Source organism: Pleurodeles waltl, chromosome 3_1, assembly GCF_031143425.1.
Source record: "Pleurodeles waltl isolate 20211129_DDA chromosome 3_1, aPleWal1.hap1.20221129, whole genome shotgun sequence".
Classification (NCBI taxonomy): Eukaryota; Metazoa; Chordata; class Amphibia; order Caudata; family Salamandridae; genus Pleurodeles; species Pleurodeles waltl.
The window spans coordinates 1260827373-1260899461 of record NC_090440.1 but is presented as its reverse complement, the minus strand read 5'-3'; positions in this window follow the sequence as shown (position 1 = coordinate 1260899461).

Genomic DNA, 72089 nt, shown 5'->3' with positions numbered 1-72089 from the left:
AGGGGTCGAGCAGGTTGTTGTCTTCCAGGAAGGTGGTCAGCTGTTTGTTGACGGTCTTCTCTATTACTTTGGCTGGGAAAGGCAGAAGAGAGATGGGGCGGAAGTTTTTTAGGTCGCTCGGGTCAGCCGTAGGTTTCTTTAGTAGGGCGTTGACTTCGGCGTGTTTCCAGCATTCGGGGAAGGTAGCAGAAGAAAAAGAAGAGTTGATGACGGTCTGGAGGTGCGGGGCGATGATGTCGTTGGCTTTGTTAAAAATGAAGTGCGGGCAGGGGTCCGAAGGGGCGCCGGAGTGGATAGAGTTCATGATGGATTTGGTTTCTTCCGTGTTGATGTGGGACCAGTTGTTGAGGGTGATGGCCGTGGATGCCGGTTCGGTGGTGTATGGTTGGGTCTGGTGTCCGAAGCTGTCGTGGAGGTCGCTAATCTTGCGATGGAAGAAAGTGGCGAGGGATTCGCACAGATCCTGTGAGGGCGTAACGGCGTTGGCGTTGGCGCTGGTGTTGGAGAACTCCTTGACGATGCTGAAGAGTTCTCTGCTGTTGTGTCTGTTTTTGTCCAGTCTGTCGGTGAAAAAGTTCCTTTTGGCAGCGCGGATCAGGTGGTGGTGTTCGCGGGTAGCGTTCTTGAGGGCGGTCATGTTGTCAGCAGTGCGGTCCTTGCGCCAGGCTTTCTCAAGGGCGCGACAAGTTTTCTTTGATTCTTTGAGGGTGTCAGAGAACCAGAGAGGTTTTTTGGTGTTGGTCTGTCGATGCGTGCGTTTGAGGGGAGCAAGGATGTCTGCGCAGTTGGAGATCCAGTTTGTGAGGTTGAGGGCTGCGTCGTTGGGGTCGGTGGTGAGGGTGGGTTGGTTGGCGGCGAGTGTGGAGAAGAGTTGCTCTTCGGGGATCTTGTTCCACTGTCGACGAGGGATGGGTTGGGTGCGGAGGTGGCGGGTCTCGCGTCGGAATGTGAAGTGGACGCAGCTGTGGTCGGTCCAGTGTAGGGCGGAGGCGTGGCTGAAGAAGACGTGTTTGCTGGCGGAGAAGATGGGGTCAAGCGTGTGTCCGGCGATGTGGGTGGCGGTGTTCACCAGTTGTTTGAGGCCGAGGTTGGCGAGGTTGTCAAGCAGGGTGGTGGTGTTGGGGTCGTTGTTTTGTTCCAGATGGAAGTTGAGGTCACCTAGGAGGATGTAGTCCGGCGAGGCGAGGGCGTGCGGGGAGATGAAGTCGGCGATGGCGTCGCTGAAAGGGGCTCGTGGCCCGGGAGGACGGTAGACGAGGGATCCTCTGAGGGTGGTCCTCGGATCGGTGCGAATCTGAAAATGCAGGTGTTCAGCGGCGAGAGGGGTGTCTTCGGTGGAGGTGGTGACGCTGATGGAGTCTTTGAAGATGATGGCGATACCTCCTCCTACCTGGTTGGTGCGGTCTTTTCTGAAGATCTTGTAGCCTTCGGGGATGGCAGTGCCGATGTCAGGGGCCGAGGAGGCGTTCATCCAGGTCTCCGTGATGAAGGCGACGTCCGGTGCTATGGAGTCCAGGAGGTCCCAGAGTTCAATGGCGTGTTTGTGGACGGAGCGAGCGTTGACTAGGATGCACTTGAGGTGGTTGATGGCGCGTGGGCTTGTGGTCGTGGTTGTTGCGTGGTGGAAGGTGCGTTTGCAGGAGTTGCAGGCGAAGGGTCCATGGGTGCGTTTGGGGTGAGCTTGGAAGCAGGTGTTGGAGCGTCCTGGGTTGAGGGCGTGGAGGGTGGTGGGGTCGTAGCGGGTCAGCGGGGCTTGGGAGAGCTGGGGACCAGGGGTCGTGGCGCTGGGCGCGGGCCAGGCGCGGACGGGCGCAGACGAGCTTGCCTCTGGTCGCGCAGCGGCCGCCATATGAGGTAGGAGGGGGGGAAGGGGTCAGGTGGGGGCGAATGGGAGCTGGGGGGCGGGGGCTGCAGGAGGTCACGGCGGGAAAGCGCGAGGGAGGGGGGACAGGTAGAGTGAGAAGAGCTGGGGGAGGGGGGTTTAAGGGTGGAGGGGGGTGAGTGTTAGGAGGTTTAGGAGATAAGGGAGAAAGATAGGAGTAGGGTTGAGAAGATAGGGGAGGGGGGTTGTAGAGGTGGGTGAGGGTGAGAGGTAGAGTGAGAGGATAGAAAGATAGGTAATAGAGGGGGTGAGGGAGGGGGGGAGAGATAGAGAAATAGATAGAGAAAATAGATAGGGAAATCGATAGATAGGGAAATATATAGAGAGATAGGAAGATAGGAGGAGGTGGAGAGTGAGGGAGTTAGATAGTGGGATAGAGAGATAGAGAGATAGGTAGATAGGAGGAGTGAGGGAGGTAGATAGTGAACGGGTTAGATAGGAGAGATAGAGAGGGGGATGCGAGTGGGGGAGGGGGGTGAGGCAGGAGCAGGAGGGCAGGAGCGGGGAGAAGAGGACGGAGGAGGCAGAAGAGCCGAAGACAAGAAGAACAGAAGAACAGAAGACCGGAAGGAGAGAAGAAAGGAAGATCAGAAGACCGGAAGGAGAGAAGAAAGGAAGACCGGAAGAACACAGAAGAACACAGAAGAACACAGAAGAACACAGAAGAACACAGAAGAAGATACAGAAAAATGAAGAACAGAGGGCAGAAGACCACAGAAGAAGATGAGGAAGAAGAGAAGAAGAGTGAAGACGGGGGAAAGAAGAGTACAGAAGAAGATTACAGACGAGGAGTGAGGAGGAAGAACAGAAGAACAGAGAAGAAGAAAAGAAGCAGGAGCAGGAGAGAGGGTGAGTAGCGCGGGGCAGAGCGAGGGGCTGGGAGGGGGGGTACTTACTGTGAGGTGGGTCTCAGGAACTCAGGAACCTGGAGGAGCTGCAGCGGCAGGGGGAGCGACTTACCCTTGGGATTTTATGTGGGCCCAATATGGGTGCATTAATGCCAGTAAAGTCAAGGTCTTTTGCTAGATCACTAATGTAAGGTGTAAACAATGTTGGTGTCAACAAACACATCAGGCAGACACTAGTTTCTATCTTAAAGAGGTCTGTCAGCTCGCCTTTGTTTCCATATTTATTGTGGCCAGTGTTACAAGCATGCAAACTAATTAGGACCGACAAGAGGTTAGGATGGACAACCACTAAATGTAATTAGGTAACCCAGTGTTCTCCTATGTGAGACGTAGGCTGTAAAATAGTAGTGAAAAACAATTTGGGAGTTTTTCCATAATGTGTGTGTAAAATTTACAAACCCACACCTACCTTTCATATGTAATGCACCCTTCCATGGCTATTTTGAGCCCACCATAGAGAGGACTTATATGTATCAAATAAGACATTTTTAAAAGGCTGCTTAAGTGGGTGCCACAATAAGAGCTACAAGCCCACTAGTAGCATTTAATTACAGGGCCCAAGTACTGCTCTTACTAGGGACTTAAAATTACATTAAATGTGGCAATATAGTGTATGCCAATTCTACCCTTTTTCAAGGTGTGAGTGCAAGCACTTTAGCACTGGTTGGCAGTCAAAAAGTGCACAGAGTCCTAAAGAAACCAACACGATTTTTTGCAACCAGTAGGGAAGGAGGCAAAAAGTTTGGGAGAAGACCACACCAAAGGCTGTCAGGTATAAGAGCGAACATTCAGCCAAAACTCTAATGGCCCTAGGAGGAGGAGAAGGAGGAGTTTGACCATGGAGTTTGACCATGAAGTAGGCTCCACTGTCATGTAACTATGGTCCTCCCCAATTTAAATCAGTCTGGTAGACTATTATGTTGGCGGGAGGGAAATGGATCTTCATTGCGATGGAATTCCCTCTGTGCCAGCATATAAATCAGACCCTAAATCCACAAAAAATCACCATACAAGCAATTAATGTGATGGCACAAATAATATACCAAGGCCCAGATTTATGGTGGCCTAGCGCCATTCCAACACCACATTAGTGTAATCTTCTTATGCTAATGTGGCAGGTAAAAAACACTGTGCCATATTTACAGAGTGGCACAATGCTTGCATTGCACCACTTTGTAACCCCTTGAGCCTGCGCCAGGCATAATGTATGCAAGTGGGCATTCTGGCACTAGGAGCGCATAAAAATGGCGCGAAGGGATCAATAATAATCCTTTGCGCCATTTTCATCGGCATTTTTTAATTCTTGCTAAGTACAGGCATTAAAAAGAAGCTCCAGCTATGGGCCTCTGGGTGCTTTGCAGGATTAGCTTCAACAGTTTTGATGCTAGTCTTGCAAAGCACTGGCCTAGCGTAAAAACGTAAGATGCTAGCCCCCCTGACTACCGCCATGGTGTACTGTATTTTAAATACAAAGCACACATAGTGGCATTAGGGGGTACCTTTCTTTGTTCTTGTGTAATTCCGTTTAGTAATTTTAGAGAAATTAAAGAAAATTCAAAGTTGTGTATATAGGGACACAAAGGATTTGCGACCCCTCCTGATCACTTGCTGACATCTGGTTGGCTGACAACACTTCAACAATGAATCCGTTGAAGTGTTGTCAGCCATCTTGGGAATTGGCAAAAACAAATATAAAAAAATACAAAAAGAGCCAGGGTACGAACACACTGACCTTTTAGCTCGGGTCCTGGAGTCCCAAAGAGACCCACCAGGGGCTAAAAAGTATTTTAAAAAAATATATTACTGCCAATTTGCACGGGGTCAAGAATCCACAGCAAAAAAATGTTTTAATACCAAGCGCTTGCTCTTAACTAAGCACCTGGGTAGGCCAGGTCCTGGCTGCACTTATTTCATTTTAATAAGTGGCGCTTCCTGCCCCCCACAGTCCCGGGGACCACCATCTTCCTGGGGCGAATTGTAAAATATGAGCGGAGGGTTGTGCGGCCCTCCTGTACCCAAGGGACCACCACCCAATGGCCTGCCCCACTGCCCCAGTGACCACCACCTCCCCGGGGCTTTATAAATTATGGGCTGGGGGGTCACACTGCCCCCTGCACACCAGGGACTACCACCTCCCAGGGCAAAAATGTTTTTCATATGTGGAGGAGGCCTGATTGCCTCCCCAACAGCCAAAGGGGCCACCACCTCCCTGGGGCTACAATGAATTATGAGAGGGGGGCTGTATGGCCCAGCGCACCCCATGGTCCACCACCTCCCCAGGGCACATACTCAGTAATGTAAAGGGGGTCCATTTTGGACCTCCAATAGTCCTGGGGATCACCACCTCCCCTGGTTTATGCATACGTTGGAGGGGGCTCCGCAGACCTCTCATTGAGCCACTAATGGCACTGGGGCTCACCAACCCACATAGCTGTTTGCTGTGGCTTGGCTGCAAGTTTGCAGCTGCAGCCAAGCTACAGAAAACAGTCCAGTGTTTGACTGTGGAACCTGTGAAGCAGGTCCTGCTGCCAAAAAACAGATCTTCGGGGGCCAGAGATTAACGGCTTGCTTCACCAATCAGGTAGCTGCTCTTAAAGCTGCTCCATGCTTGGTGAAACAATGGGACCATAGGGGAGGTCTTGAGGCATCCCCTGCAATACCAGATAGCCTATGAAGGACTTTTTTTCAAATAAAAAATACACAAATATAAATAAATACATGCAGGGACCATGGGGGAGCACTTAAAGGCTTCCCCACGGTCCCAGATAGCCTGTAAAGGGCTAAAAAAGAAACCCAAACAAATATAAAAGCAGTACATGAGCGTGAAGTTCATGGGCCTTCACACTGAGCAATGAGGGTTTGAATCCAGCTGAGCCTGTTTCCTTTTTTTAACACTGCAAATTTTTAAATATAAAATAAAAGGTGATGTTATTTTTTTTAAATGAGAAATACATTTTCATTTTTTAATTAAGCAGAAATATGTCTTTCTTAGCATATCATACATCAATGCCTAAAAAAGTCTCTATCTCTCTCCCTCTCCCTCTCAATCTCTTTCTCTCTTTCAGTCTCTTTTTCTTGATCACGCATCCGCTGAAACACTTATGCACCCATTCACAGACCCACTGAGACCCTCATGTACCCACTCACAGCCCCAGTCAGACCATCACATACTCACTCACAGACCCACTCAGACATTTATGCACACACTCACAGACTCACTCAAACTCTCACTCTCCCATTCACAGACCTACTGACACCCTCATGCACCCACTCACAGACCCGATCACACACTGACACACCTACTAAAACACTGATGTGCGCACTCTCACACCCAGACAGACACTGTCACAGCCACTCTCATCCATAGCATGCACTTCTTGGGGTTGGGTGGCTGTGGGGCTTGCCGCAGAGACTGGCTGCAGGCCAGCCCTTGCGGGCATCCCTACTCCACACAAGCGAAAGCCGTGCACAGTGCAAGGTTGGGTGCTTATAGGCCCTGTGGCCAACTGCCACCACACACGGAAGACGGGCATGCTTTGCGGTGGTTGGATTAACGTATAGTAATGAGTATTACTATACGTTAAAAAAACACATAGATATTCGCTGAAAAAACAAAGGTTACAGGGACGTTATAGTTAGGAAATAGAACTTTTTAAAACAGAAATTCACTTTAAAAAAACAAAGGTTACAAGGATGTTATAATTAGGCTCACATTTCAAATGTACGAAACCATGGAAATTCACCAGTTATAGTCAGAGTTACCTCAAGTAACTATAACTCGCACTCTCGCCATGCACTACTAATTACCCCATGAATTACATTGACATTTTCAATAACATCATTGATAATATCAATGTAATATTTGCAGTAAACATTTTGACGAAAAAACTGTGCATGCTGGAGGCATGAGGTATAGTTACCTTAGGGCATGAATTATAGCCTGTCGGCACAATGTCAGCATGATGAACTTCTTGGAGTAGTCAGGGGCCCTAGGCACAGGTGCCATGCACATGGCTTTCTTTAGGGAATCAAAAGCTTTCTGACAAGCTTCTGTCCAAATCACCAACCTAGGTTGCTTTTCGGGAGTTAGTTCTGTTATGGGGGCCACCATGATGTCATAACCCTTAACAAACCTATGGTAGTACCAAGGAAGGCCTAGGAAGTCTCTAACCTCCCTTTGGGTTCTACATGGTTGCCAAGCCATGGCTGTCTCAATCTTGGCCTGGACGGGCTGAACCTTGCCACAACCCACTCGATGTCCCAAGTACCCCAAGGACCCCTGCCCAATCTGGCACTTACTGGCCTTGATGGTCAGACCTGCCTGTTGCAGAGCCCGAAGCACCTCCTTGAGGTGGAGCAGGTGTTCCTGCCAGCTGGAACTGTATACAGCAATGTCGTCTAGATAGGCGGTACAGAACGCATCCTTACCAGCCAGGACCCTGTTAACCAACCGCTGGAAGGTAGAGGGGGCATTTTTCAAAGCAAAGGGCATCACTCTGAACTGGTAATGTCCCTCAGGAGTGGAAAAAACAGATCTCTCTTTGGACCCCTCAGACAAGGCGATCTGCCAGTAGCCTGATGTGAAATCAAAAATACTGAGGAATTTGGGAACACCTAGCCTGTCCACAAGCTCATCAGCTCAGGGAATGGGGTGAGTGTCAGTTTTAGTGACTGAATTGAGACCCCCGTAATCCACGTAGAACCTAAATTCTGGCATGGCACCGGGTACGGCAGCATTTTGTACCAACACCACAGGGATGGACAAGGGACTACTAGATTTCTCAATTACCCCAAGAGCAAGTAGCTTGGCAACATTATCCTTGATGCAGGCCTCAACCCTGTCTGACAATTGGTAAATTGTATTCTTTACAGGGGGATTGCCTCCTGTGTCAATATCATTGGCCCCCATGTGTGTGAGTCCAGGGGGGAGGGAAAACAGGGAAGAGTACTGCTCCAGCACCTGGTAGCAGTCCCCTTGAACCCTCCAGGGTCAGGGAGTCAGAGAGTTTGACACCCTCCCCTGACCTATCACCTTCTAGGGTGGATAGGAGGTTGGGGAGAGGCTCAGTCTCCTCCTCCACACCCTCATCTGACACCAGAAGCATGTTGACTTCAGTCCTCTCAAAATGAGGCTTCAGTCTATTCACATGGAGAACCCTTATGGGATTCCTACCGGACTAGAGATCCACTAAGTAAGTGGCCTCCCCTTTGTGTTCCTTTATCTCATGTAGGCCAGTCCAGCGGTCCGGGAGAGCTCTTGGCTCTACTGGCTCCATCTCCCATACTTTGTCTCCAGGCTGAAACTCTACCAGGGAGGTCTTCTGGTCATACCAGTGTTTCATAATCTCTTGACTGGCCTGGAGGTGGCTCTTGGCCTTCTTCCACAAGTGGTTCATCTGGTTGTGGAGGGCCAACAAGCAGCTGACCACATCCTGAGGGGGGAGTTCTTGGGAGCTATCTCCCAAACCTCTTTGACAATGATTAGGGGTCCAATAAGAGGGTATCTGTAGAGATGCTCAAAGGGACTAAATCCTACCCCCTTCTAGGGTACCTCTTCATAAGCAAAGAGAAGGAATGGCAAGAGGACGTTCCACTTACACCTCACAGGCCTCAGGGAGGCCTGTGATCATGCCCTTCAAGGTCTTGTTGAATCTCTCCATAATACCATTGGATTGAGGATGATAGGGTGGGATAAACTTGTAGGTCAGCCCATACGCATCCCACATAGACTTCATGTATGCAGACATGAAGTTTGTGCCTTTGTCAGACACAATCTCCTTCAGGAATCCCACACGGGCAAAGATCACCATCAGAGTTCTAGTCACGATCGGCACAGTCACCATCTTCAGAGGGATTACCTCTGGGTAGCGGCTGGCATGGTCCACCAAAACCAGGATAAACCTGCTGCCTAGGGCAGTTTTGGGGTCCAATGGACCAATGACGTAGATGCCCACCCTTTCAAATTAGGTGCCAATGATGGGGAGTGGGATCAGGGGGGCCTTGAGCCTTTTCCCTGTCTTCCCACAGGCCTGGCAGGTGTGCCAGAACATACAGAATGCATCTGAGGCCATCCACATTTGGGGGCCAATAGAAGTGGGTGGCAAGCCTGGCAAAGGTCTTATCTTGCCCTAAATGTCCTGCCAGAGGAATGTAGTGAGCCAGGCCCAGTAGAAAGGCCTGGTAAGACTGGGGGACCACCAGCACACATGCTGCCCCAGCCTCCGGTACCTTAGGCTCACTGTAAAGGAGCTCATTCTCCCGATAGGTAAGGTGATCACTAGAGGCTTCACCTGCTGCTTGGGCTGAGGCCTGTTGCCGCAAGCCGACAAGACGGGGAAACTCTTTCTGTGCCTTACAGAGTCCTTCCCTTGTTGATCCACCCTCAGCTTGCCAGCCAGTAAGCTCAGGTAGGTCACTCAGGGCTGCCATGTCCTCTCTGGTTGGCTCAGGTGCCTCCTCCTCCTCAGGGACCCTGTCAACCACCGTGGAAAGTTCTGGGACTGGTGTCCTGTGCCACTTTCCCCTCTCCTTGGCAGCTGCCTGGGACATTCTTCCAGGCTCCAGACAAGCTTTACTCCAGTCCTGTGTTCATGCAGACACACTCAGGCAATCCCAACATCTCCAAGTGAGACCTTAGCTCTACCTCCCTTCAGGTAGTGTGCTCAAGGTCATTGCCTAACAGACAATCTGCAGGCATGGCATAACTCACAGCTACTTTTAGAGTACCTGAGACCCCCCCGTTACTCAAAGGGAATCAGAGCTACTGGTAGGTGCCTCTCATGATTGTCGGCAACTATGACTTGGTGGAATGTATTCCGTAGGACCTGCGCTGCTGACACCAGCTGACCCCTGACAGTAGTCATACTGGCTCCTATGTAATGCAGAGCCTCCACCCTGTTTTCTATTAATGGTGACCCACTGCCTATCCGTGGAAGTATTGGCAGGCATGTGGGATTTTAGCACCATTTTTGCATCCCCCAGGGACACTAGGGTTACCTCTGCCTGTTCCCCAAAACTAACTGGGACTACCTCCTCCCGAGCGCTACATTAGCCAACCCAGGTGTCTGTCCTCTAGTGGGGGACTGTGCCCTCTTTGGACATTTCGAGTCACACTTCGAATGACCGTACTTAGAACACTCCATTCATTGGGGTAAAAAACCTCCCTGTGTTATGGTCAAAGAACCCTTTCTTTTTAGACTCAGACTGGGACTGGTTACCACTGTTCCCTTGAGAATTATTTTGGGGGACTTTTGAGAACTCCTTATTTTCAAATTGTTCTCCCCCCCTCTTTCTTATGTTGAGGACCTGGACCACCTTTGTGGATACCCCCACAGATACCTTTTTGGACACTCTGGTGCTAGCCCAGAGGTCCCCTCCTCAGAAAGCTTCCTGGGATAAGTCAGCTTACTGTCAACTAGCTGCTGGCGCAACTCTTTAAAACAAATGCTGAGAATATGCTCCGTCAGGATCAGATTGTATAACCCATATAATAATTTACTTTACTGACCTGCACCCATCCATTCAATGCCTTACTAGAAGAATCAATAAGTCTACCCAGTTTTGGTTGGGGAGCTTGCTACTGTCCCTGAAGTTCTGGTGATAATTTTCAGGGGTCAGTCCAAATTTGGCAATCAAAATGGCTTTCATAGGGGCATACTTGGTCTAGTGCCCAGCCTATAATGTAAGAAGTGTGTCCCTACCAAGTATTGGCACGTGTTTACAAAAGCCCATCCACCACTGCTCTTCTGGAACCCCTTGAGCCCTTAGTGCAACTTCATATGGAGAAAACCACTTAACAATCTCATCTCCCACCACATAACTTTGCACAAAACCTTTGGGCATATAAACCTTTTTGTCTCCAGCAGGTCCTGTCTGTATGCTGCCACCATCACTGCTGGACTCAGACTGCCTAGATTTGAGCTCCAGCTCTTTTATACTTAGTTCATGAGCTAGCAATAGTTTTATCTCTGCGAAGGCCCTCTCAGGCTTCCTTTCCTCTGCCTCCATTTGCAACCTGGCCAACTGCAGCCTGAATTCTCTCTCCTCTCTCCTCTCTCCTTTCCTCTGCGTCAGGCAGTGATTTGAGACACTGCTCCCAGCTTTCTCAGGGGGGGTACAAATTTAAGGGTGTCACCCCCCACTACTGTTGGCAAATCCTAGGGAGAGCCATCCACTTGCTCTCCCAACTCAACATGCTCCTGTAAATGGGCTTCTGCCCAGACTCTCAGCTCCTTTTGGTACTCCTCTTTCCTGGAGGCTCCCCGGGTAGTTACTCCCATCCCGTTGCAGAACCCTTTCAGCTGACTGACAGTGTATGCCTCCAGCTTGGCTAGGTCAAACTCTCCAGCTCCACTTATGGACCCAGCCAGAAAGATGATGTAGAGGATTTAGATTAGAAAATGTACAGCAGGAAAAGTGTAGCAAAAAAGAGAACCCATAAAATTGACCTTTAACTGTGGGTAGGTAGTGTACACGTAGCTATTGTATCGTACTGCCCAAACACAAGTCCTATCCTCACCTCTGATCACCAATGTTATAGATGGGGTCTCTAGTTGACAGAGGTAAACACCCTAGTCCAAGTAGGGACCACAATCCTAGTCAGGGTAAGTCACAACACAATCTAAATTATCCTGTGCCCAACCTCCCATAGCTTGGCAATGAGCAGTCAAGCTTAACTTAGAAGGCAATGTGTAAAGTATTTGTGCAATAAATCATAGAGTAACACAGTTTAAACACCACAAAAATACACAACAGTTTAAGAAAAATAGATGGTATTTATCTGAATAAAATTAGGTAAAAATGACAAAGATCAAATACGCACATGTTGAAATATCACTTTTAAAAGGTTTAAAAGAGTCTTAGGGGGTCATAGGGAGTCTTAGGAGGACTTTCCCGCTGGGCAGGCGGGCGACCGCCAAAAGGCCGCCCGCCCGCCCAGCGGGAAAGCCCCAGCAACGATGAAGCCGGCTCCGAATGGAGCCGGCGGAGTTGCTGGTGTGCGACGGGTGCAGTGGCACCCGTCGCGATTTTCAGTGTCTGCTTTGCAGACACTGAAAATCTTAATGGGGCCCCCAGGGGCCCCACGACACCCGTTCCCGCCAGCCTCTTCCTGGCGGTGTAAACCGCCAGGAACAGGCTGGCGGGAAGGGGGTCGGAATCCCCATGGCGGTGTGGAGGATTCCCTGGGGCAGGGGAAACCCTTTTCTGACCGCGGCTTTACCGCCGCGGTCAGAATTGCCCCTGAAGCACCGCCAGCCTGTTGGCGGTGCTTCCTCCGGGGTTGGAATGACCCCCTTAGTCCTTTGTTATACACAGTACCTGGTATACATAAAAAATAACGATGCACGAAGAACGCAGAGGAGGAGATGCGTGGAAAAATAGGGTGTTGCATCAAATTTTCCAGCACAACACAAACAATGTGTTGTTTCTTTCAAGGCTGCAAGCGGTTTGCATAATTTTCTGGCATGCAATCTTGGTTCCTCACTGAGGTGCAGGGATATTTTGATGTCCAGGGATGCAGTGGGGAAATTCCTTGATGCGCTGTAAGGTGACACAGGCACTGCGTCAAACTAGTAGATGATGCACCAAATTTCCCATCGCAAGGCAGGCACTGCATCGAATTTCCAGTCAGGATGTCGGGCTGCATTGTTCTGGTCGGCTGTATGGTGATTTCTGAGTCTAGATGCTGGTTTCGCATTGATTTCACCAGGCGACGCACAAGAAGGTTCCTGAAGACATGAAATCTTTTTGGCCCTGAAACCTCAGAAAACGGGAGGCAAGCTCAGTCCAAACCCTTGGAGAGCACTTTTGAGGAAGGCAGATTACTTCTCAGCAGAATCAGAGGCCAGCATGGCAGCAGGGCAACAGCATGGCAGCAGCCCTTCTCAGCAAAGCAATCCAGATGAGTCCTTTGGGCAGCCAGGCAGCTCCTCTGACAGGGTGCAGATGTAGGTCCAGAAGTGTCTGAGCTGGTGGGGTCAGAGACCCAGTTTATATGCCCAAAAATGCCTTTGAAGTGCGAGACTTCAAAGAGTGGTTATGAAGTGCACACATTACCCTTTCAGTTCAGTCCTATCTGCCAGAGTCCCAGTAGAGGGTTTAGCAGTCCATTGTGTGAGGGCAGGCCACTGGCCTTTGAAATGTAAGTGTCAGGCACTCCACCCTTCCAGCCCAGGAAACCCATTCAGTATGCAGATGGGTACAGGTGTGACTGAGTGTCTTGTGTTTGTGGTTGTCTGGGTGAAATGCACAAGGGAGCTGTCAACCAGCACAGACCAGATGTTGTGTGGAGACAGGCTTTAAGGCACAGATAGATTTAAGTGCAGAGAAATGCTCACTTTCTAAAAGTGGCATTTGTAAATTAGTAATATAAAATCCAACCTCACCAATAAGCAGGATTTTTCATTACCATTCTGACCATACTAAATATGACCTGGTTACCCCTTTGAGACCAGACTCTCCCACTCAAAAAGTATATTAGGGCAGCCCTAATGCTAGTCCATGAAAGGAGCAGGCCTCATATTAGTGGGAAACAAATTTTAGAGTTTTCCTCTTCCAGGACATTAAAAAAACACATGTACATGGCCTGCCTTTTACCTACATTTCACCCTGCTCTATGGGTTACCTAGGGTCGGCCTGAGGGGTGACAAGGGGAGCTTAAGGCTTGGCAAGTACTTTTAAATGTCAAGTCAAAGTGGCAGTGAAACTGCACATACACAGGCCTTGAAATGGTAGGCTTGAGACATGATTAAGGGGCTACTTATGTGGGTAGCACAATCAATGCTGCAGGCCCACCAGTAGCATTTAATTTCCAGGCCCTGGGCACGTGTAGTGCACTGTACTAGGGACTTACAAGTAAATTAAATATGCCAATTGGGGATGAACCAATGTTACCATGTTTAAGAGAGCGAGCAAATGCACTTTAGCACCTGTTAGCAGTGGTAAAGTGTGCAGAGTCCTAAAAACCAGCAAAAATAGTTTCAGAAAAGTGGAGGGAGGCAGGCAAAAAGTTGGGGGATGACCACCCTAAGGCTCTCAGGTCTAACAAAATATATATAATTTAATACATCAGTTTCCTGGGCTGTTATTTTAATTCCCTGCTTGAATGCATTTATAAGAGAGTGTGTTGTAGTGTCATTGGTTAGCTATATGTGTTGCATGTCCCTGCCTGCATTTCTTTAAAGACATTCCTAAAATCCTCTCCCATTTAGTAGTAAGCACTCCTCACTTTATAGTCAATATCCCTTGCCTCATTAAAATTTACTACAAAAATATCTACCTATGTCTGCACACATTGTGGAGACCTCTGCACAGAAAGATAAGGGAAGCAGAGGGGAAGGTCTGCGGCCATAGTGTTTTTAATTGCATTTGGTAGTATGTGGAGCAGTACTACTGTAGTAGTGCTTTAGGCACTACAAAATTGTATTTGTGAATTGAGGCACTTATGTCTAAAATAATATGGGCCTCATTTACGAGGCCCTTGGCGCAGGGTGGTGCAGCAAGTGCCTTGCTGTGCTGACCTGCACTACCAGGAATAGGCAGTAATGCACCATGTCTACAAGATACGTCGCATTCTCGTCCTCTCCCTGTGCTGGTGCACAAATTGCTCCCTAGCGGCAATGCAGGCACCCTTGCAGTAGGGTGCAAGGATGACTGCGCTGTGGCGATGATTGTTTTTGTGGAGGAAGGGACACCTTCAGGATGCAGCACACATAGAAACAGGAAATAACGGTGAGAAATAAAGATATTTCTCGCTATTGCATCATTCTTGTGCCACTCCTGAGATAGCATAGGAATCTGACGCATTCACAGACTCATAAATCTGGGAATGCATCAGATTAATTTGGGTTCCATTGGTGTTGTATGGGAATACCCCAGGCAACACCCATGGAATGTCCCTTTCACGCAGTGTTATTCCTGAAAGGGATCCACATTTACAAGGCTCTGAAAAGCCACGCAAAGTAGCTTTGCGTTGTCTTGTAAATATGAGCTGGCACACTGCGCCACCAGAGCATAAAAATAATGATGTCCTAGTGGCGAAGTGTGCCACTAGGGTCTCGTAAATAACGCCCTATCTGTCTAAATGTATGATACGTACATCTTTTTCCTCCCTCAACAGGAAGTGGTCACATTTCTTTCAAAAGTAATAATTTGCATTTCTTTTCAAACACGCTTCTTATTTCTTCATGTGTCAAGTTAATGTTTTCTGCCGAAGTGTTAAAATTAACACATTTTAATTTTAAAATTGGGAAAATACCAATCAATCAATCAATAAATACTTTTTTGTATGAAGTTAATTAATACCAACACCATTTATAACACAAAAACACACAAGTTAAAAAGCCATGTGAAATCAACAGCACAGTAATACATTAAAATCTAAAGTCTATGTTTTAACAATTATTAAAAATGGTTCATAGACTTAATGAAATAACAGCTTAGCTTAATGGGATGGCCAATGAAACACTGAATTAGAGCCTGCCTGCACAACCTTATATTGAGTTGAATAAAACGTGATCAGATTTAGGAAACGTCGTGCTGCACCCAGTGCAGCGCCCATTTTCTTGCGTCCCTTAGGGCCTCACTGACATCACCATGTATGTGTGCACCGTATCTAAGATACGGCACACCATGGCAGTAGTTAGGGAACTAGTGTCAACATTTTTGTTGCAGGTTCGGAGCTTTGCCGAATTAGCATAAAAAATGTTGATGATAATCCTGCAAAGCCCATAGATGCCCATTGTAAATAATGGTGTGCCTCCTTTTAATGCCTGCTCTGAGCCGAAATATATGACACAAAGAAATCTCTTTGATTTCCTTGCACCATTTTTTCAGACCCCCTAATGGGCAAATGCTCGCTTTGCTTACATTATGCCTGGCGCAGGCATAATGTCGTGCAAAGTGTTACAAAGTGGTGCAATGCATGTATTGCGTCACTTTGTAAATTTGGTGCAGCAATTTTGACCTTGTTGGCCCACATTACAGTAAAAAGAAATAATGCTAATGTGGCGCAAGGAGGCGCTAGGGGTTTTTAAATCTGCCTAATGGTTTTCACCACTTCTTAAGAGCTTAAAGCAAAGCTGGACATATACATACAACGTGCAACAACTCTTCTTTAAATCTAAAAGATCTGCATTTTCCATCTGCCCATGTGGATTTTCAAATGGGCACACGATCTTTTGTTGGAGAAGTACTCATTCTTAATAAAATCAATTTTTGCTTTAAATTAAGTGAAACATTTACTTTTAAATATCGTTGCGAAATGGGTGAAAAATGAGTTTCAAACAATCCAACTATGCATTATTTTTGTTAGAACAGCTGTATCAGATAGCTGCAAGGATAGTTTTACACTTTTATTGAATGCGTTTAAAAATGGCAAGCGAAACTGGTGCAGCCACAGATCACTCAAACTCAACTTAATGAGGAATTTAAATATTTATGCCAAGAATTATCCAATCTGGGATGCACAACCTCCTGCCATATATGGTGCTTCCTAATGCTTGCATTATCCTTCTATAAAATGTATTAACATTTAACATATAAAATTAATTTAATATAAGCACCTTACCGTCCGTGTTTAATACCAGAAAATTAAAGACCAGTCAATCTAAATGATGTTTATTATGAGAGAAAGGGGAGCAGTATGTTTCAGTGAATTGAATGTTCAGATATGTTTTGCAGCAAAGTAAATATGTTACAATGTGCTATGAGTGAAGTAAATATAGGTGATCACCCTGGCATCCATTGTGCAAGTTTCCCTCATGCAAATTTTTGTTACTAGTCCAGAATTGCTAGCGGAGGCCCCATTGAAAACAGCACAGCTTCACTTTAACGCCTGCCCTGAGGAGGTGTTATAAAAATGATGCTGTGAAGGCGCAGTATGGCGCAGTGAAATTTTGTAGATTTCACTGCACCATTTCTGCTGCCCTTTTTGCGGGTGAATGCCTCCCTTGGATACATTATACCTGGCACAGGTATAATGTGGCGCAAGGGTTTACAAACTGGTGCAATGGTGCAATTGCGCTAGTTTGTAAATGTAGCGCGGGGTGGGGAGCCACTGTAGCATAAAACAAATATGACGCTACTGCAGCGCAGGGGGCTTGTAAACGAACCCCATAGTTTCATAGTAATATTTTACCAATCATCACAACAGCGGCAAAGTTTCTAGAATTCCACTACAGTCATTTTTCAAAATTATTTATCATGCATAAATTTCATTTCCTTCTTTCTATGTTCATCCTTTATGGTGGCAACGTGGCTCCAAGACATCATCTAATGGGATATGTAGGAAAATTGTATTATCACTTCACAACAGCACCAATTTTTTCTTCTATTTCAATTGCCTTCTGAAGTATTTTTCTGACTTATACTGATGTTTTTGTTTTTTTCGGAGACCTCTGTGTTCAGTGAGGGTTGGATTGACATAGCGAACGTGCCTGAGCCTTGATCTTTAGAGTCAAAAGACTGTTGCCACTCACCTTTGGTGGCCTCCCAGAAATGTTAATGAATGTGGCTTTTCATAACCAAAATACGGTATTTTGTTAAAGGTAAAATTTTACAACTAATGTAATTGTCCTTACTTTCAATAAATCAGATTGCAAGATTTTCTCTGCTATCACATTAAATCACAGTTGACAGGCCATTTCGTTTGAAGTTTAGAGTGAAATGGAAAAAGTCTGCTTCGTTTCTTAATATTTCATTCTGGCTTCTCTTTGTAATCCGCTAGAGAATTTCAGGAGATAGAATTTAGATTATTGAAGAAATTGAAAAACATAATTCATTATGTTTCAGTAGCTTCGGATACTCTAAAATATGCATCTACAATTTCCAAGGCTATTTCTACACCCCGTTTAAACCTAAACATAAAAATAGGTGTCCACACCAGGAAAAAAGATGTACTTCAGATATTCGCTGGCATCTGTGGTGTCACTGTTTGCTTACTCCACATATTCTGATATAACACATAGGTCAAAGCTCGTTCTTCTTTTTACATGAACGTATATTGTGATGCTGTTTTATGGAAGCTCGCTGCATATGGCAAATCCGTCCCAATATCATCCAATTACAAGATAAACTCACTAGAATATAGAATTACTGTGTGAGGAAACAGATCCGTTGTCCAAAACCGCACAGAGTTTCAAATGCCATGGGGTTTATCACATATTTTTTTAAACATTTTTTATTGATTGTGCAGTTTCCGAACAATACGTTATTTCAAATAATTTCAAAAAGAGTGAACCATTCCATATTATACATGCCATCCGAATAGCCATAATTAATGCCCTAAAATATTGCCATACAAGAAATCCTGAATACATATTAAGGGGCATCCTTATGATGTGGTTTGCGTCGCGTATAAACAATGCAATGTGCTAAATGCACAACACAAACCTTACATGTGATTTATGAAACCACGCCAGGCCCCTTTGTGTGCCCCTGAGTGACTCCATAAATCTGAAGTAAGACAACAGCACAAATCGCTGTGTTGCCCTACTCTGCCCTTAGAAGGTGTTCCATGGGTATTGTGTGGGTGTTCCCACAAGACTCCCATGGTTTTTGATGCATTCCCAGATTTACCAGAACTGGTAGACCTGGGAATGAGCCAAAAAAAAAAGCCTTCTCAGGTGAGGCATAAGGAGGAGAATTATCTTTGCAGTGCACCCAGAAAGAGGAATATGCCTCTCAGGATTGTTTTTGTGCAGGAATATGTCCTTTCCTGTACAAAAACAATCCTACGTGCAATGCAGGTACCCTTGTACCATGGTGCAAGGGTGGCTGCATTGGCACTAGGCATCCTAAAGGGCGCCATTGCACGGGGAATAGGCAGGAATGCAATGTATTGCCTTAAATACAGCACATTCCTGCCCTATTCCTGTGACACAGTGAAAGCGCTGCCTGACCTGCTCATAAATAGGCCCCTAAGTCACAATTGAGGGTAATGTGCATCAGAAAGTGCTATTTAAAGTGCAGGTAAAAAAAAGTGCAGCTATAGATAGATCTAGTAATACATCATGCAACATATAAAACAGTTAACACCCTAAAACATTCCCTTAAATAAGTACCAAGTGACATTCAAAGCTAAACACATCAACAAGTGCATCAGAAAGTGCTTTTTAAAGTACAAAGTACAACTATCAATTGATCAACTATTTCATCTTCCTAAAGTGCATTTCATAAAACATATCCAGACTTTAATAAACGTCTTAGCATTCTCCACCCAGTTGCATATAGATATTCTTTATTATAGTTTGCATGTAACTTATTAAGCCATATTTGACAACCTGGTGGCTCCCATGATTTCTAATAATTAGTCATCACTAAGCAAGCTAATAGAGTTGTTATATACCATCAACCTCAAAGATTTCTAGCCTTCAGATCTAAATGTCTGGAGCTTCCTAAAAGTATTAACTTGGGCCATATTTATGAGTTCTGACACAACACTGTTGAAGCAGTGTTACCTTCGGAAAATATGTGCTGTGTTGGGCATTTCCTTGCTCCATGGATATGCCATATTTATGGGATTGCACACCATGGGTCAAGGACCAAAGATGAATCAGAAATTCGTATGTAACGGTGTTGGGAATGTCTCAAGGTCGATACGTCAAACAAAGCTGATTTGCATGTCGTAAAGCAACTCTAAGTGTTGCAAACTAGTATTGCATCACAAAGAAGTGCTTTGCATAGAAGGAGCACTTGAAAAAGCTGCACATTCAAACCACCAATACCCCACAATGCTGAAAAGCATGGAAGGATCCTTGGAGAGCTAGGATGGTAACAACCCTAACCCAGAAGACTTGCCACCATCCCAGGGGAAGAGAGAGTCAAACTTCAATGAGGAGGGGAGACAGATTTTAATAAGTGAGTTGACAAAAAGTGAACGTCTGCTATTTGCCACCTCAAATTACCATTATAATGGAAAGAGACCATTTGGCAATCCATTGTGGAAATAATCAACTGCGTAGAACAAGCAAATAGGACCATTCTGGAGTGCAAAAAGAGGTGGTACGATTACAAGTGCAGAACCAAAGAAAAACTGGCCAGGAACCTTAAGGCAGCCATGATAACCAGAGGAGGACCTGATGTCCAGGAGGAGTTGGATCCATTGGAGGAGCAGATGGCATCCCTCAGCCCAACAGAGTTGGTAGCTGGAGTGGAAGGTCAGGACAATGCTAAAGTGGAGGACCAGGAAAAACCTTAGGGTGAGTCAAAACAAGGGACCATATATTAGCAAACTGTCATGCAGGCCAACGCAGGAACACACTTTGCTGCACTGCATGGAAGGGAAAGGAAAGGAAAGAAAAAGGGCAAGAGTGACCCACATGTAAACTCATCATTCACATCACAGTCCTATCCATGGGCAGTAACAATTTTCCCATTCCACTTCAGGCCTGTCAAGTTTTCCAGTTCCATGCACAATGTGTTGGTTCAGTCAAGGTATTGCATTCCAGTAGTGGGATTTCTAGTATCATCTATCCCTTCACAAAACAGGGCTACCAGTTACAGATTGCTCATTTGAGAAACTCCAGTGGAGCAGTACATCATGCATGGACATGGGTAAGTTGGCAGATATGCCTGGGCCAATGCAGGTCTCTTGCACCATCACACAATTGTGATTGTGTTGGGGCCATGTAGACTTAAGTGCAGTGTAATGTTAAAATGATCACTTTGTCTTGTAAGGGGTCATTGTGTCACCAAAGAGGGTCCCCAGGTGCTGTGGAGGTGCATGCTCTGCAAGTAGTATTACCAGGTGTTCAGTTTCTAGCACGAATCCATGTTTCACACAGCTGACCTGATGTGCAGGGGGTTTATATATGTGTGAGATGAACCCTTGGACCAAACAATGGACAATATACATGCAAGAAACTTCAGCAAGGCAAGCTTGGTGTGTAGCGCTGTGTGAAAGGAAGAGTGCAGGATAGTGTGAGATATATCAATATTTGAGATGTCTCAGTCAGTGGTGGCGTACAAACACATAGGTATAGCAAATGGACGCACCCTTGATACACAGTGCACTGGTCTCTGCTTTTGCTCCTAGAACCAAAAATTGCAGCAGTGCAGATAGACAGCTGAAACATGTAAAATGTGGCCCATACTTGCAGCCACTCTTCTGCCAGGGCAGCAAGCTTGCAAGATTATTTTTTTTCTGTCTAGAAAGCACACAAATATGCACCCCTAATGAATACTATCTCTATGTCAACAGTAGAGATGTATAGACATGGTAAAAGCAGCATTTGTACCACCTGCCCATATACAATTGTATAAACATATGTTCCACATATCTCTGTTTACTTGAAAAACCAGAAGAATACTGTTTGAATGTGCCCCAAATCACCTATGTCAATCAACCATAGAATACTCCTAACATATTTAAATCTCTTTCCAGAGAGAAAATAATTTCCTCCCAGAGATCTGCTTGTGAAGGGCACCCTCCTTCCCACCATGGATGATAAAACCTTCCAACCGCTTCTGGACTCTTTTGACAAATCTCCGGAAATGGCAAGGGAAGACAATATTGTTTGTCTCCAGATGAACCGTCGCACACTGAACATGGGCCATCAAGTGATGACATTACAGCTGAGGACTCTGAGGACCTTCAAGTTGCTTTTTAATGACAAGTGGGAGAAGTCCAGCAGCAGATGGCTGATAAGATCCAGTCAGGGATGGTGACCCTAGTGGGTACTTTTGAGGGAATCCGTAGGTGTCTTAACTCTAATAAGGGTTTGTCAAAGGCTATCACAGACACCTACACTTGGCTCCATGGGACTGATGAGTCCCTAGCTGGTGTCACTGGTGTCATGATGCAGAAGGAAGTCCTTGGAGGCCAAGTTAGACTCCTTCATAGCAACAGCGAGTGCCCTTCATAGCAACATTGTTGTTTTGTTGGTAAGCCAGCAAATCATTGCCAGGAACTGCCATGCTGCTTTTCTGGCACTCACAACTGTTGTTGGGAACATAGGAGTCACATCTTCTGTCTCTGATGGCTGTGTGTGTGTGTGTGAGGCTAACAACCACTCCCAGCTGCCTCCCATTCAACCCCGACAACTTCCACATGAGGCAGAACATGCATCAGAGGAGGAAGATGTTGATTTCTCCAGTTTTTGAAGACAAACATCCTAATGAACATTTGTGACTGCCCCGGTCAGTTTTCCAATCTGTCCTGTATAAGACATCATGCCATCCTCTTTTGCACCCAGAACAGTACCCTTTGTGCAATAGTTACTTTTGTCCACTTGTGCCCAAAAGACTAATTCTAATGGTAATGTTTTTCTCCTCATTGAAGTCTCAACCCACAATGCCTAATTGTACCTACCTATGAGTTTCTGCAACTATATGAGCCAAAACAACTGGCATGATGTAATGTTAGGATAGGAACCTCCACCAGAAAATAACACTGCATCTTTTTTAAACATATTGAGTTTTCTATGGTGGTTCCTTAAAGGTCTACAAACATATTGGAAATATTAACACCAATGTAACTTTTGATAATTTGAAGAAGATAGTACTCAACCTATTTAGGCATGTATGTGCCCATTAACAAATTACACACATTCCAATGTTCTGATGAGCAATGTGTACCTTATCAGTCATATCAGAATATATCAACAACATGGAGTTTCTTGATAGACACACATTGTGAACCTACTGACAAAGCACCTACTATATTTCCACATATACATGGGATGTGTGAGTTATGTGAGATAAAACAGTGGGCCTGATTTAGATATTAGTGGCAGAGTTGATCTGTCACAACAGTGACAGATATCCTGTCCTCTGAAATCTAAATCCCATTATATCCTATGGGATTCAAATTTCAGCAGACAGCATATCTGTCAAAGTTTCCCAGGAGTCCGGGTCAATGCCAAAGCTCTTCAGAGAGACTTTCAGTATGTCCTTGATGAGCTTTTTCTGCCCTTCTTGTGTGCATTTGCCTTCTGCCAGTTCACCATAGAATAGTCTCTTGGGGAGGCATACGTCTGGCTTATGTATACCTGTCTTGGGCTCTCCTCAGCAGGGTGTAGATACTTGGCAGACCAACTTGAGAGAGGACATTGGTGTCTTGAACTTTGTCCTGCCAGGTAATTCTCAGCATCCTTCTTAAGCAGTTCACCTGCAAGCGATTCTGATTTTTGGCATGGCACTCACACAGTCCATGTCTCACAGGCGTCCAGTAGTATGGGCAGTGTGACTGCCTTATACATCTTCAGCTTTGTGGAAAGTTTGATGCCTCACCTCTCCCACACTGACTCCTGCAGCCGTCCAAATGAAGAGCTTGCCTTGGCGATGCGTGTGTCTACCTCATCTTCAATGTTCACACATCTGGAGAGTGTGCTTCTACGGTATTTAAACTTGTCAACAGCCTTCAGGATTTCTCCTTCAGCGGTGATGGTTGGTTCTGCATACATCTTCTGCCGTGCAGGCTGATGCAAGACCTCAATCTTCTTGTACTGATTGTGAGGCCAAAATGTCTGCAGGAAGTGGAAAAGAAGTCCATGCTCTGCTGCATCTGGGCCTCTGTGGCAGCACTGAATGCACAGTGATCTGCAAAGAGGAAATGAAGCACAGACTCCTCTTCAACCTTGGTCTTGGCCTGTAGTCTCTGCAGGTTGAAGAGCTTGCCATCAGTCCTATATCTGTTCTTGATGCTGTTTTCTTCATCAGCGCAGAAGGCATCTGACAGCATGGCCGAGAACATCATGAGAAACAGAGTGGGTGCCAGTACTCAACCTTGCTTGACTCTGTTGGTTAGTGGGAAGGCTTTCGAGGAGTCTTCATCGTCCACTACTCGAGCAAACATGCTATTTTGCAACTGGTGCACCATACTGATAAATTTGCCTGTGCAGCCAAACTTCACCATGACCCGCCAATGCCCCTCACAACTGACATCACGACTGACGATGTCAAAGGCTTTAGTCAGGTCCATGAACGTTGTGTAAAGGTCCCTGTTTTGTTCCCGGCACTTCTCCTGTAATTGACGTGCTGCAAATGTCATGTCCAATGTTCCTAGGCCCTCTCTGAAGCTGCACTGACTCTCTGGCAGTTGTCCATCTTCCATGTGTTGAGTGAGGTGATTGAGGAGGAAATAATTTTGCCAGCAATGACTAGGAGAGAGATTCCTCTGTGGTTGTCACAAGATTGCCTGTTTCCCTTTATTTTCTAGAGATGGGCGATGGAGGCCTCCTTGTGCTCCTGAGGGATAACTTCCTGTTGCCACATGGTCTGAAAGAGCTCGGCGAGCTTCTGCAACACAACCGTTCCCCTTGCCTTGTAAATTTCAGCTGGGATGGAGTCAGAGCCCGGTGCTTTACCATTGCAGAAAAGCTTAATTGCTTCCTTAACCTCTGATTCCTTTGGAGGTTCTGCCAGGGAAGTGTTGATGGCGAATTGCGGCATGCAGTCAATGGCCTCAGCATCTTTGAGGAATGTCTATTCAGGACATTGTTGAAGTGCTTGATCCATCTTTGCAGGATGGAGTTGTTGTCAGTGAGCAGGATGGACCGGTCAGCACTGAGCAGTGGTGATATTCCAGCGGGCTGTGGCCCGTAGATGGTCTTCAGGGCATGTAGAAACGCTTGGAGTTGTTGCTGTCAGCGTACTTCTGGATATCATCTGCCTTTCTGCTGAGCCAGGAGTCTTGCATCTCTGTGAGCTTTGTTTGCACCTTGCTTTTGAGGGAGTTGTAGGCTGCCTTCTTGGAGACAGGTGTAGTGTCTTGCTGGAGGGATTTAAAGGCTTCACGCTTCTCATCCAGCAGCTTCTGAATGTCTTCATCATTGTAGTCGAATCAGACCTGGTGTTTGCATGTGTTCTGGTCCAAGTGAGCAAGAGCAGTGTTGTAGACCACATCTCTAAAAGCTGTCCAGTCCTCTTCTTCAGTGTTTGTGCCAAAGCTGTTTTGGTCAAGCTTACTGTCAAAGTCCTCACTGAGGTTTTGGCGCACAGAGTACCATTCTAACTTGCTGACATTCATTCGCCTATTGGTCTTTTTCCCCTCCGGACGCCACCTGGGCTGGATGTGCATGTTGAGTTTTAAGAGTATGAATCTGTGGTCTGTCCACCAGTCTGCGCTGCACATGGCCTTAGTCACTCTAACATCCTGCCTGTCCCTTCTCCTTACTATGACGCTATCAATAGGATGCCAGTGCTTGCTGCATGGGTGAATCCAGGATGTTCTGTTATGGTTGGGTAGGCGGAAGACTGTGTTTGTGATCAACAGGTCATGAGCTGCACAGGTCTTCAAAAGTAGATGAACATGGCTGTTGCTTTTGCCGACTTCATTCCTCCCAGTGACTCCCTCCAATGTCTGGGAATCTGCACCAACCCCGGCATTGTAGTCACCTAAAATGACAAGCTTGTCCTCCTTTGGCACAGATGCTTTGAGGGTCTTCAAGTCTTCATAAAACTTGTCTTTGATCTCCTCTGGGTTTGTCATGGTGAGGGCATATGCACTGATGAAGGTGGCATGGCGCTTTCCTTTGAAGGGCAGCCACAGAGACATGAGTCGGTTGTTGAATCCTTTCGGGAGGCTCGTTAATTGGCTAATCATATTAGATCTGATGGGAAACCCACTCCTGCTTCTGATGTTCATCGCTGCTGCGGCCTCTCCAAAAAAAAGGTATAACCGGCTTTGATTTCTGTCAGCCGGCCTTTGTCAATGAAACTGGTGTCGCCGAGGGCTGCGATCTGGATGTTGCACCTGCTGGTTTCTCTTGCGACAAGTGCTGTCTGTCTCTCAGGCCTGTCTGTTTTAGAGTTGTCCATGAGCGAGCGCACATTCCATATGCAAATGTTGAATGGAGTCACCAATATTTTCTTCTTTGTGATGCAAAGGCATGGTTAGGCTCCTTTGCGTGCCGTGGCAAGCAGGCCACGGGTATGGGGGAAGCAGGCTAAGTTTTGGGCACCTTTTCTAGCCCCTTCCTCAGGCCATGGAGGTGAGCAGAACGATCCTAAGTAGGGATGCTCAGATACCTAGGGGGGCTGCCAAACTCCACTGCTGCTTCGGTCCAGTAGAAAGCGGGCCAGTACCCTGGGGCGCCTCTGTGTGGGGTTGTGGCTACAGCTCCCAGTGTATCTGCACCTGCTGCTTATCTGCACCTGCTGCTTCGTCACTCACCCACTCACAGGACTTGACGGAGGGTATGTGGGAGGAGATGTCTTGACTTGCGTGTGAATTGGATTATAGTGAGGAAGAGTTGTGCAGATAATCAGCTTCACTCTTTCGTCCCCGCCTATCTTGATCCAATGGCAGGACTTAGTCGAGACAACTGGAGATGGGTCAGGATGCAGCGAACGGCCAGCAGTGTCCTAATGTGTTTCACTGTGCCCTATTTGCGCTCCACAGCACTTTGCTGAGTCCGCCTTCCTGCCTGTTGAACCAATCTAATGATTTGCTCCACTCAGTCTGCCAGATCCATTCTTTGCATGCATAGGTAGACAACCCCTAACTCACCAAGGACTTCAGACCTGTTGGCTACCCTCACCTGGTTTTGGCCACCAGTCAAAGCCATTTACCGGGGTATGGCCACTGTTGCATGCAAACAGCTATGAGGAGCCACAGGTGAGAGCTGAGTGTCAGGTGAGGGCCAAGGTGGATAAACTACTCCAAAGAGCACTACTTGTTCCCTTCATCAGAGGTACTACCTCTCCCTAACACCCCTGGGATGGAGTAACTCGTCAGCCAATATCTAAATCAGGCTCAGTGTTACTAATTTCAATAACAATGTTGAAATGTCAACAGTAAAACATTGTTTCCAAATGTTTAAACATTACTGCTAATCAAAATCATACTATACAACACCAAATCTTGATTGTTGTACCTATACTAGCCAGAAAGCTTTGCCCTTAGCCCACATGGCAGTAAGCTGCATGCTGTGGCACACAAAACAAGCTGTGAAATTTAATTTTAATGGAAGTCTGTCAGGCATGTGTTACTTTATAACCAAGTAAAGTTCACACAACAGTGCATACGTACTTGCTAAATGTTGAAAGGGTGGTACCGTTAGTGCTAGGCATCAGTTTATGTCACAGTGCAGACAGGTAGCAGCATCCTCTGTGAAAAAGTCAAATGAGACCAATACCTACCCACTCACTTTCACAAAGCGAGCTGCAGTAGGTGAATACTTGTGTTGAATTGTGTTTCAGATCAGTTTCTGACTCACAATTATTGTATTTTAAGAATGGATAGGGTTCCCTACAGAAATCAAATCTGAGGAAGATTTACAGTTGTCCATAGGCGTCTGATGAAGCAATATATACCTACAAAGACCTCTGATCAGTTGGTATATTATTTACCAAACTCATATAATACAATGGTGCTAACACTTCTAAATTAAATTGCAACCAACTGGAGAACAATGAACATTTATTTAATGTAGAACAACTATTGAACATTAAAACTACCTAACTCTACCTATCATACACTAACTAACCTTTACACTAGCCTATACTAACTTACATTATCTTAACCTATCTTAAACAGTATACACACATGACAAGTTAAATATCAACCCTATTCCCTTAATACGCATAACTCATTACAATACAGACATCAACTACATACTAAACATAAACTACACATATAATCCTAAACAAATATATATTTGCTTATATTGTTTTATTTTTTTTACTTTTTCCCAACACACAAAATATTAACCCCACACCCACTAACAAAACTACTATAGTAAGAATACACTTAAAAACTACTACCTAAAAAATATTAAGAAATCTAACACTTGTCTACAATAATCCTACACCCACACTAAAATCTAACTAACAATATACCGATTAAAAATAAGAAGAAAACCAAAAAATTAACTGGTAAGGGACTGTTCATAAGGCAAGAGTTATATGTCTGTGGCAATCCATTCAAAGGGCTCATGGCAAGTCAACGATATCCTCATAATGCTCGCCTGCTCCTGTAGGATGCAAGCTATTCTCTGATTCAGTCTACGCATTTGTTGAAGCATCTGCAGGTTGAGGGTCCTGCACGTGTGGGTCTCCTTCACTGTGTAAGTGCCAGGTGTAAACAACTTGAGAGTCCCTCCATGTCCTGTGTGCTGACATGCTGCTGTTTGCCACCATACAAATGTGTCGTCGCTGACCTCTTTCATAAATTCGACCCATCTTCCTATACACTTTGGCAATTTGATGGATGTCTCTATAGCGGTCTCGTCTGACCTCAAAGATCTTTGCCATATCTACGGTCATGTTATCTAGGGGGTAAAAGCAAACATATATTACCTCAAGTTGCTAATGTACATGACATCTTTCTAAGTTTGGCTGACATTGTCATGCAATCATATTTGTCAGTCTAGACCTACAGCAAATCTTGAGAAAGAGATTTGTACACTATACCTTCAGTACAAATACAACTCCTAATACAACATATCAAACTGACCCAAGTGAAGTCAGTGCAGGTTTACAACATCTAAATGTAGTCACAATATGATAACGAGCATATTACTCATAACATCGATTCGCACTCATGACGATGTGTCAATGGGAAATTGTAGACATGGTCCAGATATGTTTACTTTTGATATTGGTCTTGCATCACGCAAGGGGGGAACAAAGTTGGTCCAAAACATATGTGGAAGGTTCAAAGATTAGCTAGTCCAGATTGTGTGATTCTACATTTCAGAAGTCATCTGGTGTTATACAAAGCAGCACACATTGCTGACTTCACTTACTCTGTGTCAAGGAGCCACTACACAGATGGAGAGTGTGTGTCTTAGTCCTGCAAGACTATAATTTTGAGCGCTTCACCAACCTAGCATCAGTCAAAACATTTAAAGCTGACATGAAGTGTCTGGTATGCAGGTGTACCAAAACCATGAGAAAATGTATATTTTAAATTTTCTGTGCACTCGTTATCCCTAGGCTGCATTCATCAGTGCCCAAATAAAATGGTGAATGCATCTCAGGAGAGTGTGTATGCATGTAGGAGTGTTCATCTGGACAAGAACTATGTTGTGTAAACTGCAGGGCCCCTTGCACCATGATGAAAGGGTGACCTTGTTGATACTAGCTGGGCAAAATTACCCTACCAATAGGAACGTACTGTGCATTCTTGCATTTTAACTTTTACACAGTGCTGCAACTTGACCTTCCACTTTGTATTGAATGAGGGCTTCACAGAAGCGGCACATGAGGAATATACAGGGCTGCAGGCTGGCATTGAAATGTCAATCCTTTTGAATCCTAGTGCATTTGTCCTGCTGCCTACACTAATGCCAAGACACTGTCTAAACTCAATGAGGCATACTAGAGCACCATAGGTTTAACAACCATGAAAGTTGCACACTGTTGAAAACAATGCATATTTCACTGAGATGTGCAAGCAGACATCCACTTAACAGCTTGCAAGCAATAGGATCAGACTGCTGCCATGTGGACATCTAAATTCACAATCAGTCAGGCAGAGAAGTGATGATTTGGACAGCACCATGGGTCAATAGAGTAGCAGCCCTATACCCCTGCAGCGTCCGAGGTATGTGTGTAATTGGCAGGAGAGGCTCGCAGGGCTTTGTTGGGGTGGGGCAGGGCCGGGGGTGCAGGGAGGCCGCGGGGTGGCAAATTAATAAAAAATACAAAACTACTTACCTGCTTCTCTGCCACTGCCGTAGTGCTCCAGGGCTGCACAGCAGGCACAGGCCCCCTTACTGCCCTACCGACAATCCTCTCAGGCAGACTGGGAGCTTGTGCAGGCTCTCTCCAGCCCGACAACTGTGTTGCTGGGCTAGACAGAGCCTACAGCGCATATGTGTTTGGCCGGCTCAAGACGGCCAGCCACACACACATGGGCAGTGATGGGAGTGCACAGTGTACTCACCTCACCATTGTCATCGCCAATGCCCCGGCCCTTTAACAAATGAAACGATAATAAACATAGTTTACTATTGTTTCATTTGTTAAAGGTGATTTGCAGCGGCTGCTGCTAGTGGGGGGGTGAAGCTCCTCCGCCCTAACGGAGGAGCTGCGCCTGGTAATTGGTCCTCTGTTACTCGATTTCACATAGGTATGACATGGACTTCTCTGAGGGAGGCTCAGTCAAGCCTGAGACAGAATTACAAAACCCATACCTCAGGTTACCTGTTGTGGCACGGCCACTCACCTGAAAACCAGGCTTTCTTCAGGGACGATGACTGTTCTCTTGACGCACCTCTGAGGAGTATGCACTGCTCTCATTAAACAGCATTCAAAAAGGCATGCACTTATCTCATTAAATTCATCTAATTTGGTTATCACAGCATTCACCTGGTAATATCAGAAACGCGTCCCTCCCTCTCTTCTCACGGATTAATATATACAAAAGGTGATGAAATCTGAATGTCTCTAATCAAATTAGGAGTTCTACAAGTCTCTTTCATGGATATGCACTTTCACATTAGGTTTTCTATGGTAAAACTACAACATAAAACGAGTTGCAATACCCAAGGCAAGACAACTCACATATAGAGTATTCCTAGCAGTGAACAGCATAATCACTATTAACATAAAATGAATTGCAATACTGTGAGAAAGTAGCCTCTTTCTAGCCTTGTTACCCCCACTTTTGGCCTGTTTGTGAGTGTATGTCAGGGTGTTTTCACTGTCTCACTGGGATCCTGCTAGCCAGGGCCCAGTGCTCATAGTGAAAACCCTATGTTTTCAGTATGTTTGTTATGTGTCACTGGGACCCTGCTAGCTAGGACCCCAGTGCTCATAAGTTTGTGGCCTATATGTATGTGTTCCCTGTGTGATGCCTAACTGTCTCACTGAGGCTCTGCTAACTAGAACCTCAGTGGTTATGCTCTCTCTGTACAAATAGTCACTAACAGGCTAGTGACCATTTTCACCAATGTACATTGGCATACTGGAACACCCTTATAATCCCCTAGTATATGGTACTGAGGTACCCAGGGTATTGGGGTTCCAGGAGATCCCTATGGGCTACAGCATTTCTTTTGCCACCCATAGGGAGCTCTGACAATTCTTACACAGGCCTGCCACTGCAGCTTGAGTGAAATAACGTCCACGTTATTTCACAGCCATTTTACACTGCACTTAAGTAACTTATAAGTCACCTATATGTCTAACCTTTACCTGGTAAAGGTTGGGTGCTAAGATACTTAGTGTGTGGGCACCCTGGCACTAGTCAAGGTGCCCCCACATTGTTCAGGGCCAATTCCCCGGACTTTGTGAGTGCGGGGACACCATTACACGCGTGCACTATACATAGGTCACTACCTATGTATAGCTTCACAATGGTAACTCCGAATATGTCCATGTAACATGTCTAAGATCATGGAATTGCCCCCCCAATGCCATCCTGGTATTGGGGAGACAATCCCATGATCCCCCGGGTCTCTAGCACAGACCTGGGTACTGCCAAACTGCCTTTCCCGGGGTTTCACTGCAGCTGCTGCTGCTACCAACCCCTCAGACAGGTTTCTGCCCTCCTGGGGTCCAGCCAGGCTTGGCCCAGGATGGCAGAACAAAGGACTTCCTCAGAGAGAGGGTGTTACACCCTCTCCCTTTGGAATAAGGTGTTAAGGCAGGGGAGGAGTACCCTCCCCCAGCCTCTGGAAATGCTTTCATGGGCACAGATGGTGCCCATTTCTGCATAAGCCAGTCTACACCGGTTAAGGGACCCCTCAGCCCTGCTCTGGCGCGAAACTGGACAAAGGAAAGGGGAGTGACCACTCCCCTGACCTGCACCTCCCCTGGGAGGTGCCCAGAGCTCCTCCAGTGTGCTCCAGACCTCTGCCATCTTGGAAACAGAGGTGCTGCTGGCACACTGGACTGCTCTGAGTGGCCAGGGCCAGCAGGTGACGTCAGAGACTCCTTCTGATAGGCTCATTCAGGTGTTGCTAGCATATCCTCTCTCCTAAGTAGCCAAACCCTCTTTTCTGGCTATTTAGGGTCTCTGCTTTGGGGAATTCCTTAGATAACGAATGCAAGAACTCATCAGAGTTCCTCTGCATCTCTCTCTTCACCTTCTGCCAAGGAATCGACTGCTGACCGTGCTGGAAGCCTGCAAAACTGCAACAAAGTAGCAAAGACGACTACTGCGACCTTGTAACGCTGATCCTGCCGCCTTCTCAACTGTTTTCCTGGTTGTGCATGCTGTGGGGGTAGTCTGCCTCCTCTCTGCACCAGAAGCTCCGAAGAAATCTCCTGTGGGTCGACGGAATCTTCCCCCTGCAACCGCAGGCACCAAAGAACTCCATCACCGGTCCTCTGGGTCTCCTCTCAGCACGATGAGCAAGGTCCCTTGAACTCAGCAACTCTGTCCAAGTGACTCCCACAGTCCAGTGACTCTTCAATCCAAGTTTGGTGGAGGTAAGTCCTTGCCTCCCCACGCCAGACTGCATTGCTGAGAAACACGTCTTTTGCAGCTACTCCAGCTCCTGTCCACTCCACGAAGATTTCCTTTGTGCACAACCAAGCCTGGGTCCACAGCACTCTAACCTGCATTGCACGACCTCCTGAGTTGTCCTCCGGCGGCGTGGGACTCTCTTGTGCAACTTCGGGTGAGCACCATTTCACTCCACTTTGTAGTGCCTGTTACGGCACTTCTGCGGGTGCTGCCTGCTTCTGAGAGGGCTCTTCGTCTTGCTGGGCGCCCCCTCTGTCCCCTGATGTAATTGGTGACATCCTGGTCCCTCGTGGGCTACAGCAGCATCCAAAAACCCTAACTGCAAGCTTTGCAACTAGCAAGGCTTGTTTGAGGTCTTTCTGCGGGAAAACACTTCTGCACAACTCTTCACGACGTGGGACATCCATCCTCCAAAGGGGAAGTTTCTAGTCCTTGTCGTTCATGCAGAATCCTCAGCTTCTACCATCCAGTGGCAGCTTCTTTGCATCCACAGCTGGCATTTCCTGGGCATCTGCCCACTCCCGACTTGATCGTGACTTTTGGACTTGGTCCCCTTGTTCCACAGGTATCCTCGTCTGGAAATCCATCGTTGTTGCATTGCTGGTGTTGGTCTTCCCTGCAGAATTCCCCTATCACGACTTCTGTGCTCTTTGGGGAACTTAGGTGCACTTTGCACCCACTTTTCAGGGTCTTGGGGTGGGCTATTTTTCTAACCCTCACTGTTTTCTTACAGTCCCAGCGACCCTCTACAAGGTCACATAGGTTTGGGGTCCATTCGTGGTTCGCATTCCACTTCTAGAGTATATGGTTTGTGTTGCCCCTATCCCTATGTGCCCCCATTGCATTCTATTGTGACTATACATTGTTTGCACTGTTTTCTATTGCTATTACTGCATATTTTGGTATTGTGTACATATATCTTGTGTATATTTGCTATCCTCATACTGAGGGTACTCACTGAGATACTTTTGGCATATTGTCATAAAAATAAAGTACCTTTAGTTTTAGTATATCTGTGTATTGTGTTTTCTTATGATATTGTGCAAGTGACACTAGTGGTAATGTAGGAGCTTCACTCGTCTCCTAGTTCAGCCTAAGCTGCTCTGCTAAGCTACCTTTTCTATCAGCCTAAGCTGCTAGACACCCCTATACACTAATAAGGGATACCTGGGCCTGGTGCAAGGTGTAAGTACCCCTTGGTACTCACTACAAGCCAGTCCAGCCTCCTACAAATACCAAAAGCAAGTAAACTCGCACATTAAGTAATTCTAGCACTGAATTGCGTAATCACTATTAGTACAAAAAATAAACAAGTGGAGGATAGTGAAGTTCTGTCACAGTTCTCAGTTACCAAACAAACGTTGTCAAGGCCCCCACTCATAAAATCATGTCTGTGTCCTTAGAAATGGCCTTTCTAAGTCTCAAGAAGGCTATAGTGCATTCAGTATCTGTTTTCAGATTTCACATAAAAAACTAAGCAACTATAATTAAATTCAACACAAACAGATTCTAGACAGCATGCTCCACTTAGCTGACAGAAGTATTTTCTTTCTAGAAGATCTCTGATGAGGGTCTTCGCTGCCAACCTGAGGGCAGCGGTTGGGGCCTGGAGGGAATTCCAGAGTGCAGAGGGCTTTTCTTGCCAGTCAGGAAGAAAGCTAAGCAGAGTCATGTACACAGCAAGAATATTTACGGCCAGCATGACTCATGTTTTTTAAACCACCTGCTCCGTGCAGAACTTGGGGCGTGGTGGTTGCCTGGCAACCGATAAACAAGTGAACTTGACACATTTAGAAGCAGAAGGACTTGACACAGTCACATGTGTTCAACAAGCATTGGTGAAAACAGCTATATAGTGCAACAAGCATTGGTGGAAACAACTTTATAGTGCAAAAAGCATTGGTAACATCAAGTACATATCAAACATTGGCAATATCTATCCTGAAATATAGGCAGCACAATGACGTTACAAGAAACCCAGTGGTGCTATACGCACATGATTAAAACAACGCCCCTGAGGATGTTGACAAATTAGGCAGAGTTGTTGGGTCCTGACATTACCTTTCAAACTGATGAATTATACATACTTCTTAAAATGTTCTCACTCCCTCACCAAAACATCTGTTGAGATGTGCTTTGAACACTTTCATGGTTCTAATTTATGATTCTGAAAATGTTTGGGATGTCACTGCCACATTCCTAGCATCTCTCAGTAGTTCAATGAGTGGGATGTGACGGCTACCCTCCTGATACTTTCCTCCATGTCTAAGCAAATTGCATTTAGATTTGACACACAGGTACAGGAACAAGTATGAGTCCCCCATATTTCAAGCACTCATCGGCAGGAATCTTTACCCACACCTATATTCAGTTGCACTAGAATTATGTTGCAAGATACGTCAAAGTTATGCTGCAGGTTTAAGTATAGTATGCTGCAAGATAAAGCAAGGTATGCAGAATTATGACACACATTTGATAGTAGTTTATTGTATTACCACTTTATGTTTAAACTGAGTAACACTGTCTGAGTATTGCTTGCACCTCATTAGTACCAGTTTTATACTCAAATATAGCAATAGTCAACAGAAACGTGATCAGGCCAGCTTTGCTAAGGTCATTCCACTTTGCAGCTGTTGATACATTTTTAGTGACTTTTGTACCGTTTGAGGTAGAACCAAATGTGTTTGTGGTGAACATCTGCAGATTAAGCAGCAGATGATGGATTATTTACCAAATGCATCAAAACTGCAAACATCCCCACGTGTGCAAATCTGTAGAAATCCAGTGGCCCTGCTTATGTTGCCTCTACATTCACAATAACATGCCTTCTTGTCAATTTTAAATGATTCTGCGGATATGTTTTGTTGTGTTGACACACTGACTCATTTATTTGCGGGTGACAAGTAACTCCCCATACACGTCACACAGTTACATCTAGCATGGATCACACACAGAAGTTACAGCGCTACAAGACAATGATTTAGACAATGCATTGTATGTGGCATGACTACACAGTTCACATTTAAAAATAAGCACTTTGAAATCCCAGTGTGATTCCACATTTCAATACCCTTAACACACATATGTATACATTGTATGAACATGGAATGTAGCTAGTCACCTTGCAGGCCTGACCCGGTTGGAGGTAAAAGGTCAGTGATATTTAATATTGCATGCCTGAAGCATGCTTCAAGCACGTGATGTGTTATGTGCTGCTGGCCAGCATCGTCTTAGGCCCCCTTGCATTATTACACAAGGGTGAAATTACTGGCACTAAGCAGACAAAAGTTGTCTTGAAATGGGAAAGGGCAAGAATTCACCACAAAGTTTAAACACGATGCATTCCTACCCTTTCACTATGGGTCAGCACAGCAAGGTTACGATAATAAAAGTGTCAATTGGTACAAACATACTAGCCTTTCCGCATAGACATACCTTATACCATGTGCAGTATGGATGATTAATTGTAATATGAATCTAGACATGGGGGACATTTTCTGACATGGTGTGCAATCTCAGTGTCATCTGAATCGGCCAAAACAGCAACACATCATGTATCTCATTACATTGAAATGCAAATACATTCATCAGGGTGTGTTCTTGGTAAATAGTGTACATGAATTGTGTAAAAGCATGCTTGCCGTTTGTTTGGCTACATGAGTGCTTTCTCAATAAACGCCAGACGGATTGTATGACAGATTTGCTGCTTAGTGTGACCCTTGGATACTTCTGTCACTTGGTGCCACTCTTTCTTTCCTTGTATGTCACAAGGCATACACACATTGTAGCTACCTTTTAGGACATATTTACCCAGGACAAGGCAGCAAGCCACCTTGCTGCGCTATGTTGTGCTGCATGACAGGAAAACAGTCAGGGATACACTGTATCTAACCTAGTATGTACCATTCCTGACTTTTCCAGCCCTGGCAAACAAAGCGCTGCCTAGTGCCAATGCAGACACACTTGCAACATGGTGCAAGGGTGCCTGTGTTGTAAGCAGGCTAGATTAGTGCAAGAAGAGGCAACTTGTTACATAAAAGCAATCCCCATGAGGCATTTTCCTCTTTCCATATGTTCTGCAGAATACAACACACATAAATAGAGGAAAAACATGGGTAAATAAACATATATCTCCTCATTATACATCACCTGATGAGTCATACCATTTTTTGTACATTGCCAAGTCTACTACTTATGGTAAATCTGGGAATGCATCACAATCCCTGGATGTTGAATGGGAACAAAAATGCACAACTCCTGGAATGCCTCCCTTGGGCAGGGTAAAGCAATGCAGTAATTTGCCCTGTGTCACTTTACTCTGGATTTATCAAGCCACTCAGCGCAGCACAAGCTGCTCTTGTGTTGCTTGATAAAATGCACTTTACGGGCTGTATTGCCTTTTGAACCCTGTTGCGTGATGCAAAAGCAATACAACCCTTTAATAAATCTGCCCCTTTGAGTTCAAAGGATTGCATGACTAATAAAGAAACATTACTACATGCAGATGGTACATAAATACATGCATATGGGGCTGCACCCATCATGTCCACCAGACCAGCCTCACAGGCTACCACATCCGCCCAACAATGCTTGCGCTCAGATACTGTGCGCTTCTCTTCAAAACCTGGAACATGTGCCATCTCACACTTTCCCATCTGCCTTTTCTGCCCTTTGGGGGTAGCCTTGGATCACCCTACCCCCACAAACCACCATGTGTTACAGGTTGTACATGATCAGCCTCACCAAGCCAACAACCTCTCCTACAGAAAGGCATGGCCCTATCCCAACAAAACTCCATAAATAACACCTGCTAACCAACAAAATAAACCTAAACTAACAACTACCGCAAAATTTGCAAACACCCAACAATACCAAGACAAATACAAATGCAAAATACAACTCAAAGACACAAAAAGTGCACAATATATATAAATATATATATATATATATATATATATATATATATATATATATATAAGTGACAGAGACAGAGCTAACACAGACCACAGCACAAATACCAAAATCACTAGGCCAAACTCTCTCTCCACTCCAACAATAACCAGTTCCAAGCAACACAGACTAACAGAAAGTGAAAGCAACTTTCACATTTCCTAGTATGCAGTCTGTCACACCCATTGTATCAATTCCTGGGTGTGACCAGCAGGTTTTTGACATTTGCAATTGATTTTTCTGATGCTGTCATTTGCTAAGAGCCAGGCAGTGATGCTCAGGTTTCAACCCAGGCAACGGGGCTGATGTGCTGGTTCTGAACAAAGCAACTGGGCCAATGGTTCTGGCCTGCACAACAGGGTTGATGCATCGGTTCTACAGAAGAAGCACAGCTCTTGCTATATCTAACACCTTAGGACCACTTCCATTAGTCCAGGACTAGGATGGCAGCGCTTGGCAGGGCAGACTGTCAAATGGCAGAGTCCAGGTGCTGAGGCAGGCTGGTTTGAGGCTTATTGTTGTTATGAGATTTCCCCTGGAGTCACTCTAGGTTCAAGGGATGCATGTGCAGTCATTATCACCCAGCCAGGGTAACAGCAGGCAGCAGGGTAGCACAGCAAGACAAAACTCAACTACTAATAGCTCCCAAATCATAATTCATATGATTTACCAGGACACACAAATGGATGTCACACACAGTCATATGTGCAGTTAAAGGTTTATCCTGGGCCCTCTCCTCCTCTCTTTTAGGTTCCTTATTCAGGCCAAACTTGCTGTTCCTGAGATGTGCTGAGGCCCCTTCCTTGTGGAGTATGACTGATTCAACACATACTTAGGGTAGCACAGAGACAGGCTGGTTCTTCTCTACTCCAGTGTATGTCCCACCCAGTGTGTAACTTTGCTGGACTATCAAACTCTGTCTGGTAGTATGCCTCTAATCCTCATGTTATCTCTAGGCAACCATGACCTTACCACAAACAATCACAAGGTCCTCCATGTTATGTAGCAATTCAGGCACTTCAGCTTTCAGGGTACAGTCACAGCACATTCATTGACCAGTACTGTAATCCACATGCATACTGCTTACACCAGCATACTGACATGCAGCACACACACTCAGTCTGCACAAACTGTTCTGCACTACAGTCTCTTCATACTGTACTAGAGTGTGTCACTTGGAACACACACTACCAGCACACACACATTGATCATGTGCACACTGTTCCACATTTTAGCCTATGAATACTGTATGTCGTGCACCGGCACATGCATTCTGCATGATTTTATCACGCACATACTTCCAGATCAACCTGATGTTGTGAAGGTGTGAGTGAAACAGACTGTACCATAACTTTAGAAGAGGTGAGGGAGCCAGTAAGCCGCTTTGCAGTGACCCAAGGTTTAATGATCATGTTCACTACTACTGTTCACAACACACTATGCTGCCAACCCCACGTTTGCTTCAATTTATTCCTGGCAAAAGCAGTACTTTACATCAACTATGGTGATAGGACTTTGTGTGGCCCTTCTGGTCCAACCAGGCTGAAATCCAATGCACAGGGCTGTGTCAGGGCACACATGCATATTCCATGTTACTCTATGGGAATATACCAGCATTAGCTAGCCAGACCACAATAGAGACAACAAAACAGGCCAGGGGTACACAACTCTAACACTGCAGGGCACATTTCTGACCCAACACCACCATTAAACCATATATTTGAAATTGTGTATATCCACATCCATCTGTGCTTGCAGTTTAACATAGTTGCTTTAGACATTACCCATCTCTGTCTTCCGAAAGTCATGTGTAAGTTGTCAAACATCTCCCTTGACTTATTTTTCTGAAGACTGCCACGCATTCCTACTTCAGCAGTTTATCATGTTTTGTTACAGGCCTTTGAGCATCCTTGCATTGCTGAGCAAAGCATGGTAAATGTTTATTGTAACAAATGTGGGCAAATATAACATTTACATCAATCAGCTCTAGAACAGTGTTAATTGTGTGCTATTGTGTGGATTTTCAAACATGCATAAATGCAGTTTTTTCTAAATGACATTTTGGCATGCATCTCTGAGGCTAGGCTTTTGCCCATGACAGATATCTCCCTTGATCTGTGATGGTATCTGCTGCAACGTATGTACCAGCAAAGTGCTATTACTGTGCATGCTTGTCCATATGTGAAACACACATCAGTTTGAAGGTCGCCTCAGGGATTGACTTTTTTGGAGATTTGTGATCCATCATACACTGAGTGCCACATTTAATACACTTAGATGCATCAAAACAAAGCAAAAAAGTTGACTTGCTGCTTTGATTTGTTCTGAGTTGGAGATATGGCCCTATGTTTATCAACAGCTAATCACAGATTATACATGTTGAGGCCTACATCTAGTAAGATGTGAGTAATTAATATGTAAATTGACATTCACACATGCACTACACAATGGATGAGTGTAAAAAAGTTTATTAGATGAAAAGCTGGCATAGCTTCTATCATTATTGACATAATTTCCATTTTACTGTGCAAAAACATTTTCAACAATTTGGTCCCTTCTCCACCGATCTGCCATTGTGTGGATAATTTTGTCCTCAGAGTCTTGTGCCTCTTCATGCTCATGTGGGATTGTTCCCTTATAGTCCCATTGTCCTTACACATATATTGTGCAAAATTGCACCGACTGATGTTATTCTGCACACCATGGCAGGTGAATAAAGAAGTCTGACACCTGACTTGTCGAGGCACCTAAAGCAGGACTTTAGTATCCAAACATCCGTTCCACCACATTGCTGGTTTTGGACTGAGCTGCATTGCACTTCTTCTGCCCATCTGTCTGTGGAATACATTGAATGGGGTCATCAGTCATGTCTGCAAACCATATGCCTGGTCACCTGAAAATAGACATAACAAGTCAATTTTGTATTCTTTGCACATTCAGCATCACTACCTAGAAATCATTTGTTTGCAGGCATTATAAAGCACATTTCATTTTAGTTGACACTAATATGTTTAGTTATTGTTGAACATTGCTTTACATATGGTTGCTAATTTTTTAAATATTTTTTATTAATTGTATAGCATAAATGGATGCAACACATCACCATGTGAGATACATGTTTAAAAAGAAGAATGGCAGCATACACAAATGTATCTATTTGTACTTGGTAAATGTGAATTGCAGACTAGTTGTGTACAATGTCTCCACCTTTAGTTGAGAGACACTGACAGCCATATTAAGATCTGTGGGTTGGACCAGTGACAGTAAGTTTGACACTCACAAATAAATGTCATATATTATCAACTATAATGTGCTTGGTTACCTACATGGTATGCCATAGGCTTACATAGATATGAGTTTGCATGCCAAGTTGCTTATTAATAATTTCCAGTTTGACATCTGATATGGATATTTCATTTTAGTATAATCATCCTTCAGGTATTGTTTTCACCATGGCAAGTTCTCTGGATGAACTTAGATTGGCACATAGAAATAGAAATGTGACCCTTTTCTGGATGAGCTCTAATTATATTTGAAAGACTGACTTGGTCCAACAGACCTGTACAGTAAAGTTTCTGTAAAAAATTCTATGCATGTGAAATTTCAATGTTCATGAATCTGTACATGTATACCTTGATTCTTACACCATTTGTTGACCATAAGTATGTAGATTTGTCTGTGGTAATTACACTGTGATACATTTCCTTCATCATTATGTGACCTAGGTTTGTTCCCAGAGTATGACATCTGCATTGGCCTGTTAAGCAGTGTGTGAAAATTATTTTGATCAAGTAAGATGCAGCTAATGTCGGCAACTTGCAGCACGTATGTAATCATCAACTACATTGATCGAGAATGTCAATGTGTCATATTATGAATGTTTACCACATGTCAGAGCCACCAGATCCTCGGGCCTGCGCACGTTCCCAACACGTCCACCACTGAACAGCTCCAAGACTCTGATAGATAAATCACAGAGGCTAAGAGAGTTCAAGAGGGGAAGAGGAGATTAGGAAGGGAAACAGCTGGGAAGGAGACCTGTAGTAAGAAAAAGGTTAGAACACACAATATGAAAATTATATCTCCTGAAATCAATACTAGACTATGATTCTAAGCATAGTCATTCTGAAAACATGAACAATCTAAGAATTAAGTTTAAAATGACTAAGTTTCAAGATGGCCGGATACCTGTAAGGGAATCAAGATGGATCAAATGAAAACTTTCTTATTCAAGTACTTTCCTTTACATGAGAATCAGAAAAACATTCTGACTAAATTTTAAACCAGTCATATAAATCCTTTTTTGAGAATGCCTACTAGAACCATACAATATTGCATCTTCTGTGTACTCTTAAAATGTTTCAACACAAATTGTGCATATTGTAGATTTATATATATATATATAGTAAACACCATAAAAGGAATGTGCACCATGAATAACACAATATGGATTCAGGAAAACAAATCACATAACTTGTCAACTCGAATATTACATGATAAATATCTTAGAATAGTGGCATACAATAAACAACATGAATTAAACTCGAGGAGAGAATCATGCGTCTTGCCGATTCGAGTGTCATCATGTAAAATGCCAAGAAATGATAGTACGCAATGAATACCAAAGTCAAATCATCATTAAACGAATCGCGCGTCTTGCCGATTCGTAAACCACGATGTAAATGCCAAGAAATAACAGCTCACAGTGAACAACAAGATCAAAGTACAATGAAACGAATTGCGCATCTTTTGCAGATTGTTAAGCCACCATGTAAATGTCAAGAAATGGTAGCGCGCAATGAACAACAAAGTTAAAACACCATAAAACAAATTGCGCGTCTTGCCGATTCTTAAACCACCATGCAAATGTCAAGAAATGGTAGCGTGCAATGAATAACAAGATTAAATTATCATTAAATGAATCGCGCGTCTTGCCGATTCGCAAGTCACCCTGCAAATGTCACAAACACTCAAGCGCATATTTCACACGCGCAAAGTACTCTGTCAAATCATGAAAGAATTAGGCCCAAGAACATGAGAGTTCTCGATAACGGCGTCGGGAGGACAGCCCAACCACTGTCTTACCACCCAGAACAAGGATCTCCAAATGAAGAATGAAAGTCAGATGTCTGGAAGATCAAATAGGCCACCGGGACAGGAGCTCAGGAAGTAGCTGCTGCTCTGCCCCGGGACCTCTGAATAGTGAGCACTTGGAGCTGGGCTGGCTCCTTTTTATTGAGTCTTGGCCCAGACCACACCCAGGCATGTTGCAGGGAAAGTCTATAGAAGGCCCTGGAAAGGGACCACACCCTAACACACTCTGAAAGCCTGCAGCAATACATTGCAAATGAACAGCATTTGTAAGCACATTAAAAATAAGTCTTCAGGATTGAACTCTGCAATGCAAAAGGTTAAACAACAACATATCAGCACAATGCATAAATTACGTTGTTTTGAGAGTGCTGGGTTTTTGCATTCGAGTCGCCAATAGAGCGCGCACTGCCCTGGTGTTGACACCACATGACTGTGATTGTTGTGACGGCTGGTGTATATCTGCCATTTGCTACTTTAGTGCGACTTATGTACCTAGAGTAAATATTTATTTCATTATTTGATCCAACAGTCCATTCACATTTGTGGTCCTAAGAAATTAATCAGCCAACACATATACTGCTATGTTTGAAACAGATACCTTGGATGTGAAGATTTTGCCTGCCAATTTCTTAAATCAAGAAATGTTACATAAATTCCTACCTTGATACAAAAATTCACACACACACGTTGAACACATTTTTGAGGTTGTTCCTTTAATGTCAGCGTCAAAATGTTTTTGGGACACATGATTGGTTATCTGATGTCAATGCAATCACACCACTGCCAGCTGAGACAGTATGACAGGCCACAACACCTAGCACTTGGTATTTTTTCAAACTTCAAATTCTGAATCTGTGAGGTATTCACACATTTGGACATCATTGGCTACATGTTTGAGGGACATGCAACCACGAGGTACACATCGCCCACAATCCAAATTCAAACACAGAGGTGGGTATTCAGTCATTTATTTCAAAATAGGCAAAGTAATAGTAGTTCTGTTTTCTTTACCAATAAGTAGGCCATTCTCATAACAGCCATTCTCAAACCACTCATTGACGAGACTGTGGTAGAAAATATAGGCATCATGGGCACTTGCAGGGTGTTTAGCCAGAATGTTTATTAAGACTCCCTAATGGGCCACTATTGCCTGGACATTTATTGAATATTTATGTTTCCAGTTCCTGTAGAAGTGTGCAGTGACAGCAGGGGATACAAATTGCACATGTGTGCAATCTATGGCACCAAGAACATCTCCAATTCATATTGATCGTTCTTGGGGAAGAGTAGGTAATGGGGTCAGTTTAATTATGGTATTCAACACAGATGGGAGAAGGGCAGATGATGCTTCCTGTGATATGCCTGTCAATCTTATGGTTGTAGTTTGGAATGATCCAGAGGCCAAGATGTGTAGCACAGACATCTATTTGATATGTGCTGCAATAGAATTGGTCCTTGTAGTTGCTGTCTTGAGACATGGCCCTATCTTCTCCAGCAAATCCATGATTGGCTCCCTCATCAACCTATAAAACTATATGACCTCCTACTCCTCCTTTAGGTCAATAAGAGGTATGCATTGGTTGAAAATACTTTCCTTCCTACTTCGCTGTCTATGTGGTGGTGGTAGTCTCCTAGCTACTCCTAGTTGCAGCATTGAGGATATTATACTTCAGCCACTGTGTCATTTCTTATGCCTGAATTGCTGATGCGCAGCAATTGTGAAACATTTTTAGCTTTTAGTTGTACTACTCTATGATATGTGATGCAGTGCTAAACTCATAATTACCACTGCTTTACTGTAGTGTTGGATTTTGCAGGGGAACATCTACATTGCATACATTAAATAATATGTTATGCAGTTGGATCCAGCACAGCTGTTGCCGCATGCAAACCTTAAAAAACAATGCATTTTTACGGATGTCATTTTTTAAATATCACTTACTGCTACACAATGCAAAGCCGGCACAAGCCTCTCATAATTATGCCCTTTACTGTACAGCACAACAGGAGAGCCTAAGTCCTCTTGTACTCATTATATTACCTTGTTCCCAGATTCCCCTTAACTTCTCACAACTCCAGATCATATGCACCCAGGTACCTATCAGTTATAGCTAGGGCAGCTGTCAAGAATATTTGCTTTCTAGTCATGCAGTTTCTTATGACTGTAATAAACTCACCATTGTAAATACGTGTGCAGCTGTTTAAAATTTGCCCCCTCAGCAATGGGTTTAACACATAGATTAATCACCTGCATGCATCTACTTCTGGATAGGGTGAGGGCAAGAGAAGGGAAAGAGGAAGAAGGGGATAAAAGTGGAAAGTAATGTCAGGTGAGGACGCATTGTTTGTTGGGGAAGGGGGTCTACAAATGAGCCCAGGAATGGGACAGTGGCCCCACTGTGATTTGGCTGGTGCACCAGAGGCTCAGAGGGCTCCTTCTAGATGACGAAGCACATGCTCACTCCGAACTCAGATTGGCTGCACCCTGTGATGGTGGCAGGGGTTCAGATCAGCAATGAACGTGAGGAGATCGGGGCAGGAACTGGTGTGCAACTAAAGCTTTGAAAAGCAATAGTCCCTAGCAGCATTGCAGACATACCTGGGCATGGCGTGCCCCATGTGATGTCACTCGACCATGCCTCAAACATTCACCCACCTTAAAACTGTCTGCCTACCCTTTCCAATAGGGCTTTTCCTATGTGGCTTATGTGGCTGCCTATTCACTTCTTTCCAATGACTGAATGAGGCTCAGGATTTCCCCCCCATTTCCCTCCCAATAGACATATCATCCTTTGTGTTCTTCTCTGGGAGGAAGCAGGACCTCTCCCCTCTGTTTGGGAGCCTGGATGAGGAGTGATTGGCCTCCTATGGGTCTTGGCTGCATGCTGATGACTCCTCGGAGCTTCGTGGACTCCATCAGATTGCACATTCCCCCCAGGCTGCCTACATGGACACAGTGCGGGCTGCTTCAGTGCTCACTTCCGAAAGACTAGAGTTGGGGGAACTTGGGAACCTGCACTACCTGCCCTCTTGATTGCTCTGCCTGACTGCTCCTGCTGTCCCATCGGGGTCATGCGGGTCTTGGTGAAGAGGTGGCAGTGTTGAGGCATACTGGTCACTGGACCCTCACTGGGAGTATTCCAGATGCCACTGTTACTCCCTCCCATTTATTCATCTGCATCCCGAGAGGGAACCACATCCAAAAGCCATTGCAGTGGCTAACTCCAACTCCAAGTACTCTGTCCTAAGGCCAATATGGGTAAAGATAACCCTAGGTTTCCTCCTCCCAGTCTAAGATGGACAGATGTACTACCACCACTCCTGAACTCACCAAGAATATACCATGCAAAGAGCTGGCCTGTCTCCTGCCTCTTGTGATTTACTACATATCCTGCAGGCAATCCAAGCACGTAGAGAGGCCCTCAAGACAAAGACAGAGGAGGTGGGGGTGAAAGTGTGCCTGTTACGTCAGGGCCTTCGCTCAGTTACAAGTTGAGTGTCTGAGGTGGAAGAACGCACCTCTACTTTGTAAGATGACTCCTCACAGCTCAAATCTAACTCGTTCTAACAGTGAAGGTCCACACCCTGGAGACCAGTGCGGAAGACTCAGAAAATCACTCCCAGTGAAACAATCTCTGTTTGGTGGGGTCCCTGAGGGGAGTCAAATCCCCCACTCCAGATGACTTCAAAGAGACTTGGCTCCGATCTTGGGTGCCGAAGGCATCACTATCAGAGTGTGTTGTGATTGAAAGGGCAAATTGTTCATTGATACCGCATTCCCCACCTGGGGCTCCTTCGGGGGCCAATGATCATCAAGATCCTAAATTTCCACTATTGACATGCGGTCCTCAGAGAGGCCAGAGGTCAGAACCAGCTTACCTACCAATCCTTCAACATCATGATCTTCCCAGGCCATACTAAGGCTACACAAGCCCAGAGGAAATCATATGACGCAGTCAAGCAGATACTTAGGACAATGTCTCAGAGCAATGTTGATCTCCTATGCACTACTCTTCCCTGCCAGGCTTCAGGTTGTGCACAATTTAAGATTTCAATTCTTTGACACCCCTGAGGCTGCATGGGAATGGGCCACTGAACAGCTCTTGCTGAGAAGACATGCTTAATTTAACACCCCTTCTACAGAAAACCAAACAGAGTTTGGCGGCATGGACCAATCTTCCTCGTAACTTATTAGGCAGGGTGGCCTTGATTAGGAAGATGGTACTGCCCAGATTTCTTTACACCCTTCAGAATTACCCACACTATATCCCTGAAGCTTGTTACCATGAAGTGACAGCACTGGTGCAGTCCTTTCTCAGAAGAGGACGTCCCAGCAGGATTGCACATGTCAATTTTTGGAGATTGGAATATGACAGGGAGTTGCTGATGCAGACATTCAGCTCTCTTATTGGGTCTCTCCACTCCTGGTTGTGAACGATTGTCTGATGGGTGGCCGGGGCGACCCCATATACCTTCTGGAACTTGACAGTCTCGATCTAGATGGGGTGCTTGACCATCTAAATGGTTGTTCGATACCTCAGGTACTTCCAGAGATTACGAGGGTAATTTTTCTAATATGGAGGAGGACCCTCTGTGTTATGGCTGGGAGAGCCACCTGATGGGCCCGACTCCTCTCTGGTGTGGTCGCTGGCTCATGCAGGTATCGGAACTTGAGGGCTTCTACATGTGAGACCGCTTGAATATCACAACACTAGCGGACCTGTGGCGAGGTTCGAACATATACTCATTTGTTGATCTTCATGCCCAATTCTCATTGTCCCACACACAGTTCCACAAATATCTTCAAGTGCAACATGCCTTGGGTTGTTACACATCGCAACTCTAGAACGAATCAGAGTTCAACCCTCTTGAAGCAAAACTGTTGATGGGAGGGATGGGGTAGGCGAGATCTCACAGCTGTACCGTAGTTTGATCAACAGTGGCCCGAGACACTGGTGCCCCTCTGCCAGATTTGGGAGCACTGGATTGGGGAGCTTGATGAGGTTAAATAGTGAGAGGCCTGCATGGCCTTACATCAATTAGTGATATCGGCGCCCCTCCACTTGGTGTATTCTTCTCCCTAATGCCAGCTATAAGGAGTGCAGAGTCCCATTATAAAGCTATATTGGTCCACAACTGAGCGAACACTATTGCCTATTTTGGAAACCTCGGTCCAGATGACTCCCAATCTGGCGCTTTTGGGCATGATGGGGAATGCGGGTGGCCCTCGCGGGCATAGAACCTTGGTGGCCATTTCAACCTTAGTGACTAAGAGAGACATTGCTTGGGCATGGAAAACCTCAGAACTATCATGGATGGCCCAATGGCGTGCTGGGACAGACTGGTGCACTAATCAGGAAAAAACAATTTATAATGCTTGGGACTGCCTTAAGAAGGTCATGAAAATTTGGGGTAAATGGTGGGAATATTATGGATTGGTGTCTAATTCTAAGATGTCTAATGCATGGTTCTTTGAAGGGTGGGAGCTGAAATGTGGGAAGAAAGTATTGATGACAAATAGTGTGCGATGTGTGGAACAACTGTTTCTCATAATTTCTTCATTCTATTATGCATTACTGTCAATGTACCTTTGTATGGGAAAATTAATAAAAGTTTTTTTATAAAAAAACGGATTTTCTATTTGTTCTTACTATTTTTACTTTGAATTATTTTACTTACCAGCCCTTACCTGTATTACCTACCCGGCGTAACTCTGGTATGGACAAATAAATGTACTTATAGAAGAGAAGACAAAGACTTATGCATGTGTTTTGATATGAGATGCTCCTTTTTATGCAAGGCAAAACCCAATGATTCACTTAGAAAACGCCTTAGAGAACCACGCTGTTACCCATGATGGCTAAATGAGAAATGATTTGATTTTGACTCTGCTTGCGAATGTGTCAAAATACTTTAACCCACCTTTCTACTCTCAGATTAACTATTTGGACAAAATATCATGTTACACAAATATTGGAAAAGAAACTTTAGATACAAATATATCATGATGCAGAAAGATCATTGTCAAGATTATTGATTTTTTGGCTGAGTAATATCGTTTTCAGGAATATCTTTGTTGTAAATAATGTTTTCAATAATATAGTTGTGAAAATATTGTTTTTTAATTATCTTTATGTGTTTCAGTTCCTAAATTATTTTTTTATGTTAAACATTTTTTGTATAACTATTAAAAATATTTTTGAATATAGCTTGTAATTTTAAGTGATTTATAATTTTTAATGTAATTGACTATAGTAATTTATAGTGTGATAGTGGGTTGTGAATTTTATAGGGGTATAGGATGGGAACTTAATTCAGTTAACAATGAATTATTAATATATTATTTATGTGATTAATAATTATGTAAATTGTGTAAATACTTTTTGTAAGTGTAGTCTGTTGAATTTGTAGGGTTATAAGGTGGGAAGTGAATTAAGTAATTAATGAACAATTCCTAATTTATCTTTAATTATTTAATCAATTATTAAGTATGTAAATTGTGTAATTATTATATATGTGTATATGTGTAAATATTATATTTTATTTATTCTCTAATAGGTGTGAGACACTTTCTCTACTGTTGCACATTCTGCGGAAGGAATAGTGAATTTTACCCTCACAAAGTCCAACTCTATGCCTACTGTTGAACAGACTGGAAAGGGAATAGTTAATGTTACCCCTCTGAAGTATAACCCTTTGCCTACTGTTGCTCAGACTGGAGTCGGACAAATATACCTTACCCCTCTGAAGTCCAGCTCTTTCCCTAGTGTTGCACAGATTGGAGTGAGAACAGTAAATTCTACCCCTCCGGAAGCCTATGCTTTCACTACTGTTGCATAAACTGGAGTGGAAATAGTATAATATCTATTATTCCCAGACTGTAATACTTCTGGCCTTGCTTGGCAGGTTGCAAGTCAAGGCTAGGTGTGGCTAAAATGTGAGTATGTTTCATTCTGAAAATGACATAAAGGTGGTGATTCCTAGTTTGGCGGGCGGCGCGGGAACCGCCAGAAGACCGTACCGCGGTCAAAAGACCGCGGCGGTCATTCTGGCTTTCCCGCTGGGCGGGCGGGCGACCGCCAAAAGGCCGCCCGCCCGCCCAGCGGGAAACCCACAGCAACGATGAAGCCGTCTCCGAATGGAGCCGGCGGAGTTGCTTTTGTGCGACGGGTGCAGTTGCACCCGTCGCGATTTCCAGTGTCTGCTATGCAGACACTGAAAATCAATGTGGGGCCCTGTTAGGGGGCCCCACGACACCCATTCCCGTCAGCCTTGTTCTGGCGGTCGAAACCGCCAGAACCAGGCTGGCGGGAAGGGGGTCAGAATCCCCATGGCGGCGCTGCCTGCAGGCCAGGGGAAAACCGGCGGGAAACCGCCGGTTTCCCTTTTCTGACCGCGGCTTTACCGCTGCGGTCAGAATGGGCCTGGATGCACCGCCAACCTGTTGGCGGTTCATCCGCGGTCCCCTACCCTGACGGTCTCGGACCGCCAGGGTAGGAATGACCCCCCAAAATGCCTAAAGATTCATGCAACATGATGTGTTATTATGTGAAATCCAGCTCCTGTCTTTCCACCATTTTGCAGAGTAAAATGCATACTCATGTTATTTTTTGGCATAAGGATCCAATTCACATTAAAATAATGCAAAATCATGCATGATGCAAACAACTGCTGCTCATGTTTGGTTCATTTGCATTCCTAATGTGCTCCAGTGATTGTGAACCAGATTGATTAAGGGTTTGTATTGCCCCTGTGTCACACAAGGATGCAAGCATTTATGTGAAATTTATTGTGCCACACAGAGCCACCTTGCTTGGTTCTGCGTAACAAAATAAATATGGATAACACAAGGAAGCACAAGTCACTGTCTTGTATTACTTAGCCCTTTGAAGGCATTCCATGGATGGTGCTTGGTAGTGCCCACACATCCACTCATGGTTTTTGGTGCATATCCAGATTTACTAGCACTAGCAAACCTGGGAATGCATCCAAATGGGATGCATTTCCCTGGAAGGCATTACGAGGAGAAAGATGTTTATTTCTCCTTGTTCTTATCCGCTTTCACAGAGAACAATGAAAAAAAAGAAATATCCTTTCCTTCACAAAAACAACCGTGTCTGTAACTCAGGAACTCTCACACCATTGTGCAAAGGTGCATAAGTTAACGCTTGGCAGCTACATGTGTGCCAGCGCAGAGGGAGAGCAGAAATGCACCATATGTTATATCTTATATATTGTACTGTCTTGCATGATTTGTAATGGAACCTTTCTGGCTCCCCAAGGACTCTATATCAGTGTGACGTAATCAGTACAATAGAATGTATGAAAGCTTAGTTTAGAATGTTGGAGTTCACATGTAAACGAAGAGGAATAAAGAAGTGTGTTTTACAGCTATGTGTGTGGCCTTGTTATTCAGGGGGTACCAAGCTGGGAAAAACTCTTCAACTGGCGATGAGATGGTAAGCAACCAGAAGAAGAAAGTGCTGCCTGGGAGAGTTTACCTTGGTTCAAGCAAATTGCTTGTGTTTGACATATGTGCCTTCGTAAAAGTGTTGAGTTGATGGTTAGGGTATGTGGAGTCAAAGCACAACTCAAGACAGTGTAAATTAAAAGAGAGCTTCACAGAAAAGCCTATGCATTGTTGGTCAAGAAACTATGTCCAAGATGCTTCAAAAAGCTACTGCACTGCCACGCAAAATAAAGGTATACAATATACAGGGCGTTAACACTGAAGGCAGATCCAGCCAGGTTTACAAAGCACAGTTAAGGAAAGTTATCAGATACCAAATAGCGCTACAAGGCAGAGATCAACCAGATGTTAGACAAATCAAACTGAATGATAAAAAGAATACCGTAAGTATCTTATAGAGCCCGATATACACAGACATCACACCCCAATCGACAGTGGCTTCACAGAAAATACTATGCATTGTTGGTCAAGAAACAATGACCAAGATGCTACAAAAAGGTACTGTGCTGTCACACAAAATAAAGGTATACAATATACAGGGCGTTAACACTTAAGGCAGAGTCAGACAGGTTTACAAAGCACAGTTGGTGACAGTTACCAGATACCAAATGGCGCTACAAGGCAGAGATCAACCAGGTGTAAGAAAATACAAATTGAATGATAAAAAGAATACAGTAAGTATCTTACGGAGCCCAATAGACAGCGACACCACATCCCAGTCGACGGTGGTCCCAAGAGAAGTGCCTGGGGTTTTACTGAGGGAGCGGTCCATATTTACAGTCTTCAGAAACTTGGCAGAAATCTGTTATGCTAATTGAACCCATCAAGCATGACCCCGAGGCTATGCTGGAGTATGAATGGACCTGATCCTGATTTCGAGGCAGAGAGGCCAGGGAAAGCTCTACTCTCAACGTCAGGAAGTTCCACACTGGTCTACAATGCTGCTGCCTTCCTCAATCCACCACCACCGTTCGACAATGCCAAAAAGCAAAACATTGGCAGTAGATGGACTACATGGATAGAGACATTTGAAGATTTCGTAGATGCACTTGAACAAACTGATGACAGGAAGAGTATCAGATATCTAAAAAATCATGAGAGTGATGGTGTGAAAGAAGTTATAAAGACAATACCAAAAACTGATGAGCAAGTCACATACCATCACATTAAGAATGCATTGAATCTCAAGTTTAATCCAGTGCCAAAAGTTGATTATGAACAATATGTTTTCAGTCAAGAACGTCAAAGAGTTGGTGAAACAATTGATTAATTTGTGGAAAGACTCAGCACGCTCATCAAACACTGTAAGTTCAATGAATATAATGATGAAGAAGCCATGCAGTTTAGAGTGATCAGTGGGTGCTCCTCTGCTTGAATTGGATGACGAATGCTGAGAGAATCTCTTAGTCTGGAGGGAGTGTTGATGGCTGCCAGAACTGAGGAGTATGCTGAGAGACAAGCTGTCAGCATTGAGGCTAGAGGTGCCCTGAACAAGTCAGTCATAATTGTGAAGAATCATTGGAAACAAAAGACTGAAGGACATAAAATGATGACTACACACAAACAGAAGTTGTATTTCAGGTGTGGGTTTATGTCCTCACATGAGGGAAAGTGTCCAGTCATTGTTCAGATATGCAAAGGCAATGGTAAAGAGTACCATTTTGTGATGATGTGCAGAACAAAGGAAAAGGCAAGTGTGTCAAGACATTAAGACGAAATGGCTGCCAGAACATTCCAGAAGCAAAGTTCAACACATGTCTACAAGGCTAAGTGGCAAAATCAGTTGAAGCTAATAGATACTAAACAAAGTTGATATAAATCCTCTTTGTCATTTCTTCAGCCTCAATAATAATTGAAAGTGAAGCACATGATTGTGCCATGTCAATACTAAAAACATGCAAATGTCGGACTGGCTGCCTGTGTGGAGAAAAGCCAGTCAAAAGAAAAGTAGGCATGCCAAAGTAAATAAATCATAAAAATACTGTCTGAAAATTATATTGAAAATAAATGGATGTTCAATATCTTTCATTATCGATAGTGATGCTTCAATAAATATAATGTCTGAAGAAAAGTGCAATAAACTGTCTCCATTGCCACAGCTTATGCTGTCAAAGACCAAAGTGTTCACTAGGTCTGCATCAACACCCATGAACTGTAAAGGTTCGTTACGGCGACAGTGAAACATAAGACAACAAAGGTACAAGTACCGATCCATGTGCTTTAACGTACAGCAGCAAGTACCTGCTAGCTCAGTTTCAACACGGCTGCTGACCCAGGACTGATTTCAGTGAAGTACTACATGAATGCTCATCACAAAATAGTAAATCTATTCCCTTCCTTGTTTCATGGTTTAAGAAAGTTAAAGACTATGAAAGTAACACTGCATATTAATGAGGATGTCTGCCCTTAAGCATGACATTATTGAATGTTTCACTGGTCCAAAGCCATGGGTTTCTCCAACAGTAATAGTTCCTAAAAAGGACCAAGAAGGAGATGTGCGCGCATGCGTTGACATGCGCAACGAGAAGCAACATACAGGGCCACACATTGATGACATGATCATGCAATTGAAAGGTGGCAACATCTGCTCTCAACTTCATTTAAATAAAGGTTATCATCGGTTATAACTAGAGGAAAACTGCAGGTATACTGCAACCTTTGCTACACATATTGTTTTATATAGATACAAGACACTTACGGCCTGAGTTAGATTTTGGGAGGCAGGTAACTCCCTCATAATAGTGACAGATATCCCGTCCACCGAAAATATAAATCGCGTAGGAAATAATGGGATTTATATTTCAGCAGACGTGATATATGTCACCATTGTGATGGAGTAACCTGCTCACTGTATTCTAAATTGGGTCCTTAGCTTTGGTGTGTCATCGGCTACAAACCTTTTCCAAGACATCATAGGATGGATCATACAACCTGTTGTGAATGTATTTAACTATAGCGATGACATACTGTTTTTTGGCGCCACACAGAAGGTGCAAGACAGAGCCCTCACACAAGTATGCCAATTACTCAGTGATGCAGGTTTGACTATGAATGCAGACAAGTGTGAATTCAATAAGACAAAATTGAAATCCTTTGGCCATATCTTTTCTGAGGAGTTATGATGCCTCATCCTGCAAATTCCAAGCCATGACAACTGTTCAATCCCCACAAGATGTTTCAGTGGTACATTCTTCTCTTGTTATGGCCAGCTACTGTTCATGATACCTATAGGACATTGCCACTGCCAGTTCCATTGTGTGAATTAACAAAAAAAATGTTTCTTTTAAATGGTCATAAGAATGTGAAAAGAGTTTCAAGAGAATCAAACACACCATCACATATGCTACAGAAATGGCACACTTCAATCCAAAGCTCCACAATGATTGTGTGATTGATGCTAGCCCCATTGGCTTAGACGCTATACTTGCACAGTATAGTGGACACCCAAATGCAAGACAACAAATTGTGGCCTATGCTATAACAACTTTGTCTCAAACAGAACTTCTCACTCACAGCCTAAAAAGGAAGGTTTGGCTATAGTATGGGATTGTGAACATTTCCATGTATTCTTGTATAGAAAGCCTTTGACGCCTATGACTGATCCTCAAGCTTTGTAGACCATCTTCAGCAATCTAAAAACCAAGATACCTCCTCGCATTGAATGATGGGACTGTGATTGCAAGAGTATGCTTATACAATTGGGCATCGACTAGGAAAGAGTCAAAATCTTGCTGACTACTTTTCAAGAGTACCTATTCAAGGACATGGTACTCCATCCAAAACAGCTGAGGCCTACATCAATTTCATTGTGAGTTCAAGTACACCAGCAGCTGCATCATTAGCCCAGATTGTAACTTCTACGAGTCATGATAGTGACCTGCTAAATTTAAAAGACATAATTAAAAATCAGTCTTGGAACAAAAACCTTCAATCTCTCTGTAATGATGGTGTATATCAAAAGTACAAGAATGTCTAAGGCGACCTGTCCATAACTGAGGAAGGAGTTATATTGTGAGGATCGAGAATCCTGATTCAGTTGAGTTTATGAAAAAAAGTGATTGAAGTCAAATGCTATAAATGACATAAGATTCAGCAGATAAACATTAAATTTGGCCTAGGCTTATTTAGGAACTTCTTGAAACTCAGGAGAAAAAATGGGCTTACTTGTTGAACCTTACGAATTCATGTTCCAGGTCTGGACCCAAGAATTACTTACCTTATATCTTTGGCTTACAGGCAGATGGTAAATGGTGAGGGAAAACCAGGTATGTGGTGGTAACAAACGGAAAAATTAATACACTGCACTGTTTCATCCAAATTCCTAGAACACATTTTAATTTTCAGAGTGTGCAACACATAAATAGGCAGCATTTGGTAAAACAATAACAAGGGTACCACACAAACTCTAGCTGAGCTACCTCATTTCACAGTTCCTGCAAAGGCACATAGATGAAAAGGATTGGGACAAAAAATGACAAAAAAGCAAACTAACAACTACAGAAGCAGCAACAGTTTCTTACAATTATTGCATAATCTTAGAGAATGGAGAAGATGTGTATTAAAACTGTGAAAAGCAGTTCAATTACGACACGTAGCAAAGCAATTGTAAGAAAATCACCCAAAGTTTTAAAAACCAAAAAAACATTTACTATAAAAATATACTATGGAAAGGTAACTTTATTTGGATTCAGTTAGAAAAATATGTGACAACTGACTTATTCAGAGCACTTGTAAATCTCTCCATTTTCATTACTATTGGTGGGGGAATAAACAGCCTACGGTTGCTTGCCAGTAGTGTGATAAAAAGTATAGATGTCATTGCCTGGGGCTGTGACTTTTAATTTAATGAGTCAGAGCGGGTGAGGAATGGTGAGCCAAAATGTTATGACTTACAAAAAAAACCTTCATTAAAATGTTATGAAGCTCTATAATTCCAGACAGTGCCTATTATGTTGGACCTGTGTGTATGTGACTGGCTACAGAAGCTGCCTCTCAATCACACTGGAACCTTGAATGATTTGGATTTGTTAGGGTGGGCTGTGAGGCGACATGGTGTGTGCAGGATTTATCATCATTTTATCTTTGCTTGTCCGGGTGGTTTTCTCAGCAGATTACAGCACTAATTGAGCACCTGGAATTGTTGGATGGCAGCTAGGCCTCCGAAAGATGACTGCTTGTCCCCTATTGACCTATGGGGTCGGATGGGCAAGAGATGTGAAGACCATTTCAAATTTTCCATTGAGAATGTGGAAAATTCTGGAAGACGAGGAGTTAACACAACCTCAGAATAGAATCTAAGGCCCTCATGTATCATTCCATCTGACGGTCGGTAAGTCTTTGATTCATAAAATCAGAGCCTTTCCAACCACAAAACGGCATTTTTAAATTCACCAAACCCAATTAGTGATTCTGTAATACGTTAACTGAATCTTACCGATTCGCTAATTGTGTTTGGGAATAGACACCAAACTATTATTTGGAAGGGGTGCATTAAGGCTGTCCCTTCCAACACCAATTTCTTTAGGGATGCATTCATGTTATGGGACCAACATCCAGTTGCAAAACATGAATATTTTACCACCTCCTCACAATTTGCTAATGGGAAGGGGTAACGAGGGGACCTCTTCACCCTTTTGTGAATAGTCAAAAAAATATTTATTATGGGAAGGCATTGGTCCACAAGACCACTGGCTGCTCATAAAAACGGTTGCCATCATTTTGTTCTTTCTTTTTTAAAGGCATCCCTTTTTCCTTTAATAAAACGGGCTGCATTTACAAAAAGATTGCTTTATTCAAAAGCAGTCATGGAGATGGTGGTCTGCTGGCCCATTCAGGCCACCAAGCCTGTGAATGCAGCCAATCATAGTAGGTCACAATGTAGGACTTACCTCATGCTTATGAATGAAGCAGGTAAAATTGCAACCCACAAAGAATCGGTATTTTGAGAGCCATCCTATTAATACATAGGTTGGTTTCCAAAATACCAATGGATTCGTTATAAGTTGGTGCACAATTTGTGACTGCTTTTAACAAACCTGTTTTGTACATTCCATTTAAGAAATCACAAATTGTTACTCATTATTTGCTGCAATTTATCATTCCTTAAATGGAATCATTATACATGAGGGCCTTAGTGTGATGATACACGTTCCCCTTCTGAACACAATTTTCTTGTGACCATGGCACTTTGTTGGACCAAAATCACATACACAGCCCTGTACAGTGAGACTTTCTCTCTTGCATCAGAGTTGCTGTGAGTGTATGAGGTCAGCTGCACTAAGTATTAGGGGAACCCCTGTTTTTTTTTTAAAGATGCCCGAGGGTGCCACATGCTGGGTCCAATCTATGTCTGGCACCTCATGTGAATGGTAAATTTGCACCACACGCTTATCATGTCACCAATGCCCTTTTGCCTATTTTTATCATTCCCATTTTTGTGAAATATGGAGCTTGTTCAACAAGAAAATAATATTTCATTTTAATAAGACTGTGCCCCATGGCAAATGATAATGTCACGAATACTGATTGGGCCACAAAAACATATTAGTCCCCTTCTTTAATCCCAAACTACCATGAACACAAACATTCCTCTCCTCATGCACTTCTCCTTTATTAGGGCTAAAGGGTTTGAAGACAGCAATTGGGCCACAAAGGCTATGGGTAACGTATTGCCCCACACAAAACAATGCTAAAATTGGTAAGCGTACCCCTATATTCACCAACATAGGTCTTCATTTACAGTATTCACTATTTACTTATACACATCTAATCAGCAACTACTGTGGTCACTTTCTAATCTTTTTTCATACACAAAACGCAAGAATCCAGAAGCTGTAAATGTTGTTGTGTTAGAGCTAAAAACTGACAAAAAATGCTGAATATGTGTACCTAGTGCCTAATTTTTACCTCGTATTTCCTACATTTATTAAGACTCTTGGAACAGAAGTGCTCTAGGTAGAAACTGGAAATGTGCTACATGAAGACAGAGAGACACGTTATGATGCATATGGTACAGAAAAGGACAAGCAGGGTTATCAGGCAGTTTAATGCAGTTAGAACTTGAGAAAAATGTCCAGCACGCTGTAATGTACAAAAAGCACTTAACACTGATGCCCTCATTTATGGGGATTTAGTGTAGGGCAGCACAGCAAGTCACCTAAGCCAAAGTGAAAGGGCAGGAATGCACTGTGTTTATGCAATGTGGTGCATCCCTGTCCTTTCCCCTGTCATTGGCTCTCGTCATAGGGACGAGACTGCTAGTTTCTGTTGGCAACACCAATGGTTGTGGGGGATGAGTCTATCCCACACCGTCTGGTAACTGTCTGCCAAACCTCTCGGGCTAGCTAGCAGCACCTCACCCAAACCCAAAAGTTCATGATTTGTGGCAGCCAGATGCATGAGATTCGGACTCCTCAGGCAAGTCATGGAAGAACAGATCTTACCCCTTTCTCTCAGTCACATACGTCTCATACATGCAAAGACAAACAGTAGCAGGATTTGGTTGAATACATTTATTGAAGCAACTGTGTTCCATGTAAAAATGCATCAATTGCGATTATTTGGAAGATGAAACACAACACAATTAACATTGTGACCAGGAATGTGAAAAAGATAAAAAGTCCTAACATCCTGTCACACTAGTGAGTCTAAAATCCCTAACTTTGCTAATAATATCTACGTGAGAGCATTAGCAGTGTTAGCCCTAATCTGCCCATACTAGTCTCTGCAAGAAATCCCCATCACCATAACTAAATAATAAGCGGGGTTTGCCTGTCGGTCTGCTGGCAGTCCTCACAAGTGAATGGAGCAACGAGGCCAAGTTCAGCAGAGCGCCAGTTTGTAAATATGGCGAGGGGTGGGGGACTGTTCTGCACCGCCATCGCATCAAAAAACATGTAGCTATGGTAGCCCAAGGGTCTTGTGAATGATCCCCATGGATTCTCCAGTGTTGCGAACCCTGCTATAATTCTATCATCCATACCAGTGAGAGCTACATGGTTTAATGTTGTAGATTTGTGCATTGTCCTTTTATCCTTTCCTATACAGACAACAGACAGACAGCAATATATAGTTTAACTTCACATTTTTGTATGGACCAACTGAGGTGGTCAGTATTGTTTCAACGGTATAGGGATCCAACGTTTATCTTTTCACAGACATTTAAGAAATGACTGGACACTCTCAGCTTTCTGGGAGAATCCACTTTGCTTGAATATGTTGATTATTAGTTGATTCCTTCTAGCTTGGTTTATCAAAGCAAAGTTCTTTCTCTGCAATTGCTTACAGAGTTATCTGAAGAGCACAAAAAGCTTCAAAAAAGAACTAGCAGTTCTGTTTACCCCATATTCAACATTTAGGTAAACAGATTTCAGCAGGAGAGACACATCTCTCTGCTGAGTACAAAAATAAACTGATCACTTACTATTCCTCTGTTCTCAGTGCCATTGCGGCAGTGCAACTTTGTTTTTGCACACAGTGGTGGTCCCATCCACCTGGATGAGGTGTTAAAAACATTGTACTTTGTTCACCCCTCACTGTTGCTGTACCCTATATGTAGGAAAGTACCAACTTGCCTGGCATGTTACCCACATATTTCACTGTATATATGTTGTTTTAGTCTATGTGTCACTGGGACCCTGCCAGGCAGGGCCCCAGTGCTCATAAGTGTGCCCTGTATGTGTTCCCTGTGTGATGACTAACTGTCTCACTGAGGCTCTGCTAACAAGAACCTCATTGGTTATGCTCTCTCTGCTTTCCAAATTGTCACTAACAGGCTAGTGACCAATTTCACCAATTCACATAGGCATACTGGAACACCCTTATAATTCCCTAGTATATGGTACTGAGGCACCCAGGGTATTGGGGTTCCAGGAGATCCCTATGGGCTGCAGCATTTCTTTTGCCACCCATAGGGAGATCTGACAATTCTTACACAGGCCTGCCAGTGCAGACTGAGTGAAATAACGTCCACGTTATTTCACAGCCATTTACCACTGCACTTAAGTAACTTATAAGTCACCTATATGTCTAACCTTCACCTGGTGAAGGTTGGGTGCAAAGTTACTTAGTGTGTGGGCACCCTGGCACTAGCCAAGGTGCCCCCACATCGTTCAGGGCAAATTCCCCGGACTTTGTGAGTGCGGGGACACCATTACACGCGTGCACTGTACATAGGTCATTACCTATGTACAGCGTCACAATGGTAACTCCGAACATGGCCATGTAATATGTCTAGGATCATGGAATTGTCCCCCCAATGCCATTCTGGCATTGGGGGGACAATTCCATGATCCCCCGGGTCTCTAGCACAGAACCCGGGTACTGCCAAACTGCCTTTCCCGGGGTTTCACTGCAGCTGCTGCTGCTGCCAACCCCTCAGACAGGTTTCTGCCCTCCTGGGGTCCAGCCAGGCCAGAACAAAGGACTTACTCAGAGAGAGGGTGTTACACCCTCTCCCTTTGGAAATAGGTGTCAGGGCTGGGGAGGAGTAGCCTCCCCCAGCCTCTGGAAATGCTTTGATGGGCACAGATGGTGCCCATCTCTGCATAAGCCAGTCTACACCGGTTCAGGGATCCCCAAGCCCTGCTGTGGCACGAAACTGGACAAAGGAAAGGGGAGTGACCACTCCCCTGACCTGCACCTCCCAGGGGAGGTGCCCAGAGCTCCTCCAGCGTGCCCCAGACCTCTGCCATCTTGGATTCAGAGGTGTGCTGGCACACTGGACTGCTCTGAGTGTCCAGGGCCAGCAGGTGACATCAGAGACTCCTTCTGATAGGCTCTTACCTTTCTTACTAGCCCATCCTCCTTCCTAGGTAGCCAAACCTCCTTTTCTGGCTATTTAGGGTCTCTGCTTTGGGGAATTCTTCAGATACCGAATGCATTTCCCTCTTCACCTTCTGCGAAAGGATCGACCGCTGACTGCTCAGGACGCATGCAAAACCGCAACAAAGTAGCAAAGACGACTACTGCAACCTTGTATCGCTTCATCCTGCTGGCTTTCTCGCCTGTTTCCTGGTGGTGCATGCTCTGGGGGTAGCCTGCCTCCTTTCTGCACCAGGAGCTCTGAAGAAATCTCCTGTGGGTTGACGGAATCTTCCCCCTGCAACCGCAGGCAACAAAAGACTGCATCACTGGTCCTCTGGGTCCCCTCTCAGCACGACGAGCGTGGTCCCTGGAACTCAGCAACTCTGTCCAAGTGACTCCCACAGTCCAGTGACTCTTCAGTCCAAGTTTGGTGGGGGTAAGTCCTTGCCTCCCCACGCTAGACTGCATTGCTGGGTACTATGTGATTTGCAGCTGCTCCGGCTCCTGTGCACGCTTCCAGGATTTCCTTTGTGCACAGCCAAGCCTGGGTCCCCGACACTCTAACCTGCAGTGCACAACCTTCTGAGTTGTCCTCCGGCGTCGTGGGACTCCCTTTTCTGACTTCGGGTGGACTCCGGTTCACTCCTCTTCCAAGTGCCTGTTCTGGTACTTCTGCGGGTGCTGCCAGCTTCTCTGAGGGCTCCCTGACTTGCTGGGTGCCCCCTCTGTCTCCTCATCCAAGTGGCGACATCCTGGTCCCTCCTGGGCCACAGCAGCATCCAAAAAAAACCAAACTGTGACCCTTGCAGCTAGCAAGGCTTGTTTGTGGTCTTTCTGCGTGGGAACACATCTGCAAGCTTCTTCACGACGTGGGACATCCATCCTCCAAAAGGGAAGTTTCTAGTCCTCTTCGTTCTTGCAGAACACAAAGCTTCTTCCATCCAGTGGCAGCTTCCTTGCACCCTCAGCTGGCATTTCCTGGGCATCTGCCCACTCTCGACACTGTAGCGACTCTTGGACTTGGTCCCCTTGTCTTACAGGTACTCAGGTCTGGAAATCCACTGTTGTTGCATTGCTGGTGTAGGTCTTCCTTGCAGAATCCCCATATCACGACTTCTGTGCTCTCTGGGGGTTGTAGGTGCACTTTACACCTACCTTTCAGGGTCTTGGGGTGGGCTATTTTCTAACCCTCACTGTTTTCTTACAGTCTCAGCGACCCCCTACAAGCTCACATAGGTTTGGGGTCCATTCGTGGTTCGCATTCCACTTTTGGAGTATATGGTTTGTGTTGCCCCTATACCTATGTGCTCCTATTACTTCCTTTTGCTATTATTGCACATTTTGGTATTGTGTACATATATCTTGTGTATATTTGACATCCTCATACTGAGTGTACTCACTGAGATACTTTTGGCATATTGTCAAAAAAATAAAGTACCTTTATTTTTAGTATATCTGTGTATTGTGTTTTCTTATGATATTGTGCATATGACACCAGTGGTATAGTAGGAGCTTTGCATGTCTCCTAGTTCAGCCTAAGCTGCTCTGCTATAGCTACCTTCTATCAGCCTAAGCTGCTAGAAACACCTCTTCTACACTAATACGGGATAACTGGACCTGGTACAGAGCGTAAGTACCCCTTGGTACCCACTACAAGCCAGGCCAGCCTCCTACATTGGTTGTACAGCGGTGGGATAAGTACTTGCAACTACTTACCACTTTGTCATTTTGTACTTTTCATAAGAGAAAAATATACAAAACAAGTTCAGTGTATGTACACCTAACCAAAAAAGTTTTGCTTTTCTTCTCTTACACTATCTGCTAAGTGCTGAAAAGTACTCCTAAACTTTCTAAAAGTTTCAAAAAGTTGAAAATGTTTTTTTTCTGTTCTTTAAAAAGTCCTAAAACTTTTTCTCTCTTCTCACTGTCCCTAAACCTTCTTCTATCATGTCTGGTGTAGGAACTCCTCTTAAATTGGTCAATACAACATATGACAATCTTAACTTTAAGAGCCTAAGGAGTCTCTGCATTGATAGAGGGTTAGTGTTAGGAAAGAACCCTTCTAGAGAATTTCTGTCTAACATGCTCATTGAGAATGATAAAGCCCAGGGTGGTACTTCATCAGAAAGGTTAGTAGATAGCTCACACTCTGACCCAGGGGAGACCCTTGAGGGAGGTGTACAGGGTTCTTTTCCAAACCTGCCCCCTAGCAGACCTCATAGCAATGCTGGTAGTAATAGAAGCTCCCATCACAGTAGGGATGTTTTTGTTCCTGAAGGCCAGGTGGTTAGAGTGCCAGATAAAAAGGGACAGGTCTCCCTCTGTTCATTCCAATATTTCTTCTGTGGCAAAACATTCCCAACCCTCCCACCCTGATGACAAAATGTTAGAAAGGGAACTCAACAAGTTGAGAGTGGAAGAGACTAGGCTGAAGCTTAAACAGCAACAGCTGGCTCTAGACAGGGAATCCCTAGACTTAGAGAAGGAGAGACAGAGGTTGGGGTTAGGACCCCATGGTGGCAGCAGCAGTATTCCTGATAGCAATCCTGTAAGAGAGCATGATTCCAGGAATCTGCACAAGATAGTTCCCCCTTACAAGGAGGGGGATGACATTAACAAGTGGTTTGCTGCACTTGAGAGGGCCTGTATGGTACAGGGGCTCCCTCAAAGGCAGTGGGCTACTATCCTATGGCTATCTGTCAATGGAAAGGGTAGGGATAGGCTCCTTACTGTTAGAGAAAGTGATGCCAATAATTTTGCAGTTTTGAAGGATGCACTCTTGGATGGATTTGGCTTAACCACTGAACAATACAGGATTAAGTTCAGAGAAACCAGAAAAGAGTCCTCACAAGACTGGGTAGACTTTGTTGACTATTCAGTGAAGGACTTGGAGGGGTGGTTACATGGCAGTAAAGTTTCTGACTATGAAAGTCTGTACAATCTAATCCTGAGAGAGTATATTCTGAATAACTGTGTGTCTGATTTGTTACACCACTATCTAGTGGACTCAGATCTGACCTCTCCCCAAGAATTGGGAAAGAAGGCAGACAAATGGGTCAGAACAAGAGTGAACAGAAAAGTTCATACAGGGGGTGACAAGGATGGCAAGAAGAAGGATGGTAAGTCTTCAGACAAGGGTGGGGACAAATCTAAAAATGAGTCTTCATGAGGCCCACAAAAACAATCTGGTGGGGGTGGTGAGTCCAAATCCTCTTCTAATCAAGTAAAAAAGCCTTGGTGCTATTTATGTAAAGTAAAAGGCCATTGGACAACTGATGCCAGCTGTCCAAAGAAAAGCACCAAACCTCCCACTACCACAACCCCTACTGCAAACTCTAGTGCCCCTAGTAATAGCAGTGGTGGTGGGAGCAAACCTACCAATAGCCAATCCAAGGGAGTAGCTAGGTTCACTTTTGGTAATTTAGTTGGGGTTGGTCTTGTTAGGGAGACCACAGAGGCTGTGTTAGTCTCTGAAGGTGCCATTGATTTGGCCACCTTGGTTGCTTGTCCCCCTAATATGGATAAGTACAAGCAACTTCCCCTAATAAATGGTGTTGAGGTTCAGGCCTACAGGGACACATGTGCCAGTGTTACCATGGTAATAGAGAAACTGGTACACCCTGAACAACACCTACTTGGTCACCAGTACCAAGTGACAGACGCTCATAACAACACTCTTAGCCACCCCATGGCTGTTGTGAATCTCAACTGGGGGGGGGGGGGAGTTACTGGTCCAAAGAAAGTTGTGGTTGCTTCAGATTTACCTGTATACTGTCTACTAGGAAATGATTTAGAGACATCAGCTTGGGCAGAAGTGGAGTTGGAGGCTCGTGCAGCAATGCTGGGCATTCCTGGGCACATTTTTGCTTTGACAAGGGCTCAGGCCAAAAAGCATAAAGGACAGGGTGACTTGGATCCTGGAACAATGGACCAAGTGTTCCCTAAAGCTAGGGGAAGCAAGGGTAAATCCCTACCCACTATCCCTCCCTCTACAGATGATTCAACTTCTGAGGAAGAAGAATTTCCTCCCTGTGCAGAACCTTCACCAGATGAGCTGACAGCAGACACTGCTGAGCTTTTGGGTGGAGGGGGGCCTGCCAGGGAAGAGCTGAGTGTGGCACAGCAACACTGTCCCACATTAGAAGGTCTCAGACAGCAAGCTGTCAAACAGCAAAATGGGGATGTCAGTGACTCACATAGAGTTTACTGGGAGGACAACCTCTTGTACACAGAGGCAAGGGATCCAAAACCTGGAGCAGCCAGGAGATTGGTCATTCCTCTGCAGTACAGAGAGTTCCTCCTAACTCTGGCACACGACATTCCTTTGGCTGGACATTTGGGTCAGATAGAAACATGGGAAAGGCTTGTCCCCCTGTTTCACTGGCCTAGGATGTCAGAGGACACAAAAGATTTTTGTAAGTCTTGCGTGACCTGCCAAGCCAGTGGCAAGACTGGTGGCACTCCTAAGGATCCCCTTATTCCACTGCCTGTGGTTGGGGTTCCCTTTGAAAGGGTAGGGGTTGACATAGTTGGCCCCCTTGACCCTCCTACTGCTTCAGGCAATAGGTTTATCTTGGTGGTAGTGGACCATGCCACAAGATATCCTGAAGCAATTCCTCTAAGGACCACTACAGCACCTGCAGTGGCAAAAGCCCTCCTGGGAATCTTTTCCAGAGTGGGTTTCCCAAAAGAGGTTGTACCAGAAAGGGGTAGCAACTTTATGTCTGCATACTTGAAGGCTATGTGGAAGGAATGTGGTGTAACATACAAATTCACCACACCTTATCATCCACAAACAAATGGACTGGTAGAGAGGTTTAACAAAACTCTCAAAGGTATGATAATGGGACTCCCTGAAAAACTCAGAAGGAGATGGGATGTCCTGTTACCTTGCCTCCTTTTTGCTTACAGGGAGGTACCCCAGAAAGGAGTGGGCTTCAGCCCCTTTGAACTCCTATTTGGGCACCCTGTAAGAGGTCCCCTAACACTTGTGAAGGATGGTTGGGAACAACCTTTAAAAGCTCCTAAACAAGGTATAGCATACTATGTACTTGGCCTAAGATCCAGAATGGCGGAGTACATGAAAAAGGCCAGTAAAAACCTTCAGGCCAGCCAAGAGCTCCAAAAGCAATGGCATGACCATAAGGATGTTCTGATTCAGTACCAACCAGGACAGAAGGTGTGGGTATTGGAGCCTGTGGCCCCAAGAGCACTCCAAGACAAATGGAGTGGACCCCATCTAATTGTTGAAAAGAAGGGCGAGGTCACCTACTTGGTTGACCTGGGCACTGCCAGGAGTCCCCTTAGGGTGCTCCATGTCAATCGCCTGAAACCCTACTATGACAGGGCTGATCTCACCCTGCTCATGGCAACAGATGAAGGACAGGAAGAAGAAAGTGACCCTCTCCCTGATCTCTTCTCTTCCACTGAAGATGATGCTTTAGTGGAATGTGTAGTTTTGGCAGACTGTCTTACTGCAGAGCAGAAAGACAACTGCATAAATCTCCTAGGTCAGATTTCTGAACTCTTTTTAACTGTGCCAGGCACCACATCTTGGTGTGAACACACAATTGATACTGGAGACAGCTTGCCTGTCAAAAGTAAAATCTATAGGCAGCCTGACCATGTCAGGGACTGCATAAAACAAGAAGTTCAGAAAATGCTTGAACTGGGAGTGTTTGAACACTCTGAAAGCCCATGGGCCTCTCCCTTGGTGCTTGTACCAAAGCCTCACTCAAAAGATGGAAAAGGGAGATGAGGTTTTGTGTAGACTACAGAGGTCTCAACCAGGTAACAAAAACTGATGCTCACCCTATACCCAGGGCAGATGAGCTCATAGATACACTGGCATCTGCCAAGTATCGAAGCACCTTTGATTTGACTGCAGGGTATTGGCAGATCAAGTTATCAGAGGATGCTAAAGCAAAAACTGCATTTTCGACTATTGGAGGGCACTACCAATTCACAGTAATGCCCTTTGGTTTGAAAAATGCACCTGTCACTTTTCAGAGGTTGGTGAATACAGTCCTGCAAGGGCTGGAGGCTTTTAGTGCAGCATATCTGGACAATATAGCTGTCTTTAGCTCCACCTGGGATGATCACCCGGTCCACCTGTGGAAAGTTTTGGAGGCCCTGCAAAAGGCAGGCCTCACTATCAAGGCTTCAAAGTGCCAGATAGGGCAGGGGAAAGTGGTTTATCTGGGACACCTGGTAGGTGGAGAACAGATTGCACCACTTCAGGGGAAAATCCAAACTATCATAGATTGGGTTCCCCCTACAACACAGACGCAGGTGAGAGCCTTCTTAGGCCTCACTGGGTATTACAGGAGATTCATTAAAAACTATGGCTCCATTGCAGCCCCACTTAATGATCTCACTTCCAAGAAGATGCCTAAAAAGGTATTGTGGACAGCTAGCTGTCAGAAAGCTTTTGAGGAGCTGAAACAGGTCATGTGCACTGCACCTGTCCTAAAAAGCCCATGTTACTCCAAGAAATTCATTGTCCAGACTGATGCATCTGAATTAGGGGTAGGGGCAGTCTTATCACAACTTAACTCTGAGGGCCAGGATCAACCAGTAGCTTTTATCAGCAGGAGGTTGACCCCTAGAGAAAAGCGTTGGTCTGCCATAGAGAGGGAGGCCTTTGCTGTGGTCTGGGCACTGAAGAAGTTGAGGCCATACCTGTTTGGCACTCACTTCATTGTTCAGACAGACCAAAAACCTCTACTTTAGCTAAAACAAATGAAAGGTGAAAACCCTAAATTGTTGAGGTGGTCCATATCTCCACAGGGAATGGACTATACAGTGGAACATAGACCTGGGAGTACCCACTCCAATACAGATGGACTCTCCAGATATTTCCACTTAGACAATGAAGACTTATCAGGTCATGGCTAGTCTTATTGTCCTTCGTTTGGGGGGGGGGGGTTGTGTAGGAAAGTACCATCTTGCCTGGCATGTTACCCCCATATTTCACTGTATATATGTTGTTTTAGTCTATGTGTCACAGGGCCCCAGTGCTCATAAGTGTGCCCTGTATGTGTTCCCTGTGTGATGACTAACTGTCTCACTGAGGCTCTGCTAACCAGAACCTCAGTGGTTATGCTCTCTCTGCTTTCCAAATTGTCACTAACAGGCTAGTCACCAATTTCACCAATTCACATTAGCATATTGGAACACCCTTATAATTCCCTAGTATATGGTACTGAGGTACCTAGGGTATTGGGGTTCCAGGAGATCCCTATGGGCTGCAGCATTTCTTTTGCCACCCATAGGGAGATCTGACAATTCTTACACAGGCCTGCCAGTGCAGCCTGAGTGAAATAACATCCACGTTATTTCACAGCCATTTACCACTGCACTTAAGTAACTTATAAGTCACCTATATGTCTAACCTTCACCTGGTGAAGGTTGGGTGCAAAGTTACTTAGTGTGTGGGCACCCTGGCACTAGCCAAGGTGCCCCCACATCGTTCAGGGCAAATTCCCCGGACTTTGTGAGTGCGGGGACACCATTACACGCGTGCACTGTACATAGGTCACTACCTATGTACAGCGTCACAATGGTAACTCCGAACATGGCCATGTAATATGTCTAGGATCATGGAATTGTCACCCCAATGCCATTCTGGCATTGGGGGGGACAATTCCATGATCCCCCGGGTCTCTAGCACAGAACCTGGGTACTGCCAAACTGCCTTTCCCGGGGTTTCACTGCAGCTGCTGCCAACCCCTCAGACAGGTTTCTGCCCACCTGGGGTCAAGCCAGGCCTGGCCCAGGAAGGCAGAACAAAGGACTTCCTCAGAGAGAGGGTGTTACACCCTCTCCCTTTGGAAATAGGTGTCAGGGCTGGGGAGGAGTAGCCTCCCCAGCCTCTGGAAATGCTTTGATGGGCACAGATGGTGCCCATCTCTGCATAAGCCAGTCTACACTGGTTCAGGGATCCCCAAGCCCTGCTCTGGCGCAAAACTGGACAAAGGAAAGGGGAGTGACCACTCCCCTGACCTGCACCTCCCAGGGGAGATGCCCAGAGCTCCTCCAGCGTGCCCCAGACCTCTGCCATCTTGGATTCAGAGGTGTGCTGGCACACTGGACTGCTCTGAGTGGCCAGGGCCAGCAGGTGACATCAGAGACTCCTTCTGATAGGCTCTTACCTTTCTTACTAGCCTATCCTCCTTCCTAGGTACCTAAACCTCCTTTTCTGGCTATTTAGGGTCTCTGCTTTGGGGAATTCTTCAGATACTGAATGCAAGAGCTCACCAGAGTTCCTCTGCATTTCCCTCTTCACCTTCTGCCAAAGGATCGACCGCTGACTGATCAGGACGCCTGCAAAACCGCAACAAAGTAGCAAAGACGACTATTGCAACCTTGTATCGCTTCATCCTGCTGGCTTTCTCGCCTGTTTCCTGGTGGTGCATGCTCTGGGAGTAGCCTGCCTCCTTTCTGCACCAGGAGCTCTGAAGAAATCTCCCGTGGGTCGACGGAATCTTCCCCCTGCAACCGCAGGCAACAAAAGACTGCATCACCGGTCCTCTGGGTTCCCTCTCAGCACGACGAGCGTGGTCCCTGGAACTCAGCAACTCTGTCCAAGTGACTCCCACAGTCCAGTGACTCTTCAGTCCAATTTGGGGGAGGTAAGTCCTTGCCTCCCCACGCTAGACTGCATTGCTGGGTTCCCTCGTGATTTGCAGCTGCTCCAGCTCCTGTGCACTCTTCCAGGATTTCCTTCATGCACAGCCAAGCCTGGGTCCCCGACACTCTAACCTGCAGTGCACAACCTTCTGAGTTGTCCTCCGGCGTCGTGGGACTCCCTTTTCTGACTTCGGGTGGACTCCGGTTCACTCCTCTTCCAAGGGCCTGTTCCGGTACTTCTGCGGGTGCTGCCTGCTTCTGTGAGGGCTCCCTGACTTGCTGTGCGCCCACTCTGTCTCCTCATCCAAGTGGCGACATCCTGGTCCCTCCTGGGCCACAGCAGCATCCAAAAAAAACCTAACCGCGACCCTTGCAGGTAGCAAGGCTTGTTTGCGGTCTTTCTGCGTGGGAACACATCTGCAAGCTTCTTCACGACGTAAGACATCCATCCTCCAAAGGGGAAGTTTCTAGTCCTCTTCGTTCTTGCAGAACACAAAGCTTCTTCCATCCTTTGTCAGCTTCCTTGCACCCTCAGCTGGCATTTCCTGGGCATCTGCCCACTCTCGACACTGTCGCGTCTCTTGGACTTGGTCCCCTTGTCTTACAGGTACTCAGGTCAAGAAATCCACTGTTGTTGCATTGCTGGTGTTGGACTTCCTTGCAGAATCCCCCTATCACGACTTCTGTGCTCTCTGGGGGTTGTAGGTGCACTTTACACCTACCTTTCAGGGTCTTGGGGTGGACTATTTTTCTAACCCTCACTGTTTTCTTACAGTCCCAGCGACCCCCTACAAGCTCACATAGGTTTGGGGTCCATTCGTGGTTCGCATTCCACTTTTGGAGTATGTGGTTTGTGTTGCCCCTACACCTATGTGCTCCTATTGCATTCTATTGTATACACTGCTTGCATTACTTCCTTTTGCTATTATTGCATATTTTGGTATTGTGTACATATATCTTGTGTATATTTGGCATCCTCATACTGAGGGTACTCACTGAGATACTTTTGGCATATTGTCATAAAAATAAAGTACCTTTATTTTTAGTATATCTTTGTATTGTGTTTTCTTATGATATTGTGCATATGACACCAGTGGTATAGTAGGAGCTTTGCATGTCTCCTAGTTCAGCCTAAGCTGCTCTGCTATAGCTACCTTCTATCAGCCTAAGCTGCTAGAAACACCTCTTCTACACTAATAAGGGATAACTGGACCTGGTACAGAGTGTAAGTACCCCTTGGTACCCACTACAAGCCAGGCCAGCCTCCTACACTATACTGTTGCTGATTGCTGATTACGATAAAAAAGCACCTTTCCATTTCCAGTTTGACCAGAGAAGAAATGCTGTATCTCATATTACAAAGGTGCCTTTGTTGAGTCCTTCTTTCTTGTTCTCTCTGTCTCTTGTAGGGGAGCTACATGACTGCTTGCTCACCACTGCCCACCTAACCAAACCTTGGAATGATCTCACTGATACATCCTTACTGAATTGTGATTTTGTATTTTATGTTGATGGTTCTTGCCTCAGAAATAGTAATGGAGCCCTTGTTGCTACTTATGTTGTTTTTGCAATATATGAAGTTATTGCTAGTTGATGTTTACCTCATAGACGCTATCATCAAATATGTGAACTGATAGTCCTTCTTCTTGCTTGAATCATTGCAACAAAGAAAACTGTTTTTTTTTCATTGACCAAAGGTGCACATTCAGAGTTACTCACAAATTTGGGTTTCTCTGGATGTAGCAAGGTTCCTCACCTCTGCAGGGGCCTGATCAAAAATGTGTTTTATGTAAAAGGATTGCTTGATGCTCTTCAGTTACAATCTAAAGTTGTTTTTGTTAAATGTGCGACTTACTAAATCAACTGAGCATTGTCTATAGGTGTCACTTTTGCAGATCGGACTCTCCAAGAAGCTCCTCTGTAGCCTATTTATGAGCTTTCAGCTTATGTGTCACAAACACTGAGGTACTTATTCCCATATTAAAGGACCTCGCTGAGTTACAATAGTGTGCCCCAGACCATTAAAAGAGTACCTATTTAAAACATGATAGCAAAAGGAATCCCAAAGCATTATGGATAGATAAACAGTGAAGAGTGATTGTCCTCAGGGTGTTCCCCTGTTACCTGAGCTATGTGGTGATGTTGTTCTTCTCAGTAAAGAGAACTTGAGTTGTCCCACTGATAACTATTGGCTTACACTCCATTTCACTCCAATGCACAGTAGTGTCACACCTATGCTACCTGCCAACCTTACAGTGCTGTAAAGGGTGAAAGTTGCTTTAGATGCACCACTTGTAGTTATCTAGTTGCACTGGACCAAGGAAGACTCAAAAGTTCAGACTGACCACATTAGAGTGCAGGTAAGGAAACAGGGAGCAGGTTAGTTCCACAATGAGCTCCAGTCAACAACTGCACTACAGACTGCAGTGGCAAGCGTGATGTTTTAAAAGGCTACTTTAGTGGGTGTCCCAATGATTGCTGCAGCCCGTAGGTAGCGTTTAATTTACCAGTCCTGGATACATGTACTACCATTAAATAGGGACTCACAAGTAAATTAAATATGGCAACTAAGGTTAGCACAATTTTGCCATGTTTTGTGAGACAGCATAGACACTTTAGCAGTGGGTAGCTGGGGTAAAGGGCACAGAGGCCCAATGCTAACCAAAATTAGTTCAGCGAAGTAAGGGAGTGAAGGCAAAAAGTTGTTTGGAGAAATTCCACAGCAAGGATGTCAGGTCTAAATGTATCCCGACCCAGCTTAAAGTAGGAAGAACTGCCCACCCTATTGGGAGTTTTCATTGGCCTGGAAAGATCATCAACTTTGGAGTGGTCAATCCATGGGAGACAATGTATGCATTGTTCAGCATTCCATCCATCTTCTGTACTCTTTGCTTTTGTTGCCCTAAGTGGGAAGGATATACCCTGACTGGGTCCCGTGCTCACTGCACCACTGGATTCATGGTAGACTGGCTGATGAAGAGTGATACCCTG